The sequence below is a fragment of the Bidens hawaiensis genome, unplaced genomic scaffold (genome assembly GCF_021521415.1).
Source record: "Bidens hawaiensis isolate Kalapana, Puna unplaced genomic scaffold, B.hawaiensis_p1.1 tig00033980_1, whole genome shotgun sequence".
NCBI classification, from domain to species: Eukaryota; Viridiplantae; Streptophyta; class Magnoliopsida; order Asterales; family Asteraceae; genus Bidens; species Bidens hawaiensis.
In genome coordinates, this window is record NW_027495866.1 from 91,605 (window position 1) to 163,693 (window position 72,089).

The window sequence follows — 72,089 nt, forward strand, 5'->3', positions numbered from 1 at the left end:
ACTCCCAGGTAGAACACTTACACTCGCACCATAATCAACTAGCGCCTTGGTGGTCTTGAACTCTCCAATCTGAATAGGAATACGTGGTGCCCCTGTTTCAAATTCTTCAGCTATGCCGTTCACCCTATGATCTTCAATGGTGATTGCACTCACGTGTACCTTTTTACCATTTGATGAACTGCTACTCAGATGGCTCAGATTCTTCACGGTATCACTTGGTAATTTGAATGGATTTTTCTTCAAGGTAGCCATCTCTTCAGCCAATTGACTAATTTGCTTATCTCATGCGGCATTTGCTTTTTCTTGAATCTCCGTTCTTCAGCTCAAGTTGTAACATCTAGGAAAAACCCATATTTATTTTGGACTAAAGTTGTCAACTTTGAAAGTTGAAGGATTAAAATAATCTTAAAATCAAGTAATGGGAAAAATGAGATAAGAAAAAAATTAAGCATCTTATGTTTAAGGAAGTAGAAAAATCCATCCCATATGGAAAGATGGAAGAAAAGGGAAGCATTCCCCATGGGTATAAATAAGAAATGGAATTTTCATTCCACATGGAAACAAACAAAGAAATGGAAGCTCTTTATAAGGAAACAAGTTTTCATAGAAATGTTTTAATATGGCTAACCACCCTTCATAGTCCTAGCGGAGGGTGCGAAGCACCCGACGCGCACGCGCACTGACTCGGACTCGGACACGGACTCGGGCGATGGGTGTAATGTGGCATTTTGATGGTGCACTACGCGATGAGCCCAGGAACAGCATCATCGCGCTACGCGATGCTCTTCCCCATAAATCAGAAAAAAGGGGGCGCCGCGCTGCGCAATGACCAAGGGATAAGGGGCATCGCGCTACGCGATAACCCCATTAAGCAACCGGTGCCACGTGCCAATACGTGGCAGTATCTCAACATTGCGGCGTCGCGCTACGCGATGCCCTAAGCTAAGGGGCCATCGCGCTACGCGATGGTACCCAATTTTGGCTATAAAAGGGGAGGCTCACGGCATTCTCAAACCACACCACCAACACACATTTTCACACACTTTCTCACTAATCCCGGTTTGCGTGCCGGTCTCGTAAAATGTGCCAAGCTCCGAAGCTCTGACGGTTTAAGCAGTAGTACGCGATATAAAGTAGAAGTGCTGCTCGATCAGTCATAGGCAATAAACTCCAAATACCCGTGCGAGGTTCGGGATAACAATCAATCAATTAGAAAGCTGAAAACAGAAACAGGAATCAGTAACAGAAATTGATTTAAAGACAGGGGTCAGTAGTAGAAACTGATCAATATACAGAAATCAGTGTTAGAAACTGATTACACTCATAAAAGGTGAATATGCCCTAAACCTTTACAACTATTTTAGAGTCTGAACTATTTACATAGGATTTACGAATCCTTAAAACTTTTTGTTACAATAATAAGAAACGGGCATACTCAGATTAAGAGTATACATGCGTCTGGATCCATACATACATGGTGACTCGGAATTTCCTCGAGGCCATGCATATCATCAAACACGCCTCCGGTAGTCCGCGGGACTGATCAGAGAAATGATATTGTGTATATGATCAATTGTACATGTACTTAGGGTAATTTTAACCCAATTGAGTTGGGTGCCTAATGAGTATTGTCACAAAGGTATTGTTATTTTTTACACACTGGTATTATTGAGTCAGCGTCATTCACCGGCTGTGTGCTGACGTATTTTTCCCCACATTTCAGGGAACTTTAAAGAATAGAACTGACAGGCAGGAGTGATAGAAGATTGGAGACATAGTCATTAGAGATGATCTGATGGCTCAGATATTTTATTTAGAATATTATTAATAAATTATATTTTCAAAAGACAGTGAATTGAAATATCGAACGGGTATTCTGACCCAACATTTTATAAATGAATATTATATTTAAAAAGACTTCCGCTAATAACCCGCACTCTGATATATTTTCAAAAACCGAATACCAACCCAGGACGTCGCACCCAGGCCCTGAGTCGGGGTGTGACACAAGTCTTTTAGTAGTGTTAGGATTTCCGAATCTTGCGAAGAACTTTGACCTTGAGTAGCCCCTTGAGGTTCGGGATAACAATCAATTAATCAATCAGAAAGCCGAAAACAGAAACAGGAATTAGTAACAGAAACTGATTTATAGATAGGGGTCAGTAGCAGAAACTGATCAATATACAGGAATCAGTGTCAGAAACTGATTACAATCATAAAAGGTGAATACGCCCTAAACTTTTACAACTCTTTAGAGTCTGAACTGTTTACATAGGATTTACGAATCCTTAAAACTTTGTGTTACAATAATAAGAAACGGGCATACTCAGATTAAGAGTATACATGTGCCTGGATCCATACATACATGGTGACTCGGAATTTCCTCGAGGCCATGCATATCATCAAACACGCCTCTGGTAGTCTGCGGGACTGATCAGATAAATGATATTGTGTATATGATTAATTGTACATGTACTTAGGATAATTTTAACCCAATTGAGTTGGGTGCCTAATGAGTATTGTCACAAAGGTATTGTTATTGTTTACACACTGGTATTATTGAGTCAGCATCATTCACCGGATGTGTGCTGACGTATTTTTCCCCACATTTCAGGGAACTGTATAAGAATAGAACTGACAGGCAGGACTGATAGAAGATTGGAGACATAGTCATTAGAGGTGATTTGATGGCTGAGATATTTTATTTAGAATATTATTAATAAATTATATTTTCAAAAGACAGTGAATTGAAATATCAAACGGGTATTCTGACCCGACATTTTATAAATGAATATTATATTTTAAAAGAATTCCGCTAATAACCCACAACTCTGATATATTTTCAAAAACCGGATACCAACCCGAGACGTCGCCCAGGGCCTGAGTCGGGGTGTGACAGGTTGGTATCAGAGCCATCGGTTTTAGCGAATTAGGTATACTTATTACCTAGGCTTTGACTACAAATAAGGATATGTTGAAAACATTAGTATTCAATACTAACTGATATAATCACTGAATGATTAAATATGATACGGATAGGATTTAATCCAACACGAGTACTTATTCAAACAAAATAGGTACTTAACTGAAAGTATCTAAAATACAGTCATTGAATAACAAAACTGCTACGGATAAGATAGGAACGTGATCCTTTTTCTCATCTAACATCGTACAGATGTTTGATCGTCAATCTAGCCAAGGATTATATCAACCTCGGTCAGGTAAAGGAAAAGGGCCTATAGGGACAGCTTTACTTCCGATCCCTATATCTAGTAGTGAAGACTCACATCAGACCTCAATGGATGAAAACTCACATTCTTTCGATTCCAACATCCCACTAGCCCATATCATGCGAAGACAAGATGTACAGGGAGCAAGATCAAGTGGATCAAGTGGGTCCCAAAGATCAATAAAGTCAAAGGGAAAAGGGATAATGACTGATCAGAAAGAAAATCCTCAGGGGCAGGAATACTTCAATTATCCGATGTACCAAGATCCTTACTTTGCTCATCCTCAAAATGAACGCCGGGGCACAGATTATGAAGGAATGTACATAATAGATGATCCAACATGTTATGAAGTTGATGTTACAAAAATAGCCGAATCAATGCTGAACGATATTGATATGGAAGAAGAGAAGGAGAAGGAAAAGAAAAGGAAACAACTAAGAATACCAAAAAGGACAGCAAAATCAAGAAATTGATTGTCCGTTGGAAGAAATAAATAATAAGAACTGTAGTAGTTGTAACAAGTGTAACTAATGATAATGTTGTACACTTCTGTAAACTACAATAAATAAAGGATATGTTTTAAATTCCTCGAATGTTGAACTTATCTTTAAATTTTATTGTAGTATGTCAAAAGAAGAAAATGCACACTCGCAGAACAATCCTTCCAATAAAGTTGGAAGCAGAGAGAATATTAACAATGAAAACAAAAAACTTCCCACCCAGTATAAAGATGAAATCCAGAAAATGATACAAGAAGCTATCAAGGACAATTCAATCAATCAAAGTCAACCACAAACTGATAAGAAAAGCCAAAGTAAATTTGTTCTTTCAAGAAAGGAAGAAGTTTGTGATAGCTCTGCGTCTAACAATAACTCAAGGGACAAACCCCGAAAGAAGTTGAAGCATCAAACAGGACGCAACTTTAAGAATTTCCAAGCTTATAAACCTAAGGAATTTTATGGAGACAAGGATGCTATAGTTGCTTTAAGATGGTTAGAAGAACAAGAAGCAATCATTTACATTAGTAAGTGTATAAGTGAAGAAGCTATCCAATATTCTTCTCAAATGTTCAAGAGAGAAGCTCTTAAATGGTGGAATACCCTAATCTGGAATAAGGGACGAGAAATAATGTACAATCTAAGTTGGGAAGAATTCAAAGATCTCGTTATAAAGAAACACTGTCCACTTCACGAAATGGATCGGATTCAAACTCAGATATGGAATCACAAAGTTGTTGATACAAATCTCAGGGAATATAATACTAAGTTCCTTGAATATTGCAGACTAGTTCCACATCTAATTACTCCGGAATATAATAAGATAACACGTTATATATATGGGTTACTAAGAGAAATAAGAGACTTGGTAAGAGCTAATATGCCGCAAACAATTGAGTCAGCCATGTAAGTAGCCGGATACTTAATAAATGGTATGATAAGAAACCAAGAGAAAGAAAAGAAAGAAGAAAAAGAAACCAAGAAACCGACAGATTTCAAGAAGATAGAGAAAGAAGGAAATATTTCAAAATCCACTTGTAAAACTTGTGCAAGAAAACATTCTGGAAGATGTCGACGAGAAGGCACAGATAAGTGTGCATATTGCAATAGAGAAGGACACACAATGTAAGAATGCAGGAAGAAACAAGGAGTATGTTTCATATGTGGAGAGACGGGCCACTTTAAACCAAATTGCCCGAAAAGAAAAGCTAAACAAGACTGACACTAATGTCAAAAGAAACCGGAAATATCTGACAAAGCAATCAAGTCAAAGATCAAACATATGGAATGTCAGATGGATTAGTTAACTTCTATAACTCGTTCTGAAACGGGAAATTTTGTAAACCGAGAAAGGATATTTAATTCCCTCTGTTCTAAATAAGATATTAGCATACAAATCTTGTCAATACATAAGGATACTCATATTCAGTATCTCTAAAGGAAAAGACAATCAAGTGACTGAAATCAAGGATGACATTCAAAACTGATTTATGTTTGAATTATCATCTGACATATTCATCCAGTTGGAGGAATTATCTATTAGGCCAAGACATGCCATATCAAACATCATATGTAAATATAAAGTGACTATAAAACTCTATTAAGGTTAGTTCAAACCTAAGAGTCTGCTGAACTGAAATAGACTAATAGTCTGCTGATCAGACTAAGAGTCTGCTGAACTAAAACAAACTTAAAAGTTTGCTGATCAGATCAGGAGTCTGCTGACACGAATCTGCTGAACCGAAACAGACTTAAAGTCTGCTGATAAATCAAACAAATACTATTTAGATACATATGCAAGACTATTATAAATATAGGACAATAGCGTACTAAGGGAAAGGATTTTGAATATCACTGATGTCACGAGATATCAAAATATGTAAAGATAGCATATCATTGAAAAGAAATCTCTGGGAAATACTGTTAAAGGAATGATCAATAAAGATTAATCAAAAAGTCAAAGGAACTCGAGAATGTTTAAAGAGACATGATTGTATAGCACGTCAGATATGATTGCTCAAAAGTACAAAGGTACTATTATGACGTAAGGAAAACAAATGATAAGAATCAAGAGATGGAATTGATTTGACAGATTGAATCCAAGAAGCAATAAAGCTAACATTGGTAGATGTTTAGAATACAAAAGGTAAGGTAAATAATTAAGCACAACTGGTCACTATGTTTAGCAATTACAATTACTTATGATATTCTGAACTATTGACTGATTACTTCGCTTGAGAGGTAAAGTTAGCAACAGGTCTAACAATTTTATCATCTTACAATGGTAGTTAAACTCAAGAATCAGATTAGATAGAATCTAATCTTGAATTAACGAAGTAAGAACATCCAAACCTAAGACAAGTGAATCTCGAGGACGAGATTCATTCCAAGGTGGGGAGGATGTAACATCTAGGAAAAACCCATCTTTATTTTGGACTAAAGTTGTCAACTTTGAAAGTTGAAGGATTAAAATAATCTCAAAATCAAGTAATGGGCAAAATGAGATAAGAAAAAAATTAAGCATCTTATGTTTAAGGAAGTAGGAAAATCCCTCCCACGTGGAAAGATAGAAGAAAAGGGAAGCATTCCCCATGGGTACAAATAAGGAATGGAATTTTCATCCCACATGGAAACAAACAAAGAAATGGAAGCTCTTTATAAGGAAGCAAGTTTCCATAGAAATGTTTTAATGTGGCTAACCACTCTTTATAGTCCTAGCGGAGGGTGCGAAGCACTTCGCACGCGCACGGACTCGGACTCGGACACGGACTCAGGTGATGGGCGTAATGTGGCATTTTGATGGCGCACTTTGCACTTCGCACGCTCGCATCGCCGCGAGCCGCATAAGGGCCGCTTTAGTATTTTTGGAAAATGGAAGTATGACCAAGAAATGACAAGTTATCAAAAACGAAGGACCAAAAGTGAAAAATCTGATTCTATGGGCCATCGCGCTACGCGATGGTACCCAATTTTGGCTATAAAAGGGGAGGCTCACGGCATTCTCAAACCACGCCACCAACACACATTTTCACACACTTTATCACTAATCTCGGTTTGTGTGCCGGTCTGGTGAAACGTGCCAAGCTCCGAAGCTCTGACGGTTTAAGCAGTAGTACGCGATATAAAGTAGAAGTGTTGCTCGATCAGTCATAGGCAATTAACTCTAAATACCCGTTGCGAGGTTCGGGATAACAATCAATTAATCAATCAGAAAGCTGAAAATAGAAACAGGAATCAGTAACAGAAACTGATTTATAGATAGGGGTCAGTAGCATAAACTGATCAATATACAGGAATCAGTGTCAGAAACTGATTACAATCATAAAAGGTGAATACGCCCTAAACTTTTACAACTTTTTTAGAGTCTGAACTGTTTACATATGATTTACGAATCCTTAAAACTTTGTGTTACAGTAATAAGAAACGGGCATACTTAGATTAAGAGTATACATGTGCCTGGATCCATACATACATGGTGACTCGGAATTTCCTTGAGGCCATGCATATCATCAAACACACCTCTGGTAGTCTGCGGGACTGATAAGAGAAATGATATTGTGTATACGATTAATTGTACATGTACTTAGGGTAATTTTAACCCAATTGAGTTGGATGCCTAATGAGTATTGTCACAAAGGTATTGTTATTGTTTACACACTGGTATTATTGAGTCAGCGTCATTCACCGGCTGTGTGCTGACGTATTTTTCCCCACATTTCAGGGAACTTTAAAGAATAGAACTGACAGGCAGGAGTGATAGAAGATTGGAGACATAGTCATTAGAGGTGATCTGATGGCTCAGATATTTTATTTAGAATATTATTAATAAATTATATTTTCAAAAGACAGTGAATTGAAATATCGAACGGGTATTCTGACCCAACATTTTATAAATGAATATTATATTTTAAAAGACTTCCGCTAATAACCCGCAACTCTGATATATTTTCAAAAACCGAATACCAACCCAGGACGTCGCACCTAGGCCTTGAGTCGGGGTGTGACACAAGTCTTTTAGTTGTGTTAGGATTTCTGAATCTTTTGAAGAACTTTGACCTTGAGCCGCCCCTTGACTTTGCTGACCCTGCTGATAACTCTTCTGATAACCCCCTGCCTCCTTTTGATTGTACCCGCTTTGATCGTTACCCCTCTCATTCCCATACTGCCTCTGATTTGACTGATAGCCTGCTTTTTGGGAATTACCTTGAAGATTCGGGTTTTGTTGTGTGTTCGGGTTTCCATAACTGAAGTTGGGGTGGTTCGAAGGCTCGGGTGATAGGTGTTTGAATTTATATTCCCATTATTATATCGCTTCTCACCTTGAACAAAATTCACCTCCTCTTGTCCTCTTCTTCGTCTTCCATCACAACTCCACAAGTTGCCACTACATGGCCTATTCCGCCACAACCCTCACAAACTGGATACGCCTTTCCCGACTTGCCTTTCTCCTTCGTACCCACACCCATCAACTGATCCAATTTTCTTTTCAACCTAGACATACGATCATCCGACTCACCACTATCCACGGCTTTCACAACCGCTCTTTTAACCATGCGGTTCGACTGAGCTTGTCTTTTTGAATTCATTGCATGCTGCTCTAACTGTTGCCAATCTCCATTCTCATCATTTGTCAAAAAAAACCAGTTTGTGGTCGACTGAAGATCACGCACATCATCGCTCGATAACCCGTCATGAAAAGCTTTAATCAACTCCCACAACGTTATCCTATGATGAAGACAAGTTCTCAGCAACCTCTTGAATCTTGTAAACGCCTCATGAAAAGTCTCACCCGACCCTTGCTGAAAATTCCTGATGGAGGTTCGGGCCTCAGACGTTCTTTGCGGTGTGTAATACTCGTCCAAAAACTGCTGAGCCAGATCTTGCCACATATAAATGCTTGCTGACGGTAACGATAAAAACCACTGCTTCGCTAGATCTTTAAGACTGAACTGAAACACTACTAGCTTGACCTCAACGGCAGTGATCCCTTGGCTTGAGATGGTGGCACAAATCGCATTAAACTCGCTCAAGTGCAAGTACGGCTCTTCAGATGCTTTACCATGAAAAGTAGGCATCCCGGTCAGGTTACTCTCTCTTACCAAGAATGTTCTTCTTTCTCTAACAGGGATCACAATGGGAAGCGGGTTCGTGGCCACTTGTGGAATGAAGTGGCTTTGAACTCCCCAAATAGGCGGTGGAACGAATGCCCTCGGGATGCCATCGTCAAACTCGTACTCGGGATATTGTGGCTCAGGAATCTCTTGACTTCTTCGGTCTCGATGGTTTCTTGGTTGTTGGACGGGCTCGGGTGTTCGGTTGCGGGGGGGGGGGGGGGGGGTTGTTGTTGTCTTCTATGATACCGACCCCATCACGCATCTTCCATCACCTCCTCATCCTCAAAATCCTCAAAATCGTCAAATACCCTTCGCCGATTATATTCGAAAACAACCCTGTTAAGTGGTGGTTCGGACCTCATGGAACGATCATCTTTCATTTGATTCTGTCTTTGAGCTCTAGGGTTTTGGTTTTGGTGAATGTGTTGGTGGAGTGGTGGGTTTTGTGGAATATGTTGCGGACTGTTTTGTGGAATGGGTTGTTCTTGGTGCGGTGGTGGGTTAAGATCGTCGGGTTGAAACACAGGTAGAACCAGGTAGAGGTTATTTTCTTGATGATTCATGTCTTCTTCTTTCAGTCTTGACGATTCACCTCTTCTTTGATTTGCTCGGTTTCTTCTCACGGTTTTCTTAATCTCTGGATCAAACCGCAACACCCCTTATCTCGGGAAAATCTCGTATGCATCAACATGAATGATTAACTGCACACAACAAACAAACACACCCCGCGTAAAATCAACGAAGAAAAGAAATAAACTAAATATTAAACTAAATTACGCTAATTTAAACTATACTATCACTAAGCACGTTGAGTCCCCGACAACGGCGCCATTTTGACGTAGGCTGTCGCGGGCTACTCAAAAACAATTATTTAAAGACTTAAATACCTATAATAAGTACGGGTAAGTAAGGTCGTCTCCACGGGAACTCAAGGAAAGTGCTAATTTAATATTACTAAATTAATTATTAAACTAAGGCGGACAGACGATGTTAAGCAAATTTGAGAAAAAGATTTAATTAAAACTAAATGATTACATAAAAAGGTTTATAAATAATATTAATAAAAAGCATTCATTCTAGGTTCGGGTAATGTGACATTCAACTTAATTCCAGATTTTCTTGTCTCGATTGCGCAGTAATTACTAGACCTATTAGTTTGATTGTGATGACAAACGATACCCTAACCGAATTGTTGACACAATTGAACTCGATCTACACAATTACCAATTTGTGTTTTATGATAACTAATTAAGTAACATTGACCGATGATTATTAGTCCAATGACACAAGAACCTAACCCTAAGTGTTGATCAACAAAACCAAACAAGTGATGTATTAATCAATAATAAAAAACATGAATTGTTTAAACAAACAAGCAATAATTGAACAAGATAAAAAGCAATAAACTCAATCAAGTTCTTATCATGACGCATAATAAATCTGGGCTTAAAGAGAATTACACAAAACCTTAACCTAGAACGAACACGGGATTTTAGCCAAACATAATCATGATGTCAAAACACTTATCTTTGATGAACATGCAAACCCGAGATGAGCCAGAAGCCTTGGAATGGTAGAAAATCGCCCTAAGCAGCCTCTTTTGCCTCTGAAAGTCGTGATATGCCGAATATGGTCAAAAAATTGTTTATATAGTCCAAACCCTAATTTTAGCCGACTTTAAGCATCTTCGCGTATCGCGAAGGTGCAACTAACTTCATATTCAGATTCGTCTCGTCGAGAAACACGAAATTCATATATAATGAGTCCCGTAATTCATTTTCTAGGCCAAGGTATGCCCAATTTACTAAAAGACACTTTCCTAGTAACCCATCTTGTTCAGTTTTCACTTCGGCTTCAAGTTTTCTCATCCAATCCTTTCCCGAATCCTTCTTAACCATCCATATATGTTTCCCCATGCTTCCATATTCTCGAGGTTTGCTTAATATTCATCTAGATGTCTCTGAATTAGCTCGTTTAAGCTCCTTAACTTCCAATGTCCTGAAAACACATAACAACGCTTGAAGTACCAATGTTCATTCATTTATTTAACTAAAATTAACTAATTAATATATATAATTAACTAACTTTTACCCAACCATCAGGGTTCGACCTGTGAAATAAAACAAGCTAAAAGACATCTGTTAATATTCATCTAGATGTCTCTGAATTAGCTCGTTTAAGCTCCTTAACTTCCAATGTCCTGAAAACACATAACAACGCTTGAAGTACCAATGTTCATTCATTTATTTAACTAAAATTAACTAATTAATATATATAATTAACTAACTTTTACCCAACCATCAGGGTTCGACCTGTGAAATAAAACAAGCTAAAAGACATCTGTTAATGTTACCAGACGTACTTCGTGTTTGAATGCCAGTAGATGGATCTCCAATGATATTCTCAGTCGGATGTCGCCGGTGGATCGGTAACTGAGGAATTTGCCCGACATGCTCGACTAGTGTTGCTTCAAGCTTGATGGATAAGCTCTCTATGGGATAAAAAACAGTTGACAGGAGCATTTGGTTGAGGATCACTGGCATCTTCTTGTTGATCAACCAAATGTTCTTGAGCAATGGGACCCTCCTACAGGTTCTCATAAAATGGCACAACAATGGCTGGAACTGAAGTTGAGTCGGTGTTGCCAGAAGCTTCATTCACAGCTTGTTCAACCTGAGCAACCTCTGTGTTAGTTTCCTCAGCTGCACCTTGATTTTCTTCTTCATAGGGAGGTGTAGGAATAGACTCAACTACACTTGGTTCTTCTGGAGGATTCTCGGCATGATCAGTCTGGTCGTTTTCCACATTGTCAGCCGATACATACGAATCGATATCTGAATCGAAGGCGTCTTCGACAGTGGGCATCTCAGTATTATCTGCAGAAGGCTGCACTTCATTAAACGCGGCTTGTTGATTAACCACGGCAGGTGCATTTAGAATAGGTGCAAGTGCAGCTACTTGAACGTCTTCCAGACCTCTCAATACGGCACGCATCAGTATTGACTGATCATCTTCAGATTGAGCTTGTGCAGTCACAATAGTGGGAACAGGAGAAACAGCCGGTGCTGTATACATTCCTCGAAATTGCTTGAACAGTCCTTCATAGTCAAACATCCAATTCGAACCGGTGTGTGCATCAGTAGGATTCAATTCTTGCCAATCAATGTTGAACGATTCTAAGATTACTCTGGTTTTCTTATTGTAGACCTGATAAGCACTTTTTTCAGCAGCATAGCCCACAAAATAGCACTCGTCCGCCTTTTCTGCGAACTTGGAAGTTGTAGGAGCACGGTGCAAGAACATCCAAACGTTCTGAAGAAATTGACCCTTGGCTTTGTCCCATAGAAGACTTCATAAGGAGTCTTGTTCACTCTCTTATTCAACAACACACGGTTCTGGGTAAAGCACGCAGCATTGATGGCTTCACCCCAGAAAAATAATGGAAGTTTTGAATATGATAGCATTGTTCTTGCGGCTTCAATTAATGCACGGTTCCGCCTTTCAGCCACCCTATTTTGTTCAGGAGTGTAAGGGGCACTGAATTGACGAAGGATCCCCTTGTTGTGACAAAACGCATTGACCACCTTGTTGCAGAATTTTGTTCCATTATCACTTCTGATACACTTGACTCTTTTATCGGTTTGATTCTCCACCAAGATGATGAACCTGAGTAGAAACTGAGCTGTCTCATCCTTGTGCCCTAGCAGAAAAGTCCAACTGAAACGCAAAAAATCATCAGTAATAACCAGACAATAGGCTTTTCAACCTATTGCCAAAGGTTGAATTGGACCAAAAAGATCCATATGTAACAGTTGGAGAGTGGAGTTTATGGAATTGACATTCTTGGGTCTGTGAGGAAGTTTGTGCTGTTTTCATTTAGAGCAAGGCAAACATTTATTAACAGAATGAAAGGATTTTACAGGCAAACCCTTAACATGGTCACCTTTAACTAACTTATTCAAGTTCTTAAAGTTGACATGACCTAATCGTCGATGCCATAAAGATGAGTCGTTCTCCGAGGCCTTGGACAACAAACAAGAAGCAGTGCGCATTGAATAATTGCTTCTCATGTCCAGAATATAAGCATCATTGTGCCTCGGAGTACGCATCAAAACCCACTCTTCTGCGACTTTAAAACCACGCTTGAGAATTAGACACTTATTTTCTGTAAAGAGAATTGAGAAATGTTTATCACAGATTTGGGACACACTGAGCAGATTGTGGTTGAGTTTTTCCACAAGATTGATTTCATCAAAGGTCAGGGTATCGTTTGAGACCTTTCCTTGTTTCGTTATTTCTCCTCCTACGTCACCAGCAAAGGAGACATGTCCGTCATCGAATGGTTTCACATCAAACAGCATGGCTCATCTCCTGTCATATGTCAGGTGTAGCCACTGTCCATGTACCAAATACTATTGACAGGCCTTCCAGGATGACCCTACACACATGAACAGCTAGTTAGTAGAGGGGTCCCGAGACCTAGTTGTCTCAGGAAGATTAAACAGAAAATCACCAAGTTTAATTTTATGATTCTTGAAAATATAATCTTTTGGTGAATCAGAATCTGAAGAGCAGTCCCTTGAGGAACATGAATTATGATTTCCTCGGTTTTGAAAAGGTTTTCTGGATTGCCTTCGTTTTGGTTTGGACTTAACAACAAAGTCCTCAGTGTGTTTCTTGTTGAAAACATTTGAAGGGCCCTTTGGCTTTCCAGCTTCCGAACCCTTTGCTAACCTTTTTCTTTCTCTTTGGGTTAGCCAAAATGGTTTCTTTGGCAGAGGAGTGAGTTTGGTGAGTCATTTTCTTAGGTTTGGGATCAACCTTAGGAAATGCTTGACCAAACGCACTGTTTAAATATTTTTGTTGCTTGTGCCAGTTCTTGCAATGTCTTGCAAGATGAGAAGGATTTCCACATACAAAGCAACACTTTCTTTGGTTGCATTTATAGACTTCTTTCTCACTGAAATATGTGTTATAAGGTGATGTAGTTGGGTTAGCATGTCTGTAATCTCTATCTGTCTAATAATTATGATCATTTGAACGTTGAGTAGCAAAATAATTTGAATGGCTAGGTTTCTGTTGAGAGTAATAATAGGCACTATCAAACTGATCATAATGTTGAGAACTGTTGTTGTAATTTGTATTTTGAGAAAGTGAAGTTTTCTTAGGTGGCACGTATTTACAAGATGTGCTTGGTTTTTCATTTTCAAAATTAGATTTCTGTTTTCTCAAATTCTCAATATGATGATCAGTCAATGAGCAACTAGGACTATTTTGTTCATCAACCTTGTCTTCGATTGTTTCATCGTAAACTGTTTCACACTCTGAATCAGATGAATGAACATTCATTTTCATTACAAATCATTTTTACAACTTTCATCACTTGAACTTTCACAAAATACAATATTTGATCAAGAATTTAGACTTCCTAACATCGATTCACACACTTTATTACAAACTGGATTGTTAATTGATTTAGTTAGATCCACACAAGATTCAAAACGTGGTTCTAACTCTCCCTTTTGCTTAAAACCCAAGTTAACCATCCCACAATCACCATTGTTTACATCACCTGCTTCACAAGATACATTGATGTTAGATTTATCGGATGGTAAGACTGGAGCTGGAGTTTGTGAGACAGGAGGAACAAATTTCACAGGTTTTGGTATTCTACCAACCCCATATGACATTTCTTCCTCAGGAGAGGTATTATAGCTAAAGTGGGGCAAACTGGTATAATTGTCATTCAAAGGTGGAGGTACAGCAGTATAGTCGTACCCCAGCCCCGCTTATAGCTTAGTACTTCTCTGGGCTTCAATAAGGTCATCCAACTTCTCGGATGATGTTTCAAATCTTTTGACTATCTTTTCTTGTTTCCTTTTATTAGAAGCATCAAGTTTCAAACTTTCAATTTCATCTTTTAATTCAGAAACTATGTTTTTATAGTATATTACTTCTTGTTCTTTTTGAAAAATTTTAAGTCTAAGATTTGCAACATCATCACGATGAGTTTCAATCTTTTCAACATAAATCTTGTCGGCTTTTACATACTCAGCATTTTACTCTCAAAGTTTTGAATTTTCTTTTAAGACTTCATTTTGATGGTGTCTATAATATGTAACCTTGTTAATACAAGCTTGAGAACATAGATTGTGATTTACCTCATCTACTGGTGATGCATCAGAAACTGTGTTTGAAGATGAAGATGCTTCATTGTTGGAAGTGAAATCCATGCCTGCCATGTTGAGAGGATTATTCAGCTCCTGAAATTGATCATCCCAATCCACAGTTGTTTGGACCTTTGTTTGAGAGACAAGGGCTCTAAAGTTTGAGCTTGAGTTGCCCTTGTGTGGATGACCTCCAATTCTTGGAGCTGAACTGCTTGGCTTATGCACCTCATGCTTCTTTCCAGCTGATTTGCTATTTTCTTCATTAGTCACTTCAGTCACACGAATGTCATTTGCTGGTTTGGGAGGATTGGTGCATTCTCTTGAAAAGTGATCCAACTCACCACAGTTGTAACACCAAAGATTCTCTTTATCAAAACCAATCCTTTTCCTGTCAGAGTCCTTGAAACTATCTTTTCCATACGTCTTCATGGAGTTTGTAGCTCTGTGTACTGCCATGGCCATTTGATACTTGATGTCCATCTTCTTGAGATCTTTATGGTTGATGTCTTTTAGATCTCCTTGTCAAATTGTGGTGGCAACAGATTTCCTTGCATTAACTCTTCATGGCTTGACAGGAATGCATGAACCAGTGATACATTTGAGTCATTCAACATTGGAAGTGCTTCACAGTGGCTGGAACTTTTACTTTGTTGAGTCTTTGAAGAAGAGGAAATCCCATGAGCTTTCAAGGCTTGTTCAACTACACTATCAACTGCCTTTTGAAACAAACTGGAACATATGACACAGACTGATTGCCAGTTAAGATGAATGCTGTCTCCTGTGGAGGCACAACTGAAGAGTACTTTGGAGTGTTCACGAGATACATGTTTTGCTGGGTTTTGCTTATGAAAGCAGTGGGCATAGATGATGCAATACTCATTCCAGCTTGATTTAGAGAACTCATATGGTTGTTCGTCCTCATTTGTTCATCCATCTCAAATGACTTGATAGTGGATATCAAATCAGTATTTGACATTGCATTCAAGTTGGTAGTTCTTTTGATTGTCACAGTATTGGTACTCCAGCTATACGGCAAAGAGTTTATCAACTTGTGGTTGATTTCAGAGTTCATGATGTTGACAGCTCTAATTCTCACTAACAACTTTTCAAATCACTTTATCAAGTCCCCCACACTTTCACCTTGACGGTAGTTAAACATGTTGAATTCTTCTTTCAACAGGGCCTTCTTATTTTCCCTAATCTTAGCATTTCCTTCAACATTTTCAACCAGTGCATCCCACAAACCCTTGGCACTTTTGTGTTCACGTAGAGTCTCAGTAATTTCATTGGAAAGGCAAACAGTTAGAGTATGGTATGCCTTCTTTGTAAGACCCCGAATCCCGAGAATCCAATAGTTGGTAATCATACAAAATACTTAACTCAAAAAAACAGTACATTTCATTAAAATAAACATCTCAGAGTATAATTCAACGGAAAACCATAATTAATAAAACAAGTTCCCGAAACCCGGGAATTATGCCCAAAACCAATTTAAATAAATGTTGAAACGAAAATGTTTATTATTATTGAAACATCCGACTAAGCATACCCTCCACCGTCCAAGTAGCTTCGTGCACGTCCAAGCGGTAATGCATCTATCTCCTAACCTGAAACTCACACTAATATGCACACAAAGTCAGCTTGAGCTGAGTGAGTTCATGTTTTTAATAAATAACATCAATAATAACAATCATAATAGTCATTCCAAAGGTTTTAAACTATAGAAGGGATACATCAGTTAGGCCATCATCTTCACTACATAATCATTCTTATATCTAGATATACACATAAATATATATATATATATATATAAACATCTTTATAAGTGCATCCCTATATATATAAATATATATAAATATATATATAACATCCAAGTAATAACATCAGGGTCGAGCAAACGTACAACCCAAACACGTAACATCTCATCAACGTATGCAAACACAAAGTAGGCATACCTAACATCCGTAGTCGATAACGACTACTAACATTGCCAAATATTGGCCATACAATAATACATACAAACATACTATAACATCCCAAGGCCTACCATATTCAAGCAAGCCTATATAAAATAGGTTAAACGTTTCATCAAGCAATATCGCTTAGGTGTGCATGCTAGTCCAAAACTTATAAATAGTTAAAAAGGGGCATCATGAACTCAGCTGACACGAGACACGGATTCACCACGAGCTAGAGAATCCCTAAGTAATCCCAAGACCCAAACAACTTCAGGTTTACATTCAAGCAATACTAATGACATCAAGATGACTCGTTTATCCTACGAGACGTTTTAACAAGGTTCGGGTCACCTAAAGCCTCGACCTCATCAAACTAAATCACAACAGCCCCCGAGGCCTCAAATTCACCAAAACGGCCTTTAGATACTCCCGGGAATAAAGAATTCCCAAATTACCCCCGGAAGCACTAGGTGATACCAATACGCGTGTTTAAGGGTCGTTTTGGCCATTAACATCCAAATCAGCCACGTGTGGACACAACATGATAAAATCACAGCCAACAAGTCCACACGACGCTACACGAGTCAAATGGGTCGGTAACTCGCAAGTACAACGCACCAACCATTCAATAAACACAATTGCGCGTTGTACCGACCCGTTTGAGTAACCGACAACCAATTCAGCCCCATAACTTATAAAAATAATTTTTCAACAGCCCGTACATCAAACCAAGTGTCCCTGAGCTGAATTGGTTGTTAATCACTTCAACCCTCGCGTTAAACGCGTCAAACTACAATTCTAGTCAACCGAACACAATCTTTCAAACGATAACTAGTTGACCAATCTAACGAACACCAATGAACATGGTTTTTAAGTATGATATACTAGACATACCTAGGAGGATATTTGTGCAAAAACCTCACTCAAAACAGTCCCGAAAATGCTCAATTGGATAGCCACCCGGTAAGCCTACAACACGCAATTTAACGATTAATACGCGTGATATAAGGGTCAATTAAGGTGTAAAAGACTTGGGGAATCGTAGTACTAACCTTTAATTGATGTTTTACGCTCACAACTTGGCTGGAAAATGGAAAATCACAGGGGGGGCCTGTTTGCTACGCCGATCGGACAAGGTGAAAGGGGGGGTTAGGGTTTTTTTTTGGTTTATGTTATAATATAAAAAGTTTCACCCTAGCCCCTCCAATTTGAAGTATTTGGCATTTTAGAAGAAAGGTTAAATGCTTTTACGTACCGGGATGACGAGAAGGCTTCCGAGAAATGTCGGTTAAGTCCCGAGAGATATACATACTTTACAAACTTTAAATCTTTAAACCTAACATTACGGGCGTTACAAGTCCACCCCCCTTACAATGGGATTCGTCCCCGAATCCCGATACGACAGGAACAACTACGGATAGAGTTTCATCATCTCGTCTTCGTACTCCCAAGTAGCCTCGGAACCTCTACGGTGCCTCCACTGCACCTTCACCTACCTAACCACTTTATTCCTCAAACGCCTTTCCTGACGGTCAATTATAGCAACCGATTCTTCGACGTAGTTCAATTTACTATCAAGCTCAATGTTATCAAGGGGCACATGGGCCTCCTCATATGCTAAGCCTTTCCTCAAATGGGACACGTGAAAAGTAGGATGAATCCCCGCGAGCTCCTCGGGCAATTCCAACCTATACGCTACCTCACCAACACGGGACAATATGCGGAACGGACCAATAAACCTCGGACTAAGCTTCCCCTATTACGAAAACGAATAATACCCTTCCAAGGAGAAACTTTTAACATAACCCGATACCCAGCCTCAAACACAATAGGCCTTTGCCTTGTATCCGCATAAGACTTTTGACGATCCTGAGCGGCCTTCATAAAAGCCTTAATCTTATCGAGATTCTCAGTCGTAGCCTCAACCACCTCCAAATTACCCAACTGTTTCTGACCAATGGAACCCCAACAGATCGGAGTCCTACACCTCCTACCATACAACATCTAAAACGGTGGCATCCCAATCGTGGCGTGATAACTGTTATTATAAGAGAACTCGACTAACGGTAAGTGACGATCCCAACTACCACCAAAATCGATAACACAAGCTCGCAACATATCCTCGAGAGTCTGGATGGTCCTCTCGGATTGACCATCCTTCTGTGGGTGATAAACGGTACTGATGAGAAGTTTGGTACCCATCTCCTCATTGAACTTCTTCCAAAACCTGGAGGTAAAACGCGTATCCCTATCCGAAACAATAGACACCGGCACCCCGTGCCTAGAAACCATCTCACGAATAAACACGTCAGCCAACTGCTCGGAATTAAAAGTTTCTCGGATCGGCAAGAAATGAACGCTCTTGGTTAGTCTATCAACGATTACCCAAATGGTGTCATAACTACCCCTAGGAGTACGAGGCAGTTTAGTCACAAAATCCATCATAAGATGCTTCCACTTCCACTCAGGTATTTCCAAGGGCTGAAGTTTCCCGAACGGCTTTTGATGCTCGGCCTTAACTTGCAGACACGTCAAACACTTACTCAAGTACTGAGCCACCTCAAACTTCATCGCAGGCCACCAATAATTCTTTTCAGGTCGTGGTACATCTTGGTCGTGCCCGGGTGAATGGAATAGCGCGACTTGTGTGCCTCATCCAAAATTTTACCTCTGAATCCCCATACCTCGATACCCATAAACGCCCATCCTTATACTTCACCCCATCATCGATGTCTTCCAACAATTTTTCTTAACCCCAAATACGCTCTGACATAATCCATGCCACCTGCAAAGCTTCGTTCTGAACGTTGGCTATCTGTTTCAAAAAAATATCGGGTTTAAGAATAAGCTGATAAGATTTTACACGAATGGGTTTCGGTCTCTCCTTCCGGCTCAACGCGTCGGCTACCACGTTAGCCTTACCGGGATGGTACATAATCTCCAGATCATAATACTTAATCAACTCTAACTATCGACGCTGTCGCATATTCAGTTCCTTTTGTTTGAAGAAATACCTTAAGCTCTTATGATCGGTATAGATAACGCAAGGAACGTCGTACAAATAATGCCTCCACAACTTAAGTGCAAACACAACCGCCGCCAGCTCCAAATCGTGAGTAGGATAATTCGCCTCATGAGGCTTCAACTACCGTGAGGCATAAGCGATGACTCGACCTCGCTGCATCAGAACACACCCATTCCCCTGGTAAGAGGCATCAGAATAAACCACTAAATCATCGGTGCCATCAGGTAAAGCTAGAATCGGGGCATGCATCAACCTGTTCTTCAACTCGAGGAAAGCCTCCTCCTGCTCAGAACCCCAAACAAACTTAACACTCTTCTAGGTCAACCTGGTCAATGACGAAACGATTTTTGAAAAATCGGGAATGAAGCGGCGATAATACCCCGCTAAGCCCAGAAAACTACGAATTTTGGACGGAGTCTTAGGAGATTCCCATTCGTTTACGGCTTCCACCTTTGCAGGGTCAACCAAAATACCACTCGGGTTAATAACATGACCCAAGAACTGAACCTCGCGTAACCAAACGGAACACTTAGAAATTTCGCATACAACTTGTTCTTTCGCAGAGCTTCCAAAACTTCCATGAGATGACCGGCGTGATCGGATTCGCTTTTGGAATACACAAGAATGTCGTCGATGAACACAATAACTGAACGATCGAGCATCGGCCTACACACCCGGTTCATAAGATCCATGAACGCAGCCGATGCGTTGGTCAAACCGAAAGACATCACGAGAAATTCATAATGCTCATAACGAGTGCGGAAGGCAGTCTTAGGAATATCCTCCTCCCGAATTTTCAACTGATGATACCCGGGCCTAAGGTCGATCTTCGATAACCAGCTAGCTCCTTGGAGCTGATCAAATAAGTCGTCGATCCTTGGGAAAGGGTACCGATTCTTAACAGTGAGTTTATTCAATTCACGGTAGTCGATGCACATCCGCATGCTACCGTCCTTCTACTTAACGAACAGGACCGGGGCACCCCAAGGTGAGATGCTTGGTCGAATGAAGCCCTTGTCGAGCAAGTCTTCCAACTGAGCCATAAGTTCTTTCATTTCATTCGGTGCTAGACGGTAAGGGGCTCGAGCAACGGGTTTTGTTCCCGGCACAAGGTCTATCTGGAACTCGACCTCGCGGTCCGGCAACACATCTGATAAATCATCTGGAAATACATCCGGGATCCCGAACAATAGGAACATCACCGACGTTAGCCACCTCGGTTTTCATATTTATAGCATACGCCAGATACGCCCCGCAACCCCGCTGCATCAACCTTCCCGCCTTAAGCATAGATATGAAATGTGGCGTCGCACCATTCCGGTCACCGAAGAACGTAATTTGGATCCCATCCGAGGCCCTCAGACGAACAAGTTTCTGACCATAAATGATCTGAGCATCAACACTCGCGAGCCAATCCATCCCGAGCACCACATCGAAACAACCAAGCAGCATCAAATACAACCGCACCAGAAATCTATACCCAGACAACTCGATGGAACAACCCTGAATAGCCCTAGACACGGAAACGGATTTTCCTACGGCGACCTCAACCTCGAACACATCGACTACGCGCTCTGGTGATTTATTCAACGAGGAACAGAAAGCAGTAGACACAAAACTTCTACTGGCGCCCGAATCAAATAAGACTGACGCCTGTAATTCATCAAGTAAAAAGGTACCTGGGATAATATTATACTACTGCTTAGCTACATGATCATCACATACGATTCCAAAGGAATAAGAAATTATAATGGTGGAATAAAAGCTAAATAAGGAAAAGTACTTGAAACAACATTCGCATCATCCTTCGCCTCCCTCTTGGAGATGTTGAAGGCCCTCGCCCTGGCCTTCGGCTTCTCTTCCATCTTCCCCCTCGAGAAAGTCCCCTGACCGGACCCCCCCCCCCCCCCGCCTTACTGGTAGGACAGTTTGATGCCAAGTGACCGGAACCCTTACAACGGAAACAAGTCAACGTCGGACACTCGAAATAGGGGTGTCCAACCTTATCACAACGAAAGCAGGAGCCAGACCCACTCTTACATTCCCCCTTGTGCGGTTTCCCGCACTTCTTGCAATTACCCAACGCTGCATCCCTTTTAAAATCCGAATTCTCAGTCTTTACCCTCTTCTCAGCTGAATTAAAGTTGTTTCCCCCTAGTCGTTTACCGTACGAATTTGAGTTCCAAGTCTTTCTAGTCTCGGTCAGCGGCGACTTCTCCCTCTGATCATACAATGTACCTGCTAGGGTAACCACCGGGTGAAAAGAGTTCATGTCGGTGGTCACCACACCCCTACGAATATCCACCGAAAGGCCCTTCACATACTTCTTAATCCTCTTTGCCTCAGGAGTAACCAGATCGGGATTGCGAGCCATCTTATTAAACTTTGTGGTATATTCCCAATGCGTCATACTGCCCGCCTCCAAGATCAAGAATTCATGTTCAAATCTTATCCAGTTCATGCGGAGGACAAAACTGATCAAGAACCAACTTCATCAACTTATCCCACGTCATCCTCCTAATCGAACGATCACCCATAGCCTGCGCTAGATTATCCCACCAACACAATGCCTTGGAACGAAATGAGGCAGTAGCATAAGTCACCATGTCCTCCCCCTTGTACTTACTAACTCTCAGAACGGCCTCCATCTCCCTCACCCACTGATGTGCTGCCAACGCATCTTTAGTACCATCGAAAGAAGGAGGATCACATTTCTAAAAGTCACCGTACGAACAACCCCTGGTAGACACACTAATAGTCCGCACATCATCTTCATCCCCACTCGGCACATACACCTCCTCTTCCTTTTCGACCTGCACCTCCTTACTCTTCCTTCCCTTATCCGAACTCTTACCAACCAATGACTCCTCCATGGCCCTAACGGCCTCAGCAACGATCTCGGGAATGGTGCTATGAAGCACCTGGTAAACCTCATTCGCGATTGTCGCCCGCATAGCAGGATCTAAGGCGGGGTTATCCCCCTCCTCATGAATCGGGGGCTTCCTGCTGGGAAGTAGGAATCTCATTCTCGGTTTCGGCACGTGGCTTACGACCACGACCACGTACACTAGGACGGCCTCTCTTAGCTACTCAAGTATTAACCATGACTTATCCCTACAAAGACAAAATTTTAACACGATCAAGTACAAGTGGCATTTAGAACATGTAAGGTAAGGGTAAACTGCTAATGATGTTGATCAAGTGTAATTAGTCATTTACTTTACCCGCCCGTCCTAATCACCCCCTGCCCCTAACCACATTAGCCTTCTATCTAACACTTAAACAGTTAATCACATACTAGAAACTTTTAAATTCAAAGGAATGACTAAATAATTTAAAGTTACCTCTTGGCATGCAGCTACTCGCGGTGAGCATACTAGTCTCTTTTCTTACAGTTCGAGTCCAAGCATTCTGGGATGCTCAGATCCCTCGAACCATGGCTCTGATACCAACTTGTAAGACCCCTAATCCCGGGAATCCTACAGTTGGTAATCATACAAAATACTTAACTCAAGAAAACAGTTCATTTCATTAAAATAAACATCTCAGAGTATAATTCAGCGGAAAACCATAATTAATAAAACAAGTTCCCGAAACCCGGGAATTATGCCCAAAACCAATTTAAACGTATTTAAATAAATGTTGAAACGAAAATGTTTATTATTATTGAAACATCCGACTAAGCATACCCTCCACCGTCCAAGTAGCTTCGTGCACGTCCAAGCGGTAATGCATCTATCTCCTAACCTGAAACTCACACTAATATGCACACAAAGTCAGCTTGAGCTGAGTGAGTTCATGTTTTTAATAAATAACATCAATAATAACAATCATAATAGTCATTCCAAAGGTTTTAAACTATAGAAGGGATACATCAGTTAGGCCATCATCTTCACTACATAATCATTCTTATATCTAGATATACACATAAATATATATATATATAAACATCTTTATAAGTGCATCCCTATATATATAAATATATATATATATGTATATATATATATAACATCCAAGTAATAACATCAGGGTCGAGCAAACGTACAACCCAAACACGTAACATCTCATCAACGTATGCAAACACAAAGTAGGCATACCTAACATCCGTAGTCGATAACGACTACTAACATCGCCAAATATTGGCCATACAATAATACATACAAACATACTATAACATCCCAAGGCCTACCATATACAAGCAAGCCTATATAAAATAGGTTAAACGTTTCATCAAGCAAAATCGCTTAGGTGTGCATGCTAGCCCAAAACTTATAAAGAGTTAAAAAGGGGCATCATGAACTCAGCTGACACGAGACACGGATTCACCACGAGCTAGAGAATCCCTAAGTAATCCCAAGACTCAAACACCTACCGGTTTACATTCAATAAATACTAATGACATCAACATGACTCGTTTATCCTACGAGACGTTCTAACGGGGTTCGAGTCACCTAAAGCCTCGACCTCATCAAACTAAATCACAACAGCCCCCGAGGCCTCACATTCACCAAAACGGCCCTTAGATACTCCCAGGAATAAAGAATTCCCAAATTACCCCCAGAAGCACTAGGTGATACCAATACGCGCGTTTAAGAGTCGTTTAGGCCATTAACATCCAACTCAGCCACGTGTGGACCCAACATGATAAAATCACAGCCAACAAGTCCACACGACGCTACAAGAGTCAAATGGGTCGGTAACTCGCAAGTACAACGCACCAACCATTCAATAAACGCAATTGCGCGTTGTACCGACCCGTTTGAGTAACCGACAACCAATTCAGCCCCATAACTTATAAAAATAATTTTTCAACAGCCCATACATCAAACCAAGTGTCCCCGAGCTGAATTGGTCGTTAATCACTTCAACCCTCGCGTTAAACGCCTCAAACTACAATTCTAGTCAACCGAACACAATCTTTCAAACGATAACTAGTTGACCAATCTAACGAACACCAATGAACATGGTTTTTAAGTATGATATACTAGACATACCTAGGAGGATTTTGGTGTAAAAAGCTCACTCAAAACAGTCCCGGAAATGCTCAATTGGACAGCCACCCGGTAAGCCTACAACACGCAATTTAGCGATTAATACGCGTGATATAAGGGTCAATTAAGGTGTAAAAGACTTGGGGAATCGTAGTACTAACCTTTAATTGATGTTTTACGCTCACGACTTGGCTGGAAAAAGGAAAATCGCAGGGGGGGGGGCTGTTTGCTGCGCCGATCGGACAAGGTGAAAGGGGGGGTTAGGGTTTTTTTTTTGTTTGTGTTATAATATAAAAAGTTTCACCCTAGCCCCTCCAATTTGAACTATTTGGCATTTTGGAAGAAAGGTTAAATGCTTTTACGTACCGGGGTGACGAGAAGGCTTCCGAGAAATGTCGGTTAAGTCCCGAGAGATATACATATTTGCAATGACTATCATGGGAACATAAGGACCTATCTCAAAACATCTCATCAACTCCAGTCAACGAAATAAAGTTCATAAACCTCCACTTAACGTCAGCAAATTTGTCATCTAAGGTCATAAATTTTGGAGGTTTTGTATTGGTTCCCACTTGATTCTCAAGTAACAAGTACCCCTTCAACAACTCAGAATCAGTACTAGCCATGATTACAACAGTTTCAAACACTAAAAGTCCTTAAATAGTTGCAATTTCACAAGACAGAACAACAAATTCGCACAGTATGCGAAGCGAAACAGAAATGCAAAGCGAAACTGATTGGTGCGAAGCGAAACTGTTCCAAGCGAAGCGAAACTGTTCAAAGCGAAGCGAAATGGTTTGATGCGATGCGAAACAGTCTCAAGCGAAGCGAAACTTTTCAAGGCTTGCAGAAACAATCTTTTTCGGGATCTGTTCACCTAACTTGTCAGTTCTTGTCTAGGGTCAGTACAACCTTCACGTACATGCGATGCGAAAACCTTTTAACACTTCATTTTTAACAAATTACAAACCCAAATCTTTTAGATCTAAACTTTTATACTTGTGATTTCTACCAAGAACACTTTCTAAGTCATGTTTATGAACTGGAACTCGATTGTTTTTGTATTTTGTAGTTTTTTCTTTGCAAGAACCTTTCTTTTCTTTTTCTCAAGATCAAAACCCAAGGTTGTGATCCAAAAACCTTAACTAGTGAGCCGAAGCTCTGATATCAATTGTAGGTCCCAAAACGGGTGGATCTAACAACGTGTCTTGGATCAACAAACTCGGTGCTAGCGGAATATCACACCAAGCTACCTTTGGTCTCGGATCTTGAGTGTTTATGTTCGGTTTTAGAGAAGTGAGAGAGAGAACAAGAGGATGTAAAGTTAACAATTTGACAAAAGGCTTCTTACTTCTCATGGAATACTTCCTATAGGAAAGCATGCATGAGAAGTGTTTATATTCACTAATGCCCAATGGGCTTCTTTACAATTGATCAAAGCCCAATAACATACAAAAGACTATGATAAGCCCAAACGTACGTACATACATATATTTCAATACAAAAGACTTAGAAATACAAAACGGGACCTAACACTAAATTCACTCGATAATTCTGTTCCCTTCAAACTGTTTCGTTATGAGAGAGAATCAGTTTTGTATATTCTAAACCTTAACCTCATTTTCCACTTTGTTTGATTCATAAAATTTTCCCCCTATTGTCTTGAACTTCTTATAGTGTCTATATATATATGATATCTCGATCAATAATATTAATTTCTAACAAATGTGACATACACCCAAAACAACGTTCAGCAAGCTTAATTATTTGCATACATTTTATTATAGTTGAACGTGATTAAATGCTTAGTCAACCTAATGGCTCCGCATCTAATGTCAACTTTCTGCCTTTTCTAGTCAGCGGTGGCTAGCCAAAAGTCCATATCATTGGTGTCACTTTGAATTACTTGATTCAAGTCACTCTCATCTATAATTCTCACAGAAAGGAGAGGCTAGTTTTAGCATTAACTTACGCATCAAAAAGGCTGCTGGTTGAACTTCTCATTTGATGTTAACATGATTTATGAGATATCTACTATATATCTAGAAATTCCATATGTGATATGTTGTAAAATAGGCTATGAAATTTTACCAACATTTATTAGCGCATATAACAAAGAAAAACTCACAAGGAAAATAATATAAATAATTTGTTATTGGCAGCAGAATATCGAAAGTAAACTAGGGTTTTGATGTACAATAGATTGAACGACGCATATAATAGATAATGTAAACGAAATTTTATTAAGTGAATGGATCAAAAGATCTTGGTACACCGCATCATTCATCTAACTAATGTATATACGTATTGAAAGGGCTGCTATGGAGCGGTTGGAAAAGCTGTCGTGCCCTTTGACGCCAAAACAGGCTATGGAGCGGTTGGAAAAACTGTCGTGTCCTTTGGCGCCAAAACCATTTTAGACGACCATGTTGCAGCCAAACATAATAATCAGCCCAAGCTTAGTAGTTCTAATAATAATACAAATATTGTCTTAAGTATGATACAATACATAATAATAATAATAATAATAATAATAATAATAATAATAATAATAATAATAATAATAATAATAATTTAGTTAATATCTTCAGCATAATTAGCTCTAGCAAAGATAATGACTAAATACACTTCTCAAAGTAATCACTATCTTCCTCTACATGTAGCAGTATATCCACCACTTGGCTCATTGATGGTCTTGCATCTTTATCTTCCTCTGAACACCGTAATGCCACCTTAATCAGAATTTCCATTTTTCTCGTGTCATACTTTCCGTCAACCGTAACATCTACAACTTCTTTAATCCAATCATCCTTTCCACCGGCTGCTATCATTTTTTCTTTCACCCATCTATCTAGCCGGCCCTTCGACTCCGCACTTTGAACATGCTGGGCTCCTACCTGTTATCATCTCTAACATCACAACCCCATAACTATATACATCAACTTTTGAGGTTATAGGATGATTAACAAACAACCACTCTGGAGCCATGTAACCTCTTGTCCCCCTTGCTCTAGTGAATACCGAATTAAGTGTTACATCTCTGTCCAATAACTTAGACACCCCAAAATCCGCAACCTTTGGGTTCCAATTGCTATCTAGCAATATATTGTGAGGCTTAACATCACGATGCAAAACCCATTCCAAGCATTCTTCATGTAGATAAGCTAGCCCTTTCACAGTACCCAGTGCAATGTCAAACCTCTTATCCCAATCTAGCTTACTAGAATGCAAGTTTTGAGCCAATGAACCGTTTTCCATATGCTCGTAAACCAACAATTTGTGTTTTGTCTCAGCACAATACCCCCACATGTCTATCAAATTCATGTGGTTAAGCCTCCCAAGGGTACTTATCTCAGCTAGAAGTTCAGCTTCACCTTGGTTGTTACCGAATTCCTTAAGAAGTTTGACCGCTCCAACTTGATTGTTTGAAAATTGTCCCTTGTAGACAATTCCACCACCTCCTCTCCCTATCTCTTTGCTGAAGTTATTAGTGGCTTTTTTCAGTTCTGCATAGCTAAATCTCTGAAATCCTGTAGCAGCTTGGAGGTAACCTTGTCTTGTCTTCGATGGACTTCGGATGCGATAGAAGAAGTAAAGAATGCAAATAGTCTCCAGTGCACCAAATACATATGTAAATATCATCAGGAACTTAACTGACTCATTTCTTGGGTTCTTTTCATATGCTCTATCAATTTGAATTGTTGGTGATTTCTGGCTGCATATTAAGCTGTCTCCCTGAACAATGTTTTTGCTCTTGGACAATAGGGAAATACATTTGGGCACCTTTAGATACATGGAACCGTTTGAACTCACGGTTCTAAACCCGTTTATCAATTTAAATTTGACGTAACAAGAGTAATAGCCGTCGGTCTCGAAGTTGTATTGGAACCCTTTGCAGTTGCAGACGCTTAAACACGCTTGCTTACATTCATCTAATGTTGTATTGCGCACAAATTTAGCTTCGTAACCGTAGAAATCATAGTGCGGAAAATGTAGGAAATCATCCTCACCATTTCCACATAATGTTGTATTGAATTCCGGTTTACAACCGTATGACCAATCTGTGCGATTGATCATCTTGTGATTGGGTATGCAGGAACATTTCCTATCCTGATTAGGACCAATAGAACACGTACTATTTTCTCCACATATTCCATGAACTCTACAAGTGTCAGAAATAGCTTGCCAAGTCACTTTCCAAATTCCTTTGCTCTCATCTAGACTATATGCTCTGAAGTTACCATCAACATCTATAGTCAATCTTCTCACTGAATGATTTTCAGAATCTGATGTATTGAAGAACAGACTATCACTTGATACGAAATGACCCGACAAATCCAAGATGGCGGTCCTTCGGCTCGCCCAGGTGCTCCTTCCAGCTACCCATGCTGTTATCTTAGGATCTGGCCAATAAGTGCCTGCTACACTAGGACCATTATAGGCAAGTCTAATGACATTATCACTATCAAAATAGAGCTTGTAGAACCCTGAAGAGTAATTTGTTAAACTTCTTGAAGATACAAGTGGTGTATCTTTTGTGAGCTTTTGAAGGGGAAGAAGGGTGTCGGTTGGGGAGCCGAAGCTTTCCCAAACGGTTTGGTTATCTTGATTTTGAAGATAAAGGTTGCCAGTATTGTTCATAATTAGTTGGGCAGGTTTTGTGGAGTCTATAATATTTGTGGACCATATAGGCAACTGTTGAGCTGCGTCTCTTAAAACCAGATTTCCAGTTTTTAACAAGGAAAGCTTTGATAGCTTTCCGTTAACCGGTACATCTCGGTTAGCCATCCAAATGATGGTGTGACTGTTGTCTGAGAGAGGTTTAGTAAACCATACTGCGAAGCAATATGCATTGTCGCCAACGCTGTAAAACCCGGAGGTGAAAAGGCCATTGGGTGAGATTAATAAGTCATCTTTGTTCTCCACCGAGATAGATGAACCTGGTTTAAGGACTGAGGGTAGTGAAAGAGAAAAAGAAAGCAAAGGTGTTTTAGATAGTAATAATAATAATAATAATAATAATAATAATAATAATAATAATAATAATAATAATAATAATAATAATAATAATAATAATAATAAACCAGCCATTTGGAAAAGAACTAGAGAGAGCATTGAGGTCGAGTATATATGTGATATGCCAAGTCTGGAAGCTATATATAGTCTTCAAGATTTGTAATTACAGCATACATGTAGTATATGGTCCATGGTCAGATCTGAATAATTAAGTGCCATGGATCTTAGGTAGACTTTTTTCAGGGGGGACAAACAACATTTCAATTGGGTACATGACATAATATTGCAATTTTTATATTTTATCAAATATTATATTTATGTCAACAAAGTGGCGGCTTTAAAAAGAACTTATTATTATTCCATTTGACTTTCTAGATAAAGTCTAGCCATCATTTGCATCAATCAACTAGGTTGGGATATATTCAGTAACTGAAAAGGAAATCCTCAAAAAAAGATGGAAAATTTTGGACTACAAAGAGGAGTGTATTACTCCTTAAAAACGATAAGCGAAGTGGGTTACCTACGATAATAATCGGTGTTGTTCGCTCAAAATTTTGGTCGTGGTAATTTAAATAGAACAAGTAATAGTACAATACCAATATGTCATCTGCGGAGGCTGTTTATAATCAGTACCCACATATCCTCTTCGATCAAGACTTTTAATCGCTACGGACATATATAGTCATCCACGATCCTTGGGCAAATTTAGAAGTATGAAGGAATCTTTAAATTGTATTTAACAGATAATTGTAGGGGACCCAAGCATCTATTATCACTAAATTTAAGTCGGTAGTTGACATAATAATGCAAATACTAACCAATATTTTTTTATTGGATCATTATTGACTTATTGAATTATTCCACAATGTGACAATGACAATGTCACAAATTAATAATTTAGTTTACATTTTCAAGAAAAAATAATACAATTTTATATAAAACAATAATTTTAATTATAAAATCTTATGTTAATTTTGTTTTTTAGTTGTAAATTTTAGCTTAAGATACCAGACCAATTGAATTTATTACATAAAATCTATTTAAAGAATATAAATAGATTAAATGGGTCAATCTGCGAACCTGTATGTTTAACCAGAACAACTCCCGTTTAGCTAAACATACTCACTGGTTTAACCTGAAACTAATCAGAACTCGTTCATATCAAACCCAAACCCAATTTCATGTTAGGTTTGCGTTGTGTTGCATGGTTGGGTTGTGTTACAAATTCTGGAACGGAAAGCGGAATTTTGGAGCGGAGTCTTTGGAAGGTTTATGATTTGAAAAGAAATTTTGAGAAAGAGGAATACGAAATAGAATGGAGGGAATTTTTAGAAAATGAGGGAAATTTATGAGTTTTTGGGAATTATTAAATTGAGAGGGAAGCCGATAACCAACAAAATAAATGAAATAAAGGTTAATTTAGTTTTTGATAATTAAAATACGTTATGTATTTAAATTACGAAAGTTAAAACTCACATAAGCCATGATGGTTTATATATGTGTGTTTGTAGGGTGCTTCGTGTCTTAAGAAACATCATCGTTATTCATAGAGCATGGCCGGTCATAATTCGTTGTATCATGTCATCAAAGGTTGTTTACCTAGTTTATTTTACATGTTGGTTGATATCATCTAGAACTCCTAGATAACAATTCTGACACCTTAGACGAATCCCACATCGATAGTGGACATGGGAGATTCTTAGTTAATAAGTATATGTCCCATCTCTTAAATCACTAATGCGTTTTGAGCTTAATACTAATGGACGTGTAGGTCCCGTGGTGGGTGGATCTAACAACGTTCTTGGATCAACCTAACTTAGTGTTAGCGGAAATCACACTAAGCAACCTAAGAGGTCTTGGATCTTGAAATTTTTTTTCGGGTTTTAGAGAGAGAGGAGTATGAGAAGTTAGAGAATTTGGCAAAACATTCTTCTTTCTCATGCCATGCTCCCTATTTATAGAGGAGCATGCATGAGAAAAATGTCATTGTCAATACCCAATAAGCTTATTTACAAGTTTTTTTCTTGAGCCTATACATACAAAACAAGCAACTAAAGCCTAAGAGATACAAAATCAATACAAAAGATTTAACACTAAAAAGGGACCTAACAGGACGAGATATATTACTTATATAATTTTATCACAATTTCTACATAAAAACAGTTATTATAGAAATAGCTAAATATATATTATATAAGAATCTAATAATTAAATCTTCATCACAACTATAGCAACTATAGTTTTTAAGGCAAACGTGCAACAAGCTACGCCGCCACCTCTTTTTGATTCGGGCCCACTCGAGCTTGATATGTGAAGCTTGGGCTTGATCTTGTTTATTAAATGAACATCAATAAAAGCTTGAGCTTGTTTAAGCTAGCTCCGCTCATTTCTAGTTCGTATCGAGTTCCCTAGTAGATCATGAGCAATTTGGATTTGGCTCGTTTACAACTATAATAATTTAAGTTAAACTTATACAAAAATATATAAAATATTTTTTTTATTTTTTGTCATCTCTTTCTTTCCCTCCAAAATAAATAAATTCCCCCATCGACATCCCAAATACCAAAGTACCACTTTTTCCCTCCAAAATAGTTTAGTGAATCCCAGCTATGAATTGAACCTCCATTTCCGTCTCATTCGATGAACCATACCAACATCATACACGGATGCTACGTCTTTGCGTCTAGTCTGTTAATTTTGATTTTGTTTATCTTTCCGGCAACTATAGTCTTCTTTAATTGTGATTTAGCTTATTTGCCCCTTCATTTCAACTGGATAAGCTTCTTGATTTTAGCTTGCCCCAGCCCTTACAACTTAATATATTAAAACAACCAATTGTAAGATATGATGATTTTGACCTTTAATTAACATTTTCAAATTCTATAAAGACACGGAATTAGGACAGAAAGGAAAAAAGAAAACCAGTTTGCTAAACAATAGTCTTACATAGCTAAGTAAAAACAAAATAACATAACAACGTTGCTAAGAAGATCATTTCGAATAGCCTTCGTTAATTTTGATATAGTTCAAATTGTTTAGGCGAGACCCCAAAGCTTTGTTTAATTTTGGATAAAACACATGAAAAGGATAAGGTTCACGCATCATATGGTTGCCTGAGCATATTTTAAAATAACAAATAGAAACAATTTTTATATTTACCATTGTTAAACATAGAATCATAACTAGCAACTCATGTAAGTTTATACTATTTTTTGTGCCTGTTTCTTTTACTGTAGCCTTATGTTAATAATATAATATCAAATAGTTGCTCTTGTAAAATAAATGATTATTCAGCAATTATGTGACAGGCTGTGAACATGTGGGCAACAAGGGACTTCTCAGGTGATTAAAAGTGCATTTATGTGAATTCACTTGTGAATATGTTCTCAAATTATAAACAATAATTTGCATCTTAGCTTCTATACAAAAATAAAGAACAACAACAATTTGTTGATGGTCATTTTACGTTCTATATTGTTTGTATGTTATATTTTGATGGTATATGTTTACACAAATGCATGCATATCTGATTTTAAAGTCTATTTAATTTTTTTTTTCAAGTTAATAAAAACTTGAATACGAGTATTTATGTATGCTGTCCTGCCTCTTCACAACTTGATTTCTTACAAACTTTCTGTCATTTTTTTTCTATGAAAAATTACATTATTTATAGACAACTTCTATTTGTTTTCATAATCAGATTTGATTACAATACTACAAAGGACAGATTTGTGGCCACTAGATCTGGAACTTCAAGTACATATTTTAGAAGTCATCTACCCTGCATTATGTGAACCAAGCATTGTTGTAAAACTCCCTAGTAGGCGGCCGAGTACTCCCCGATTACTCCCCGCCTAGATCGAGTACTCCCCGCCTCGGCCGAGTACTCCGTAGGTATTTTCCGAGTAATCCCCGACTACTCCCGAGTACTCGCAACTCCCCAGTCGACCGTCTAGGACCGCCTAACGACTTTTACAAACTTGGAACCAAGTGAGTAGGAAGAATACCAACTCATCTGTTATTGCCAGTTATGAGGTGGAAACTTCAACATATTACTTGACAATAATTAGTCGAACGAATGGGTAAATTCAACGTATGACATTTTATAAATTAAAAAATGTTAGCTATGAAAATAAGTCGAACGAATCAAAGATATCCGAGTAATGAATTTAAATGTTATTTGACAGTAATTAGTTTCTGGTGATCAAATTGAAATCAAATGGATCACCAACAAAAGTATATTTCTTTTGGCATTTGCCACTGTAATGAAATCTCAACTTTTGTTGAAGGGTGCAACATGAGTTGCTGATCTAGTGGGAGAACGAACAGAAAAAGGTTATGAATCATGAGCCTTGTTGACTTGTTAAAGAAACGAGTAAGTACACGCTATTTGAATCAAATAGATTCATTGTGTGCCACTGTGTGTTTATTTTTGACTTTATGCATAATTGTTTACATTTATCCTACCTTAGACTTGAATAAATAAAAATGAAGACTCGTACAATGAATTACATGCTTTAACCCAAATGTTATAATGTATAAGTAAAAGGACACAAGAACATGAATATATGATGACATGGAAGGAAAGTTGTAAGTTTGAATTTTGATGTTACATGTTTCTTTTGTTGACACTACTAGTTTTTATCATGGGTGTTAGGTTATTTTTTCAGGTTTTGGGTTAATTGGCTCTTTTAGAAACATTAATTTCTCCTATTTTTTATCGATTGCAGTGTCATTGCCTCATAGTTTCACGGGATTGCCCCAAATAAGACCATAAACAGATAACATGGGGTTGTATAGTTTCATTTGTTAATGATATTTGACAAATTGAAAAACATAATTTTATAAACTTGAGCAGTATTATTGAGACATAGGTCATGTTGCAATATTCTTTCTCTAAGGTTATTGCTTAGCAGATCCAAACGCTAACTAAAGATCAAGGATTTGACAACAATTTTACAATAATGTCACAGACAAGCATCATGTTTCTCTGTGGGCCTCATGATTTCATCCAATTCAGTGGCTTCATTTGTACGCCGCAGGTCTACACGCTGAAATGTCATACTGTAGGTCAGCACACTGCAGCTTCTTCGTCTGTGGCTGCTTTTATTAACCGATAACACAAAAACAGACCGTGCAATTTTTAACATTCACCCATAGCATGATTTCAGGTATATAAAATTGTTTTGACAATATTTTCTTTGTATTTTTTGGACAATATTTTGCAAAAACAAATGAAGAAATACAAACCTATAAACGTTGGTAGATCTTGTTCTGGTTGTAATGAACAAAGAGAACAAGTATATTGTCTACTTTTTGGTAGAGGCGTTACAAATACAAAGGTTGAGAAAAAGCATTGCCAATGCGTAAAGACTAAAGAGATTGAAGAGGAGCATGAAAAAATAAAGTCAGTATTTGAAAAGACACTGACTGTCAGTGACTAAACTTGAAAGCTATGATGTGGAAGGTTATGAGTTGATTTTTTTATTTTTTTTTTGGTTATTGTAATTGACACTATGTTGACAATATTGTTATTTGAGTTTGGACAAATATGCTGAAGTACGCCATTTGACTATTAATGATATTTCTTTTATTATTGTTTTGGGGAAATTCAGAGTGAATGCATATTAATTAACATCAATTGAGTTTATATTAGTTTCATTTGGGTGTAAAAAAGATTGCATTTGTTGCAACTGAAATTCGTAAAAAGGTTGCATTTTTCTAATTAAAATGATGACAAAGGTTGCATTGAGTCAAGAAAAAGGTTGCATTTTTGTAACTAAAATATGATAAAAGTTGCAATTGAGTATTGAAAAAGTTGCATTTCAAGGTAACAAAAGTTGCATTAGAATGTAAAAAGGTTGCATTTAAAAAGGTTGCACTTGGATGGTAAAGGCAACACATTCAAAAAATGTTGCGTTAGGCCTAGAAAAGCTTACATTATGTCTAATGCAACTTCTTCTAATGCAACCTTGCATTAGGCCTAAAGCAACCCTTTTAAGACATAATGCAACATTTTACTTAGGTTGCATTAGCTTAATTTTCTTGTAGTATTTCCATATTCTTTAGTTTCATTAGCAACCAAATTATCAAACTTCTTCAAAGTAATCCAATATTTATCCAATGCGGCATTTGCAGTATTTGAATGTTCACCAATTTTGCCAATCAAGCTCTTGAAATCTTCCTTATGCTTTCCTTTAATTGACAGTATTCCCAATTTAGCCTTACATGTTTCATGGCATATTCAAGGTATTTAATTGTAATATTCAAACTCTACAGAATTTCTTAGATGAATAATATCAATGTAAACAAGTGATCCTTACAGGTGACATGAGATAGACTTACAGCCAATTCATCGGTCGTCGAAGCTACTTGTCTAACCACTTTTACACCATTGTTCTTCGTTGGATCTTCTGTTTCGAGGGTACCATATACTTGCTTTGTAGAATTACATTTCTATAGTCAGAATAGCATTAAAGTATAGTGGTTTGGTTACATTGGCAACTAGTAGTTCTACCACATTAGCATTTAATGCAAATCCACTTGAACTTACAATCTTCTTCACCCCATTATTACTCATCATTTTCTTGTTAATCCAAACTCATTCCAGTAGCCCATAAAAGAACTTTAATTTGCAAATAAAAAAAAGTTTTCATTGTTATGTGGCTCCAATTTTAAAAGCATATTAAGAGCTACACTGCATGTAACTTGGTTTTCACAACTATTAGTACTATTCAAATATGCGCTATTTTTTTAGAATTTGATATTGAACCCCAGTTCTTATCATTACAAACAACCTGAGTAGGGTTTGAATGACATGATTTCAGAACTTCGAACCTTCTTCATTTGGACTTCCATTTATGCCAACTAAACACTTCACCCCTTCCTATTGCATTTAATTCAAATTCTTCCACAACACCTAAACCCTTAAATTTCTCATCCTTAGTTGTTTCTTCATTTGTTTTATTGTTCTGTGAATCTTCAACCATTATCACTTTTTTCTCATTCATTTTGATTCCATTCCTTGATTCTATATTATCAAAATCCTTTTTCTTCTTTCAAAACACCATCTGTTGCATTTAATTTTTCTTTTGACACTTCACCAATTATTTTTACTTTATTTCCATTTTCTCTTTATCTGCATCTTTCACTGCAATTAGAAGCACAAGAACTGATTTACTGTTACTTATATCCTCATAAACCCCTTCCATTTTAACACTCATATCTTGACTCAAAGTGTCATCTTCATGTGTATGATACGTATATCTTGATTCAAAGTGTCATCTTCATGTGTATGATACGTGTGTTGAACAGAGAAAGAAAATAACTTAATTAAACAATAAATTAATAATTCAAACTTAAGGGAGCAACAAATAATTTAGTAGTGCCTTTAAATTACAATAGTTAGCTTATATCAAATACTAAATCAATGAAAGAATGCGTTTGCTCTTGCTCTTCCATATAAGTATAAACGACCAATTGTTGGTCAGTTAATCAACATCCCTTTCCTCCAGGACTTGGACATGTGTCCTTTATATTCCAAAGGATTTTAACATCACTAGGAAACTCATGTCCAATTTTCCATGCACTTGGACCTAAGGGCTTAATGTTCCCAAAAGATTTCGTTCCTGGAAATCCATGTCCTTTGGTATCTGGACTCGGATCGGAGTTCTTAATATCACCAAGATAATTATTATTGGTCCAACCATCTCCTTTCCTTCAGGACTTGGACCATAGTTCTTAATATCCCTAAGGACGTAATCATTGGTCCAATAATGTCCCTTTCCTCCAGGACTTAGACCACAGTCTTAATATCACCAAGGACTTTATCAATGGTGCAGTCGTGTTCCTTTCCCCCCAAGACTTGGACCGGAGTTCTTAATATCACCAAGAACATTTTTGTTGGTCCAGTCGTGTCCCTTTCCTCTAGGACTTGAACCGGAGTTCTTAATATCACCAAAAACATTTTCGTTGGTCCAGTCGTGTCCCTTTCCTCTAGGACTTGGACAGGAGTTCTTAATATCACCACGAATATTTTCGTTGGTCCAGTCATGTCCCTTTCCTTCGAGACTTGGACCGAGTTCTTAATATCACCAAGAATATTATCATTTGTGGAATCATGTCTGTTTCCTTCGAGACTTGGACCAGAGTTCTTAATATCACCAAGAATATTATCATTCTTAATATCACCAAGGACATTATCATTGGCCGAGTCATGTCCCTTTCCTCCGGGACTTGGACCCTAGTTCTTAATAACACCAAGAATATTATCATTGGTCCAGTCGTGTCCCTTTCCTCTAGGACTAGGACCCGAGTTCTTGATATTCGCAAAAGAATCAGCAACGAAAAACTCGTGTCCCCTTCCTCCCGCCCTTGAAACTCTGCCACTTTTAATAGCTGCAATAGTAACATCCATTGCATCTTTTGTATGACCATCAGCATAGCTAATAGGCGTGGTGATATAACTGATCCGTCGAGCCAACATGTTTAAGCTTAATAAGGTGAGAAGAAAAACATTGGTGATAAAGTAGTATCTTCTGGCGATTACTAAATTTAGAAATATAATCAAGGTGAAACGGACAATTGTTCGTTAAAGAATTTTGTTCGAAGAATGAAATTCATAACAAAACTTAAAAGAAGAACAAATATGTGTAGTAAGAATTAGCAAGAATGTGAAGGTATATATACTACTTAATAATGCATGCATGCAAGAATGTGGGAGATCAGGTCCAAAAGCGACGCTCTCGCAAAGAACACGTGCGTGAATAGAGATTTGAATAAGTGATGGTGTGACTCCTAGTCCCCTACATACGATTCTAGTAGGTTAATCCTTGGTTAATTATATCTTCTTCTGAAGTTCAAAACTCTTGTTCGCCTCTGTATGATAAAGATAAAGAACATATATAGAATAAAATAAATGTGTACAACATTTTGAGAATGGAATGCAGGTCAGAGCTTCCATAAAGTAGTTGGAAAATTACAAGAGAGTTGCAAACTTGATTTAAAATTGCTAATGAAAAAGTCCAATTTAAGTTGATAAATACATGTTATTTCATAATGTGCTCATTATTTACATGTATATAGAAAAGTTGAATGGTCGAATTATTAAATCGTCGAACTAATAGTGCTCATTATGGGATTTTTGTAATTGAGTAATGTTTGGTTATTATTTAATAACCAAGTTTTATGATTTGATGGTAGTCATATATTTATAAGCTTAAGTAAAAGGTATAATCGAGTCCTAATTATAAAAACTAGCATTTGTAATTTTTCTATAAGTATTATATTACGTATTAGAAAAAAAATTGTTATAAACTATTTTTAATAATATGTTACTTTTTCTCTGTCATTTTATTTATAAGGATCATGATTCATGAAAGATTTTGGAAGGTCGTATACATGGTTGCCTAAATTATTTTTTGGGTTAGAAATTAAACAAAAACCTCATGGTATACTTTTTTTACAAGAAAGGTGTACTGCTAAAATTTTTACTAAATTTTCTACAAAGAAATCCAACCCCAATTACACTCTTAGGTTGGGTGTCCTAAATACTCATATCAACCGTACATGTATTTGTATTTGTATTTGTATTTGTACCTGTACTGATTTAGCCTATTCGGTACATGTATCGGTACTTGTTTTTATTGATTTTCGATACGGGTACGCTAAGCAGTTAATGCGGAAAAATATCGGATATCGGTTAAGGACCGATATCTGAGATATCGGTTATCGTAGTGAGATATCGGTAATTTTAATATCATATAAAATTCATATATATATATTGAAAACTCTATTGAGTTACAAAAACTCTAGAAACCATCTGGTTGTTGAAAAATGGTCACGTTTTTATGCCTCAAGAAACTTCTCATTTATCATGAAGGATATTTAGGTAATTTCTATTTCTTGTGTGTCAAATCTCATGTCACATTCAAACAAATTGTACACTGTCTGTCAGTCTCTCTCTCTCTTTTCAATCTTCAAATATTTGAGGAGCAAGAACCTTTTTTTTTTTTTAATTTCAATTGAAAGAGCATAATTTATTAGATTGGTTAATATTGATAATATTACTTGATTAATAAAAAAAGATTTCCTCATGAATTGAAAGGTGAGTAATCTCCAAAAGTTTCATATCAAATTAATTACTTATTAACTTTAAAACTGTTAAATAATTTTTTAAACAGTAAATACACATGTTAATTGTATATTAAATATGCAAAAATTATATTAGAATTAAAAAAAAACACTAAAACAGTATGTATATTTAAAAATATATTAAATATTTAATCTTAATATGTTATAATTAAAACTTGTTAAATATATTAGTTACATATGTAAATATATGTTTAATATTAAAACTTAGATATGCAAACTTATTTATAGAATTTTTACGTATTTAAAAAAATTATTAAAAATATGTAAACTTAATATGTAATCACTTATTTACCAATTTTTACATATTTAAAAATATGTTAAATATTTAAAATTAATATGTTATAATTAAAACTTGTTAAATATATTTGTTACATATTTAAAAATATGTTACATATTTAAACTTAATATGTAAACTTATTTATCAATTTTTACATATTTAAAAATATGTTACATATTTAAACTTAATATGTAAACTTATATATATATATATATATATATATATATATATATATATATATATAGGGAGAGGATCAACAGAAAATTCACCTTTAGAGAGAAAACTAAAAAAACTCCTAAAAACTTCTAAAGAATTATTTTTAATTAAAAATAAAAAAATTTTTTTAAAATTCTGTTTTAGCCATTATTCTTATATTTTTTTATATTTTACTCGAAATATATAAAAAAATAAAAAAAAATAAAAAAATAACCCGCTGTAATGCACATACGTATTACTGTGCGATACTGTTGTATTACACATGTGTATTACTATGTATTTTTGAGTTTAATAGTGTTTTATTGCATATATTCAATATTTGTGTATTGTATATGTGTAGTAGTGTTTTAGTATATGAAAAAATAATAAAAAAATAAAAGTCTATGTGATGCACATGTGCGTTAATGTTGTATTACACATACGTACTAATTTGTATTCAATTTGTGTATTAGTCTTATATTGCATATATACCATAGTATGTATCAAATATGTGCAATAGTGTTGTATTCTATGCAATACAAACACTTTTGCATATATACAATGCACACTATTACACATGCGCACTATACCGACAAGGTTACCGGCAAGGGTTTTTTTTTTTTGAACCAATAACAACATATAAGAATAATGAAAAAAAAAAGAAACTTCAAAAAAATAAATTTTTTAAAGTTAAAAATAGTTTTTTAAAAGTTTTTAGGAATTTTTAAGTTTTCTCTTTAAGAGGAGTTTTCACTAGAACTCACCCATATATATATATATATATATATATATATATATATATATATATATATATATATATATATATATAGGGGAAGTATAAAATGAAAACCCACTTGAGTTGTGAAAACCCGTGAAAACCTTATGTAAAATCGTTTTTTTTGTTTTTTCTTTGTTACACACGTAATATATGTTGTTACATTTAATAGAAAACATCGAAAAATGAAAAAAAAAATTTCTATTTTTTAACATTTTTTTACTAATTTTTATATATGTTTTCAGGAGAGAGAAAATGTTATATATATGTTTACATTTTTTTTTAACTTTAATTGTGAACTACAAGATTTAAACTTTAATTAAAAACATGTGGTTGAGAATGAGTTTCTAGAGTTTTTACCACTCGCTAATTAAACCGAACTAATGACCTAATAACGTTCGAAACAACTTAGTTAATATATGAATTTTATTAGATATAATATTCATTTATTTAACCATATTTGATATTACTTATCACAATTATTATTATTATTATCATAATTATCAAAATCACCCTAGGTTCTGGGTTACGGCACACAAGCGTAATCACTATGAGTCACATGCGAGGATTTTGATAATTATGCGTGCACTCATAATTATTTAGAACGTCACATGATACACATAGTTCGTCCCGTTGTGTGGGCTCGAAAACAAGGTAAAATAAACTTTTTAAATCAAAATTTATGTGGAATTATTTGATTAAGAGAAATGAAACTAAATAAATACGTGAAATCTGTTGGCCATGAATAACTAGTAAATTAACTTTGAAAAATATAACGAAATTGTCGAAGTTAACCATTGAAAGTAATAATAACAAAACAGAATGAATTAGATGGAGGAAATTTTGAAGTTAGATAAGTAATTACACAATGAAAATCTGTGTTATTTTTAAAATTTAAAAAAAATGGTAATGATAAATGCAAAATGAATGAAGGAAATATATATAAATAGTAATGATAAATGCATAAAAATATTATTAATTTAATTGAAAAGAGATAGAAAATAGTAATTATTAGTGTGATTTTGGATTTTGAGACAAGGGTAATGGATGGGAATGGTCGCAAGCATTCACAATAGGTTCTTTTAATTGTGTGGGTATGTGCTCTAGCTTTTAGAGTGTGGTGGTAAATGGTTGTGGGTGGATGAGAGAAAAAATTTTACTATTGATAAATAAATTTAAATAAAAACTGTTCATACTATATAATTTTTTAATATTTATTGAAAGTGGTTTCGAGTGAATGAGAAAGAAAATGTGATGATAAAATAAAAAAAGTATTATCTATTTGAAAAGAAGAGAGAAAACTTAACGATTTGTAGTGTGATTATTATATAAATGAAACTATAAATGACTTGCCGGGAATGCTCTAAAGGTCTAAGGCTATGCACATGAAAACCTATATATTTGATACAAAACCTATAACTTATTTATAGGTCGAAGAACATAAACATCTACAACGGAAACTATCATTTTATGAAATATGTTCAGCAAAAGAAGGACTAAATCCAAAGTTCATTTACAAGATGAACACGTCTAATCTTTTTATAATAATCTTTTTATAACGTAATACGGTTAAGCTCTTTTTATGCATGAAAATGTCCGTTCACTTTTAAAAGTAATAAATGTCTGTTAAAGGATTTAAAGAATCCTTTTTGTCATTTTGATACATGAGAGAGTGCATACAACACTCAAATCAAGATTACGCATATACTTCGATCCAAATTACTAGTAATCACTTAGTTGTAGACATACGTAAAATCGATTTGTGAGGAGCATGATACACTTAAATGTGTAACAATATAGCGACATAGTATGCCGGTTGGTTAGTTAGTTTTGGCTAAAACCGAATTCCTAACATTGCATAGGTTGCAATATTTGTATTGCACCCGTTCACGCACCATAGACATGGGATCATTGCAAGCATAATTTCTGGTCTGCAAGGTTTATGTAAAACTCTACTTGGATAATATGTTTGTTTGTGTTCTAATTTCTTTAATTATCTCAAATGCTCAAACCAGAAAGGAGATCACATATTTATTACCCATCCAACGAATATAAGGGAACACATACTCGCGTATGTCCACCCATCAATTTTTGCAAATCAAACTTTCAGACCTAAGATTATATTTGCACCAACAAAGAGTTTATATCAGTTAATGGATTCACCCTAGGAAGTAGCGATATATCATGGCCCATATACCAAGTTTTATTTTGATAGTTAGAGTTACTGGCAGGCACATCTTTAGACATTTGAACAAAAAAATAACTTAATTAAACAATAAATCAATAATTCAAACTTGAGAGCACCAAAGAATAATAGTGCCTTTAAATTACAATAGTATGCTTATCTCTAATAACAAATCAAGAAACTAGAATGAGTTTGCTCTTGTCCATCCATATAAGTATAAACAGCCTACTGTTGGTCAGTTACCTAATGTCCCATTCCTTCAGGACTTGGACCTGTGTTCTTGATACTCCAAAGGCTTTTAACACCACTAGGGAACTCATGTCCATTATTCCATGCACTTGGAGCTGAGAGCTTAATGCTCCCAAGAGATTTGGCGTATGGAAATCCGTGACCCTTGCCACCGGGGCTTGGACCGGAGTTCTTAATATCTCCAAGAATGTTATTGTTGGTCAGGTCGTGTCCCTTCCATCCAGGACTAGGACCAGAGTTCTTAATATCCCCAAGGATATTATCGCTGGTGAAGCCATGCCCCTTTCCTCCCGGACTAGGACCCGAGTTCTTAATATCCCCAAGAATATTATCGTTGGTGAAGTCGTGTCCCTTTCCTCCAGGACTAGGACCCGAGTTCTTAATATCCCCAAGAATATTATCGTTGGTGAAACCGTGTCCCTTTCCTCCAGGACTAGGACCCGAGTTCTTAATTTCCCCAAGAATATTATCGTCGGGGAAGTCATGTCCCTTTCCTCTAGGACTAGGACCCGAGTTCTTAATATCCCCAAGAATATTATCGTTTGTGAAGTCGTGTCCCTTTCCTCCAAGACTAGGACCCGAGTTCTTAATATCGCCAAGAATATTATCGTTGGTGAAGTCTTGATCCTTTCCTCCAGGACTAGGACCCGAGTTCTTAATATCCCCAAGAATATTATCGTTGGGGAAGTGGTGCCCCTTTCCTCCAGGACTAGGACCCGAGTTCTTAATATCTCCAAGAATATTATCGTTGGTGAAGCCATGTCCCTTTCCTCCAAGACTAGGACCCGAGTTCTTAATATCTCCAAGAATATTATTGTTGGTGAAGCCATGTCCCTTTCCTCCAGGACTAGGACCTGAGTTCTTGATATTCGCAAAATATTCAGTAGTGGGAAACTCATGTACCTTTCCTCCTGCACTTGGACCTGAGTGCTTAATGTTGCCAAGAGATTCAGCATCAGAAAATCCATGGCCCTTGCCATCTGGACTTGGACCGGAATTTTTTATACTTCCAAACAAGTCAGTAGCTGCAATCGTAAAACCAGCCATTACATCTTTAGTTTCAGCATTGGCATATCTGATGGTTTTGAAGATATTAATCGGGCGAGCCAATGTGTTTAAGCTTAACAAGTTGAGAAGCAGAAAAACATTGATGATAAAGTAGTAACTTCTGGCCATTTCTAAGTTTAGATTGACAATCAAGGTTATATGGAGAATTGTTTGTTAAATAAATTTTGTTTGAAGAATGAATATGATCTGATTGATTAGAAAACTTAACAGAAGAACAGATGTTTATAATTTGACAAGAAGGTGAAGGTATATATACTACTTAATCGTGCATGCATGCAAGTTTGGAAAAAGACATGGTCAAAAAGCTATCCTATAAAACAAGAAGAGAAAATTCATAGTCAATTAGAACACGTGGGTAAATTAAGGTTTCAATAACATTAGGCTTCCAAGTTAAGCTTTGAATTTCAACTCGTGTGTGAACGTATTTTGAGTCATTTGATAAAGTAAAGAGTACATATATGATGTGGCAAATGGTCCTGTTACATAGATTGTGTCATTTGATTTTTTTTTACTTTTATAACTCTGATCTTATAGTAAGAATCGTGGCCATGATCATGATCCTTCCACGAATACTAAGGGAGTCTTTGGAATTTCTTATGAAAACTCCTTATAACTTTTCAATAAGTTAATAAGTTACAAAAGTATAGCTTATTAACTTTTCATTCACACATCAAAATTAGCAATCTCAAACACCTATTTATTTTCAAAAAGTAAACAAGTTGTAAGTTTATAAAAATAAGCAATTCTAAACAAAGTATACTTGGAATAATCGCATTAATAGTTGCATTGACAATTATCTATGAAAATGAAAAAATATTTGATATAGTTAGTCGTCATAATCACATAATGTAGTGAATATGAAAAAGAAATGAAAAATAAAAGGTTATCTTATTCAAAACCCCATTTATATATGTTATGGGCGTGTAAAATAAAAAATACGGTGATGGGGCAAGTCGTACATGGACCAATTAGAATCTGGAAGGGCAGTCAAAAAACACATCAATAACTTTATAAAATAATCAAAATATAATTTTTTTAATAATTTGATTTTTATTTAAATTATAATTTTTATTTTTACTAAAGTGTAGAACAAGTGTTACATTGATCGAAATTAATATTTCGGTTATGATTTTATGTTTCAATTTTATCTAAATAATATGTCGGTTATTTAGATAGAATATAAGTAGTCAAGTATTAACTGTATTATAGCTTATAAATATTGGTTCATATTATAATGTTTAGACAACTTTTGTTGTATGATAAATATTTCACCTATTTAAATTTTCTCTAAACATTTGCTAGAACGTGTCTACCATTTATTTTATCGCACCACATGACCTTCATCACAAGCATACATTTGTAGTATAACTTATACGTACAAAAAGATTTTAACTGTGCTTTCTGTTTTCGCTTCTCTTTTAGAATGGTGGCCGACACATACATGTATCCTAAATTGCTTAGGAAGAATTTTAAATTCTTTAAAAGGTCCACTATATCTCCTTACTTTTTCGGTTTTTCCAACGAAAGTTCTTTTTGTTATGCCAACTTGTAGAGTATTGGACTATTGGAGTATGACACTACATGACATGAGTAAGTTTTAATCTTTTAGTCATATTTTTGTTTTTCTTATTCTTATTTAATTCTTTCTAAAATAAGTGTTTCATGAGAAATTACTAGTTTTTTATTTTTATTTTTCGTTTTCTCTCATTGTTAATTATCGTTAATTTTAATATCATCGTTTTTTCTAAGCATACAACCTTTTCAACTAAATTTTGTTTTTAATAACGGGTATAAAGGACAATTTCATAACTAAAAAGTATATTAGGATGTCAAAGTCCTACATTTTAATTAATATCTCTTCTTCATCTCATGGACGGCCCAAACTCTCTCATTCGCGTCTGTCATAAAGAATAAAGAAGAAAAAGAACAAACAAATTTGTAAAATAGTTATTTTTATGGAATGGAAATGGGGTGCGAGCTTCCATAAAGTGTAGATGGAAAATTACAAGAGTTGCAAATTTTGATTTTAAATTGCTGTTGAAAAGGTCCAATTAAAGTTGCTAAACAATTGACGGTTATTATTAGCTTAAATATATGTAATTTTCGTAACGGGCATTAGGGTCCAAACATGTATAAATGAGTCATATTATATATTTTGAGAATATTGTTGAGCTTTAAAAACTTTAAAAACTTTATTTTTAGTCACACATTTAATTAAATAGGTTAGTGAAGAAACACTAGATCGAACTGGATAGTCCGATCTGGTATTTCTCCAGATGTGAGTGTACTGAAGTGATGAGAACAGATCCAAGCTGATACCTGCAAAATAGAACACCGTTGAGTCTCGTTACGGGAAGGACAGAGTGGGGGGTTTTCCCATAACCACCCTCCGGCGTGAGAATAAGTATCGTACTTTGAACGGAATAAAGTAGGACACAGTATGTAATTGCTTAAGGCTTGAGAGTGTGAATGAATACCTTGAAGAGATGGTCTTTGTATTTATAGCCGAAGGGAGAAGGAGGGTGATTGGTGGAGTTGTCACTATCAAGTTATTCCCTCTCTGCCTGAACGGACATGTGTCGAGCGTTTATTGGATGTGACAGCTTGGACCCGTTTATGGTGTAGCCATTATCTGTGTACGTTGTGGGATGGCCATTACGTGTCCAGATGTCCTCTTTCCATTGGCCGATGTCGCTATCAGGAGGTTTTTAGAGAATCTTCTAGAAGTAGTTTGTTACAACTGCACTTCCATATCATGTGGGGGATCATACGTGTGATGAGTCCCTTGAGTTTGTTTGTGGATTCCTTCCGCGGATGCTCGCGTGACCGTCCGCGGGTTATGATGGAGTTCCACGAAGTGTCTTGGATTGTGGATGGCTTTACCAGTCCACTTATTCCTTGTGCGAATGTCTTTTGGCGATCCGCGGGTTGGTTAATGGATCCGTGGGATGCGGATGTCTTTGACGATCTGCGGGTCGGATAAGATCCGTGGGTAGCTTTGCTACCCTCCCTCTATAGTTAGATTATGTGGTTGGGATTAAATGTAATTAAAAAATTAAACATGAGAGAGAATAAAGATGTACAGTGATTACACTAATTTAACGTCCGTTACACCTATGTAAAAAGTCGATTCAGTGCATAAAAAATGTTGTATTTTTTCTGCGTACATGTAACCTAAATATATTACATATCTGTAAAAAAAAATTCAAAAAAAAGTTTGTTACGTTGAGTTCTTTCGAGTTCTTAAACTCAAAGTTTTAAAAAGATTTAAACGTTCAAGCCAAATTCTCAACCCTAAAACGTTCAAGGTTAAATCTTAAAACGTTCAGGCTTAAAACCTAAAAAGTTTAGGCAGGGCTGTCCCCGAGAGCTTGATGGTTTTCGTGGGCCTTGCACGAGTTATAAAAATGGGCCCAAAAAATTTAACGTAAATATATATCAAAATAAAGCGATGAGTCATTAAATGTGATAATGATGAATAAAATAACACAATTGTAGAAAAATGATATATTTTAAAAAGTTGATTACACGAATCTTGCGGCTCGCCTAGCGTTTTTGTGAGCAAAGTTCTCGATCAACTTGTTATGATCCATACTCTCTAGTATTTAGTTCTCAATAACTACCAATGCCAATCTATCGAGTCTTTCTTAGGACTTTGTAGATCGTAAGTAGGACTTTAACAACTTCAATTTTGAATAGCATCTTCAACATTAACACCAAAAACATCTTTTCCAGCATTAGCACCAACAACATCTTCTTCAACATTAGATTCATCAACTTTAGAACCTTGAGGTTGTTCTGGTAAATACTTAAATATATCCACGACTTGAGACTTTCTTATGGCTTCATCTATTTTTCCCTTTTTTCGTTTTTGATATCTGGATAAGTGTTTAGGATCATAAGTTCTGAAAAAAATACAAAATTGTTAATATAAAAGCAAGAATTGACATGATAACATCCATTTCTAAATTGTTCCTCCTTAATATACCACTCAATTTGATCCTCCTCAAATATTTTTTTTTCAATTCCCTTATTTATACACACACACATACTAAACAGGGCCAGCCCGTTAATGTAATTAGGTGAAGCTAGGGCTTTAGGCCCATCAATTTTTAGGGCCTCAACTACGAAAAAAAATTTAATATGTTTAATATATATAGAATTTTGTTTGATTCTTGCACCAAACAATGTGCTCTGGCATGTTGGTAAGTTGTTTTTCCTTGACCAAGGATTAATTCCCATACTCGTACTTATTTTTTTCACTTTTAGATCCTTATCAAAATTGCAGCTCAAGTAGATTTTGTTTTTCTCAATGAGTTAAATCAATATTTTTTACTACTTTTAAGTATATTTCATTATTAATTTTAAATAAAGAGTAATCTAACATATGCAATAGTTTTTAATTACGACTAAAACTCATTACTAGTTTAGATGATTAAAAGTAGAAATTATGTTATATATTAGCGTCTAAGGAGAAATGCAACTATTTTGGTTTTAAATTTAACTTATTTATATCATTGAATGTGAAGCAAAACGAATGCATTTTGCTAAGTACGGACCTACTTTTTATTAGAAGGGCCTCAGATTTTTCAATCGCTTTAGGCCACCAAAATGATTGGGCCGCCACTGATACTAAATTACTAATACCTCAATATATTTCTACAATGATTGTTGTTGTCAACCTTTGCTTAATTAGGTGTTGAACATAATTAATGAAATCACAAAGTTGTTTCAATTTCGACAAAGGAAAAAAAACCCTATTTAGAACCAAAACCTACTTTGAAGGCTAAATTAAAAAATTTTATTGGTCAAATAATTAAATGATTAAGACTTGGTTTAATGCACAGTGGTCGTCTTGTTGGTTCGTGAATCGTTGGAATACTCAGAATTCTGATTTCAGAAACCTCTAGATGCTCGCTGCTCCTGTTTGTAAGTCGTAACATAATCCGAAAAGCTACACTGCATATATTATTTGTTTTAACACATTTAGGCCTTTAAGGATTTGGGCTATTGAACTAGTATTGAGTGTGAAAAAAAAAACAATCAGGGCCCCTCTTGGTTTTGGGTTTTGTGCGGCTGCCTAGCCCGCACAAGCCCAAAAGCGGTCTTGTGTTCAGGCTTAAATCCTGATACATTCAAGTTTAAAACTCATCACTCAAAACTCAAAGTTTAATTGATCAATTGCTAAAACAAACCTGTGAAAAACAAGGGGCGCGGCGTTCTACGTTTTTTCGGCGTCTTGCGGAGGCTCGTTGTCGATTCCAGTGATGGGGACGGAGGAGTGTTGATATCGACGACTGTTGGATCGATGGCGGTTGAGGTAGATTGATGGGCAGAAGTGCTGGATCGATGGCGGTTAAGGGAGATTGCTGGGCAGAAGTGCTGGATCGATGGCGGTTAAGGGAGATTGCTGGGCAGAAGTGTTTTTGTAAATTAGGGTTATTGAAAATCAACGATGTAAATACTCGCGTACGTAATGTAGGATAAGGGATTATATATATAGGATTAAGTTCAGGAGAGAAGTGAAATTAGTGCGAGAAATACTTTTAACCAATCATATTTTTCCATTTTTGTTTTTTGTTTTTCTAAATAGAAGGGTTCAATAGTAAAAACATTAAGAATTATTTTTGGCAAGTAACATTAATCGTGGAAAAGTTACAGATTTATATTTCCTTGTTTTTTTTATTTATTTGTTTTTCTAATCATTTTGTATCCAACATTTTTGTTTTAATAACTCTATGAAGAGATTTTATAAGATATAAATATTATTTAAGCTGCATGATCTACTCTTTTTATAATAACTTAGCCACTAGAATAATTCTAATTATATTACACAATCTTAATTTATGTTCAACCACAACATATGACTTGTTATAGTACAGCAACCCATAAATTCATTTTTCTTTACAAGAATACCATGGTGACTACTTTGTATTATTAAAATAAATCCATGACATTAAAACCAAAGGTTTCGACACAACCAAATTTTTAAACTTATCTAAATTTAATAAAAGATAACCAAACACATAACCAGCTACTTTAGCTTAAACAAAACATTAATTACATTTAACAAACAGGTTAAAACCGTCGAACAAATTTGTTATTATTTGAGTACTCCTTGATCAACCAAACATTCACTCCAAACTTAGAACATCTAAAATCTTCAATCTTTTTGTGTTAATGTTCGAAAGCAAAGCAGAATCTTCAATGTAACACCCGGCCTAAGAGGATTGAACGTATGACCCACAGTCGGACCGCTTTTGTTAATTCATCAAAGTTTAATTACACCGTGGAAAAATGTTTGAATAAAATATTGGTATATATAAGTAGGGACCATACACAATAAAAATATCAATATACACCACAAACCAAGTTCCCTCCACAACAAAATCCATACCAAGTACCCCTACACATCGAACCAAATTACCCTGCACAACATACTAACTTCCCTACACCGCTAAAAACTATTGCCTACACCAAATATAATTACCTACATCCCTACACAATAACCACTTTCCCTTCATAGTGGCCTTCAAACCGTACGCAATAAAAAAATACACTACTATGTTTCCTACACGCATCATATACATATCAAAAGTTACACAATTACAGATTATACCATTACAAAAAAAAGTAATAATAAAAAAAAGATACCACTAATGTCATACACAAACCATAAGTTACATTCACATAATAAACAAAATAAGCTAATAATGCATAACAAAATGAAGTCTTGCAAAAAATCTTAACTTTTTATTTTTGACAAATATACTTAACAGACTAGATACTATCTAGTTTATATCCTACATGGTGAATTTTATCTTACATTTTAAATGGACAAGTATCTCATGCAAGTTTCCCTATCACACACATACAAAGTAAATGTTTATGTTTAAAACTGATTGTTATGTTTGTTCCTTTGAAAAAAAAACAAATAATCTAATTCACCCGTCATTACAAGGGATTGTACATCTGTAATCTGGTCAACGTGAAAACTAAGGATTTGGTATTGGGTTCACACTATTTGCCCACAACTCTTAAGAATATGTATATAGAAATATTCTCTTTTAGGTAAACCCTACACAACATACACTTGACATGATATATACTAAAACAACATACACGAAACCCTACATCTCCCTAAGCAAAACTATATACAATGAAGCAATTGCTACTTAAATTTTAGGAATGCACAAGTTGCAGTCTACACATTAAATATAACGTCCTTCACACAATAAACCTCAAATCCAGCAAACACACCATACACCAGTAGCACCACAAACAAGTTTCCTGCACACCATAAATCTGTCACACACTAATCATGCTTAATTCCTTCACAATCATAATCATCATACACAACAAACATGATATGCGACAAATAACACATTATATCCTACGCAACTGAATCTTCTACACAACAAGTATAATATAGACGATATAGCCTCAGATATCTATAATTATCAACTAAATTGTTTCATATTCAATAGCTATATAAGTATACATACTACACAACAAACTTGTTTGTAAGGACAACATTAACAACTCATACACTATTTAATCCTAAAGGAATATTAATAATCCACAAAAATAGTGTAGTAAAATGTAGGAGTATATGAAATCAATAATCTTGCCATTCTATAAAGCCTTACTTTTTCTTAAAATTTATACATTCATGATCAATAATAAGAAAACAATATGAATGTTGGTACGAAAATAATGTCTAATTATATGGGCCTTCAATTTAACAAAAACCTAAAGAAACTAACCTTGATGTCCTTGATCGTATAGCTGTGATGGAAAACCTAGAAAAATCCTCAAATTTTGTTTTAGATGACGACAATAAAGATGAATACTTTCTGAATAACAATTCGTCTATATGAAATAATGTCCTAAAATTTGAAGTTTTGTCAATTGGAGTTCTTTAGCAAGATGATGATGATAGTTGATTGGTAGGGATGGCAAAAAAAAAACCAAACCCGATGGGGAAAACCGAAACCCGCCCCGAACGGGGCGGGTTCGGGGACACTTAATCGGGGACGGGTCCGGGTTCGGGGTTTCCCCGTTTAAGTTAATCGGGTTCGGGGCGGGTATGGTATAGCCTGTACCCGCCCCGTATACCCGCCCCGTATACCCGTTTAAAACCCGTTTAATTAAATATAATTTTTATATTTATATATAATATATTATTTATTATTTATTTTCCCAATAAGGCTGCCTAACCCATTTTCCCGTATACCCGTTTAAAACCAGTTTCCTACTTTCCCATTTGGCCATTTACCCTAACCCTAGAACAACCTCCCGCCCGCACGCCGCCGCGCATCTCTGATCTCACAGCCCGACTCGCCATTCTGCAGTCGCCGTTCCCCATTCTGCAGTCGCCGGACTCGCCATTCGGGTTTTAAACGGTGAACCCGACGGTTAAATGGGGATCCCCACGGGGAATTTAGCCCGTTTAAAAACCATTTATGCTAGACGGGTTCCCCGAATACCCGCGGTTTTCCCCGAATCCCCGATGGGGATTCCCCGTTTAGTCCCCGCGGGTTTTTAGACGGTTTTGGTAATGGGTTTTATAAACCGGGGCGGGTATGGGATTGACATTCCCCGCCCCGAAACCGCCCCGTTGCCATCCCTATTGATTGGGGCATAAAAAAGGGAGCCGGTGTTGATAATTTGCGTTTGATTTAATTGAGGTTACACCAAAAGACTAAAATATCCTTTTTACTTAAAAGGTGTTTTAATATTGTGTTGGAATTACAACTATGCCACTATTATTGTGTACTATTGAATATATGTAATCTATGGTTCAAATTGATTTCTCGCACTAATTACACTTCTCGTCTGAACCATCCCCTATATATATATATATATATAGGGGATGGTTCAGGAGAGAAATCATTTTATTGTGAGAAGTGAATTCTAACCGTTGATTAAAAATGATCTATGGCATACATTGGTTATGGCATTTTTGTAATTAATGGTAACTACTTTTAATGATTTTTAATAAAAAAAAGGATAGTTTTGTAATTTTCTTCTTATGATAAATATAGAAACCCACTTTTTGTCTAAGAGAATTCCTTTGATCATGCTTTCGTCATCTTAGTTGCCAAAAATGCATTTATATAAAATTAGTCTAATATATGAAAGTTGAAAATTTATATTGTTTTGGTTGAACTTGTACACTGCATCACGGGAAAAAAATCCAACATTTTTTTTAAATGTCCTACACTTACATGATAAACCTACACTTGGTTTTTTAGTTGTAGTTTCAATAATTAAAAAACTTTCCAGATTCTCATGTTTATGTTTATCAAACGTGCTAGTGTTTGGAAAAATTATTTAGTGTGTAGCAATGTAGGATATTTATATTTTGTATAGTATGTGTATGTTTGCTTTATAATGTGTATGATTTGTAATGTAGGATGTTAACTCTTATTGTGTGATAGTGTATGGTAGTGTAGAATGTGCATGTAATTTTGTGTATTGTAAATGTAGTGTAGGATGTGTATGTAATTTTGTGTACCGTATCTGTAGTGTAGGATGTGGACTATTATTGTATGGCATATGACAATGAATGATATTGTAGGATGTGTATTTAATTTTGTGTATTGTATCTGTAGTGTAGGATGTGTATGGTAAAAAATGTAGCATGTGTAGTTGAGTGTAGGTAAATGTATTGGTATTGTGATACCAAAAAACTTAAATGTAGTTGAGTGTAGGTAAATGTATTGGTATTGTGAATACTTACCATGTCAATCAGCGCCTAAAAATAGGTTTAGTGAAGACATTCTTTGATGATAAATGGTGGTGAATGAAGATTGAGTTCAATACAATTGATCGGAGAATTTGTACGATTCTTAATGTAGGATAATTGTGTTTCAATTAAAGATTTGATTGTTTTTTATGTGGATAACAATAAGAACTGAGAGATGATTATCTTCAATATGATCTGGTTTTGATTTCTGGATATGGTCGATATTACGTTAATAATTAAATAATTATAGGTCAAATATAATGTTAATATATAAACATGTAAATAATTAAGTAGTTTCTATATATATTACATACGTTCATTTACTATACTGCCCTCATATTTAAATAAAAGAAAATAAAAAAACTAAAAATCTGATTGGCTGAATAGACTTCTCACACTTCTCACAATAATTTAACTTCTCTCCTAAACTTAAACCTAAATATATATATATATATATATATATATATATATATATATATATATTTGGTTGTAACATCATATATGTTAAATAATTTCATGTCTTGGATACATATATCATACTTAAGTGTGAACCATATGCATATATGTTGGATGTAAGAGTAGAGTGAGGTTGAGCAGAAAAAAAAAAGAGGTGAAAGAGAATGTGGCAGTTGCTAATATTGAAGCAAATGAGAAGGCAAATATTCCAAAATATTGATTCACTAATAGAAAAACAGTAGTCCGTCACTAACATTTTCGTCACAAATGCATAGGAAACAACAATTTGCTACCCATTTGCTTTAAAGTAATATTAGAAACTATCTCATAGGTACCACACATCTTCTACGCCATTTTCGATGCAGCTATTGTGTCACAATAATAATATAATAATACCTAACTCGATTAAACAAATCTAGTCTGGTCGAGATGGGTCGTACCGGCCGGTTACTCACGCCCACTTAAACGGTTAAACGGTGAATTAATTTTTGTCAGTTAATTGCTCTTATTGGTTTTTCAATGATGGTTTACCAACAAATCTACCATTGGGTTAGGTATTGCCTTGTTGTAACAGCACAAACGTCACTAATTGTACATCTTTGAATAGTTGGTTTTGTTGCAAGTGGAACCAGTCAAGTTAATTCAGTTCAGTCATTTGCTTTACTTCTGTTTTTGGTCAGGAATGACGAAAAGGTTCAATGCAATGACCGAGTCACCATAAAACTCAAAAACCAATACTTCATTCGCCAAAGAATTATTATAAAACAATTATAGAAACTATGTGCTAACTCCGGATTCAAAAGAAACTGAAATTAAAAACCTCATACCTTTTACCCCTGGATTCAGCTCTCAATGTTTGAATGAAACCCGATTTAAGTTGAATCATTTTTTTTTCCACTTGGCATCTTAGTGACTGTGCATTTGGGCATCGCTGCTGTCTTTCAATATGAAGGAACAAGAATTTTTTGTCAGAGCTCTGAAAGCCTTGTGTACAAACAAAAACTGTTATTTAAGAAAAAATCACCAAAAATTACCCTTCACCAATCTAAAATAACCAAAATAAACAAAACAAAAGGAAACCCCTGGGTAGACGTCTGATGTACGGGAAATGTCTAAGTTCATGCGGAAACGCCTGAGTCATCTAAGCCGATGGAAACGTCTAGAATCTAGAGCTCGGACGTTTTATCTCCTCCTAGACTGCAGCCTAGCCTTTACAGGATAACGGCTAGGGAACAGATGTTTCCCCTATGTTGGTGTCTGTTTAGACTTTCCTCTGAGAATGCCACGTGTCAGCTAATAAATGATTCCTTTGTTGGTGCAACTATATATCAAAGAAAGCCCCTAAAGCTCAGACGTTTCACATCACCGTCTAAAGACCTTATTTTTCGTTGAACCTTATTTGGGTTATTGTGATTGATCAGTTCTTTCCCCCACCCCACACCCATTTTTAAGGAAAGTTCATCTTTAACCCTCAACTTTTAGGCAAAGAACTTTTATCACATTGTTGCAATTTATATATTTCAATAAACTGGTCAACCCATTTAAATTAGAGTTATAAAATTTGAAAATCTATATAACTATAAACTATTATTCCTTTTACAAATTTACAACCCTAAACAAACTTTAATGGAATTTGTAACTCGTAGAGTTAAACTCTTCAATGTATCTTATGAGCTGGAAATATGATGTGTTGTAACTGAAAAAGGATGAAAGGAAAATAGCCATCAACCTTTGGTGGGGTTTGAGCATCGACGAAAACCTACAACCATCATAGATGACTAACGTAAGGGAGGAAGAGACAAGAAATGTGATTTTCCAACAGCATGCGCCAATGACGATTCGAAGAGGAGGGCAACCATACAAGACTGAAAGATATACAGTTAAGGAGAAGATCTAAGAGAGAAAAATAAAAAAATAAAAAGATCAAGATTGTATTTAGGAGAGATTTTCATATCTTATGGTTAATCTAACTTCACTAATAAAAGAAAATAATGAGGATAATGTGGTAATCCCATATTTATTCTTGGTCTAATATATTTTCTCATTCATTCTACCTATCTATGGATTATGGGTAAAACCATTTTATTAAATGGGTTATCATTTCCTTTATGATATTTCATCTCATTCATATCTATTCATAGGTCATAGGTCAAAATAATTTTGGCAAAAGGGTGATAATTATCATTATAATTTTCTAATTCCTCATCTTATTTATCCTGCATATCCATGGGTCATAGGTCAAAACAATTTTGACAAATGGGTTATAATTTCTCTTCTAATTTTTTAATCTCTTATCTCATTCATTATAGTTATCCATAAGTAATGAGTCAAAACAATTTTAACAAATGCTTGTAATTGTTCATCTCATTCTAAATTCTTAATTTGAGATTATAGACTTTTTACTATTTGTAGTATATATTTTATTTTCTTCTTACCTTTAATTTTGTTTATTTCTTTCTAAAAAAAACGCATCTTATTTATTTTTATTATTTAACAAATCTCATGTAATACATAGGTTCAAAAACTAGTAACTTCATAAAATCTTATTAAAGCTCCTGGTGAGGACACCCTAAAATGTTCGCTCGATAATAAAAACACCCGATGACTTTTTTAGGGGGGGTTGAAAGGCCGTAAACTAGACATAAGCAAGGTTTAACATCTGTTACATGAATTGATGAATAAAAAATAGCTGCTTCAAACCGGGCCTACATTAGGCTGAGGGGTGTGGAGCGCTAGGAAGGGCGCAATAGGCCAGACGCTCGCGCCTCGGGGCGCGAGCACCACACCACCGAGGCGCGATAGGGGCGCGAGAGCGGAAAACGAGGCAGGCGCCAGGGTGCTAGCGGCTGAGAATGGCGTGAAATTTTCTTGGAAAGCGTGAATAGAGCCGTTGGGGGGTGTTTTATTAAAAAAAAAACTTTTTTTTTCCTATATATAATAACAAACCCATATCAAACCCATATCAAACCAATATCCAACTCGATTTTGTTTCTCTGTATTAAACATATATCAAACCCAAACCAATATCACATACCAATATCACATACCACACCCAAAACCCGAAATCACCCCATCTTCCAAACCTTTTTTTAAAAACATGGCTGGAAATTGGTACCCAAACCTAGAATCAGATTACAGTTACGACGATTTATGGTCGGCACCGGACCAACCGATGTTTTATTCGGGGTCGCAACAACCATCCGGCTTTCAACCATCCATCGTACAACCGTCTCCTAACTTTGTAGTTCCGGAGACACAAGAACCAGAACCAGAAGGTGAAGCTGCGGGACAAAGAAGACGCGTCCACCGGAAAAAACAAGTTGCAACGGACGGGTCGGGTTCGGCTTCGACCGGAAGGGCGAAACGGAAAATCACTCCGTGGTCATCGGATGAGAAGGAAGCCCTGTGTCGGGCTTGGATAGCCACTTCTGAGGATCGGCGTTGCGGTAATTGTTTTAACGTTTTTAAAAATGATTTTTAATAAAAAAGTTAAATAAAAAAGTTAAATGACATACAAATTTATTATGCATTTTGCAGCGGACTACCAAAAGAGCAAGGTCTTTTGGACAAAGGTTAGGGAGACGTTCTATTCGCTCGTTGGGAGTACAGAGCGGACCGCCGATATGATTTCGGGTCGGTGGACCGAAATCAGAAAATTTGTCGGCTTGTTTACTAATCTGTTCAACAGGAACGCCGGTCGTATGAGACCAAGTGGCAGTGACGATTTGGCGGTCTATAATTTCACTGTCGAAGAGTGGAAGCAGGAGTGCCTGCGGAGATATGGGACGGTGAAGACGTGGGACGGTGTAAAGGTGTGGGAGAGGTTGAGAAGGTGTTCCAAGTGGGTTGAGCTGGTGGCGCCGGACCTTAATGCGGAAGTAGGGCCGAAACGGACTAAAACTAGTTCGTCTGGAGCGTACAGCACTTCCGCCGGGTCGGATTGCCGGGTTGGATTCGACCTAAACGTTGCGGGGGAGGAAACGTCTTCACCGCCGAGGAGGCGGCCATTGGGAAGGGACGCCAGGGGGAAAAAACCGGCTGAGGGGGAAGCCGTAAACATCAACGATCTTGTTGAATCCCTCAATAAATTCAACAAAACCATGGAGGTGGTCTCTATTGACAAAAAGGAAAAAAAAAGAATGAGAGATTTGGACTTCCTTGCAAGAGACTTCAGCCACCTAAATCCGGTCGACCAAATGCTGATGGAAAAACAAAAGGAACGTATCCGGAAGAGGTTGATCGAAGAAGACGAAGCCGAATAATAAGAATAATGTTTTTCTTTAGTACTTTAATTTTTTTTTATATATTAATGTGTTTTTTTAATTAATGTGTGTTTTTTTAAATAATTTCTTGTTTTTTTAATAATACGTTTTTTTAATACATTTATAAAAAAATAAAAAAATAAACCGCTCGCGCCCCCTCTCGCGCCCCTCCACGCCATGGCCCGGGGCGCTATCACCACTACCAACACCCGTCTTATCAAGTTTCTCTCTCTGCCACACGTCACAATATTATTGGCTGGCGCCCCCACTCACGCCCCCTCTCGCGCCCCCCACACCCCTCAGCCTTATGGGAAGTTGGTGTCACATGACACCTTATAAGCATTTTTATTCGAATACAAAATTCAAGTGGCGTCAGTTTTCTATATTGCTCTTTAATTAATTCCATTTAAAATGTAAACTATCTAAATCTAAAAAAAACACTAATTTTGGTCTAGATGTTAATCAATCATTTATACATGCTACTAAGGTTATATGTTCAAATATGCAATCACCATATATTTTTACTAGGATATAGCCCGTGTAATACACGGGTGGTTAAATATACAATAAAAAAGTTCAAATTTAATCATATACGTAATAGCATATCTTATGAATTCATAAAATATAAATATGATGAATAAAATTTTCAATTAATAAATATCTAAAAAACCTTATTAAATACAACTTTAAAGTTACATTTATAACTTTGTTAGTAAATATATATATGGTAATAGTATTAGTTGGCATCCTAGTTGGCTACTATAGTTGAATGTCATATGAAAGAATGTTTTTGTTTTAATAGTATAGGTAGATGTCTACATATGTAGTTTATATGTACAATTTTTATAAATATATATATTTTTGCTTAATGATATTTTCGTAAATAATATATAAAATTATAATCTACGTATTCTAATAAAAATAAAATAATCTTTCTAACTAATGAATTCCCACTCATTCTATCACTCGGATCTTTTGTGACCCATAACTATTTGATTAACACCTTCATTTTATGTGAAACCCTAATCACCAAAGTTTTACCCATCTCTCGGCTTTTTCTATTGGACGCTCATCAATCATCTATCGATTGCTCATCAAGAGGGCAAAATGTAGCAAGAACGCATGGTGGTTGTTCACATGCCATCATCGTCCCTTGATTTACACGTATGCATGCTTTTCTTTTTCATATATTTCCTATCTCTGTTCTTAAATTTTTTTTTTTGATTTTTTATGTCCACTAAAAATCAAAACTTTATTAATTTCTGAAGAAAATAGGGTTTTTTAACAACAAACTTATTGGTAAAGTTACGTGTTTGCTTAATCATGTTGGTGTATTCTTTTTGCTATTGTTTCGAACATCAAATTCATTATGGTTTCTATATTGATTAGTGATTATTTTGTAATAGATGAACATCTTATAGGGATGAGACTAGTGTAATAAGCTCCCAACTGAATAAATCATTATTTTTGTTTCGAAAATAATAATAAATATAAGCTATGGTACTACACTGATCTAAATGGAACTAGGATCCCTTCCTATATCTCCAAATCCAAAATTACAATGAAATTAAATCACTATATTTTATACAAGAACTTTTCAAATATTCAGAAAAATTACTGTATTTTCTCTTTCATCCACTCATAACACCCTAAACCACTCCCTATATTATAAAAAACCTCACTCACAAAATATAATGGATGGATTGTGAATGCTCTTAAACATTAAAAAATGGTTGCAAATTGGTGTCGAAGGGAAAATTGGAATTTGCCCGGTCAATGGTACAGTCACATTGCAAGTATAATTGTTCAAGGAAATAAATTGAAATGCAAGTATAATTGGTGTATGAGATAGGTTGAAAATTTAGTATTTATAACTGTTTTTGTGAATGCTACAGATTGCAGATTTGATTTGCAACTGATTGCTGAATTGTGAATCGATTTTTTTTCAATCAGAAATTAAATGATAACTGTTCATATGTCAAACCGATCACGGTTTAATGCCAAGTTAGTTGGGTCATTTATTATTGTATACATGGACATTTTGGCTAATTCGAATCAGTTTTCGAGCTGCATTTTGTGTGAATTGTGAATAGGATTGTGTGTGAAACAGTTACGGGTCAAGTTTATTGCAGAATTAATTAAAAGAGGCTGTGAAATGAGTTAAAGTGCGGATTTCTGTCGAGGACTATGATGGTATTTTTATATTTGTTCATTAACCGGTTACACTCCAGGTTGTAGTGTAGGTTTGGATTAGTTTCGGAAATCAGATTCGGTCATTTACTAATTATTTGTTTGCAAAACGAGCCAACATTATGATTTTGGTTTTAATTAATGTTAAAGATACATATTATGAGCATTGTTCATCATTTAAATTTGTTAAAAATTTAATTTGGTTAGGTATTTTTGTTGAATCAATTTCAATATATGATATCGATTATACAAGTCCCAAATTAATCTATCACAAGTTGTAAAACTTACTTGATAGAGAAGATTCATTCTTTTGAGTGTTTGATGACGATGATGCCATGATGGTGATCTTGATTAAGAGTCTAATTGCCCTTTAGTTAAGATGGATTGAATTATGGTGTTAGAGAATTTTGTCAGAGTGATCGCATGAATGAATGATCGTTGTATCCGACACTTAATTAGGGCAACGACTCAACAATCCTTTTAACCACCATATTTACATATTAACCCCTTAAAGTATTAACTCCCATAAAATTAGATACCTTTATTATGGGGCTACACACATTTAGTCCATATAAATGTTAAATGGTCAAAACCTACATAAATATTTCTAACATTCTCCACTTGGCTGCTGGACCATTTTTACTAAACATTTATATATGTGTGTACTATATATACATGTAAAATAATACTAATTGTCCAAGTAATAAAATTAGGTAATTTCGTTAAACCTTCTTATGATAACATCAAAACAAACTGATACAGTCAGTTGCATTATTATTAATGCAAAGACCCCTATCAATTATGATAATGATATCATCTTCAAATTTATAGGTTAGGTGGTAAAGAATATGTTTGTCTAAAATAAACATTATAGTGCACATATATTTATAATATAGACAGACTTTACATTTGAGTGAAGTAAGAAGATAGTATCCTACACGTGTTTACATTGTTTGCATACATTCATAAAAGGTCTCGCCTAAAGCCCATATTAAGTACATGATCATTGAATATTTTGGGCGGTAGACCTTTAGTAAGTGGATTCGCTAACATGTCATGTGTGCTAATATATTCAACAATAACACTTTGGTCTTCCACTCGCTCTCGCACAAACAAGTACTTTGTGTCGAGATATAGTCCAACACCACTTGAGCTATTACTGTTTGAAAAACTCACAGCTGCACTATTATCACAATACATTCTTATAGGACTCTGTATGGAAGTAACAATTTTGAGTCCCTTAATAAGATTCCTTAGAAACATCGCTTGGCACGTGGCATTATAACACGCAACATATTCTGCCATCAGTGTCGATATAGTGGTCAACTGTTGTTGACTCTTCCATGAAATGGGCCCACTTGATAGCATAAAAATGTATCCTAAAGTAAAATTTTGGTCATCCTTACACTTCGCAAAATCAGAATCGGTATAGCCTATGAGTTCAAGATCATCTGGCCTTCTATAAGTTAACTTATACTCTTTTGTTCCTTGTAAATATCGCAATACCTTTTTAGTAGCTTTCCAGTGATCTAGGCCTGAATTTGTTTGATACCTGCCTAGTATGCCAGTTATGTATGCGATATCGGGACGAGTACATACTTGAGCATACATTAAGCTTCCTACAACAGAAACATATGGTAGGAATCTCATTTGTTTGAGTTCTGCCTCTGATTTAAGGCACTAATAAGACCCAAACCTATCACCCTTAACTACAGGCACTACAGTGGGAGTGCAATATTCCATATTAAATCTTTTAAGTATTCGCTCAATATACACCTTTTGAGAAAGTCCTGATGTCCCAATGCATCGATTTCGATGGATTTCTATGCCAATCACATAAGAGGCTTCACCGAGATCTTTCATGTCAAAATTAGCAGATAATAATCTTTTGGATTCATGCAACATGTCTAAGTTATTACTTGCTAGTAATATGTCATCAACATACAACACAAGTATGATGAATCTACTCCCACTCATCTTAATATAAATACACTGATCTACTTGGTTTTTAATGAAATGATGTCTTTTCATTACTTCATCAAATTTGATGTTCCATTATCTAGACGCTTGTTTTAACCCATAAATTGACTTATTTAATTTGCATACCAAGTGTTCTTTGCCTTTAGGCTCAAAACCTTCATATTGTTTCATAAACACATCTTCATGCAAATCTCCGTTTAAGAATGCAGTTTTAACATCCATTTGATGTAATTCTAAGTCAAAATGTTTTACCAAGGCCATAATTATTCTTAGAGAGTCCTTTCTTGACACGGGGGGAAAAAGTCTCCTGATAGTCAATTCCCTCTCTTTGGGTATATCCCTTTGCAACCAAACGTGCTTCATAACGTTCAATGTTTCCATTAGGGTCTAATTTAGTTTTATAGACCCACTTACAACCTACAGGCTTAGCACCTTTTAGTAATTCAGTAAGTGCCCAAACATTTTTATTTTCATTGAGTTCAACTCATCTTCCATGGCACTTAACCATTTAGATGATTGGTCGCAATTAATGGCTTCTTTGAAAGTAGTTGGATCATTTCTTTTACCCAACTTAAAGTCAGTCTCATGAAGGTAAGTCACAAAGTCATCATAAACTATGGGTCGCCTAGGCCGAGAAGACCTTCATAATGGCGGTTCTTGAGTCTCTTGTTCATTTACCTCTTAACATGTTAATGGATTTGATGTAGATGGATCCTCGGTGTTTGTAACATTATTATTATTATGAGGAACCGACGAATCATTAAGTGGTTCAAGTGGCTGACTAATGGGCATCGGTATGTCAATGGATGGTGCCTCTTCAGTTTCTACTTGAAGATTTATCTGCCTACCACCGTCACTCCCACTCAACTTTGTAAACTCAAGGAATTCAGCCTATCTAGTCTCAACAATTCTGGTAGAATGAAAAGGACAATAACATCGGTATCCTTTCGAACATTCGGGATATCCAATAAAAAAGCAGCTAGAGGTGTACAAAAAAACCGGTTTCACCCAAACTGGTTCCCAAACCGACCCAAACCGCCAGTTTCAGGACCGGTTCCCCTTAAGATCTACCAAACCGGTTTTAAAACCGAACCGGTTTGAGAAAAACCAGCTAAAACCGGTTTAAAACCGGTTATAAACCGAACCGAACCGACGTGACAAGGTCGGCCTATCTTGTGTCTAAACCGGTTTATAAACCGAACCGGTTTGAGTTAAACCGGTTTTGACCAGCCGTTGACTAAACTGGTTCGATTTATAAAACCGTTCGGTTTGCGTTTAAAACCGGCTTTGTACACCTCTAAAAGCAGCTAACAGTTTTCATATCTAACTTATTGGAATGTGGATTATACAGCTTAGCTTCAGCCGGACATCCCCACACCTTAAAATAATTTAAATTAGGTTTCCTTCCCGCCCATAGTTCAAATGGAGTCTTGGGAACAGACTTAGAAGGAACCCGATTAAGTATGTGGACGGTTGTTTTTAATGCTTTGGTCCAAAGAAATAAAGGGAGATTACAATTAGCCAACATGCTGCGTACCATATCCATAAGAGTACCATTACGCCTTTCAGCTACACCATTTTGTTGAGCAGTCCCTGGCATGGTATAGTGATTTATTATACCATGATTCTTACAAAATTCAAGAAAAGGCCCCGTGCTTTGTCCAACGTCGGTGTGTCGGCCGTAGTATTCCCCGCCCATATCTGATCTTACAACCTTTATTTTCTGGTCTAGTTGATTCTCAACTTCAGCCTTAAAGGTTTTAAAAGTTTCTAAGCTTTCATATTTTTCATGGATTAAATATATGTACATATAACGCGAATAGTCATCAATAAAAGTAATAAATGACTTATGGTCTCCAATACCCGTACGAAAAGGACCACATATGTCGGTATGTATATAATCAAGTAATCCTGTGCTTCTAGTGGATTACTTGGTCATTTTTCTTACCTTTCTTATTTTTCTTGGTCATTTTTCCTTTAATACATTTAACGCATTTTTCTTCAAAATTAGAAAAGTCTAGTTTTAGTAGTACTTCAATTTTCACGAGTTGATTCATTCTTTCTCGTGAAATATGCCCTAATCTTTGGTGCCATAACATTTGGAAATGGTAAATGCATTATTAGTTTCAATTCCCTCAATGTTGGTTATGGTCTATTAGAAGATGGTGTCACTATAAATTACGTTTAGATCATAATTTTTCGGAATCCCTATTGTCTTATAATGTAGAAGAAAAATTCGTATTTAAAAAGAGGAAAAGATTCATGAATCATATGATTTAGGGCAATACCTTTTTTCGCTAGCCATTCCATAAACTTTGGACAATCCCTTTGATAATGTCCTTTCTTGTGACAGAAACGACATTTAGGAGTGCCTTTAGCTATGCTAGTACTTGATCCAGGGATAGAGAACCTTTTGGATTTTGACTTATTTCCTATTTCACCCTTGCCTTTGAATGTGCTCCTTTTCTTCTTAGAGTCAAAAGTGGCTAGGTGAGCAACATCATGTTTTTCTAGCTTTAACCGTTCTTTTTCCGGAACGTACATGACAATCAATTCGCTCATCTTCCATTTCTCTTTTTGAGTGTTATAGTTGATCTTAAAAAGATCAAACTGAGAAGGAAGAGATGTCATAATGAAGTGAACTAAGAAACCTTCACTGATTTCCATGTTTAGAGTTTTTAAACGGTTAGCCATGCCATTCATCATCATGATATGCTCATGCACACCACTAGTCCCGTTATACTTGGTAGTTAACATTCTAAGAATTAAGATACCAGCATTAGTTGAGGTACCTTTGAATTGATCCTTAACCAAGTCTAAGTAGGCCTTAGCATTTTCCGATTCAGGGATGGCTCCTTTAATGGTAGGAGAGATTGAATTCTTGATTAACATAAAGACATTCTATTAGAACGCTCCCACCAATCATGAGTTTTCTTTTGTTCTGCCGTCGAATTATTGGCAAGAGGAGGAGGAGCATCATGCCTTAAAGAATAATCAAGGTCCATAAATCACAAGGCCTACTTAACTTGTTCTATCCAAGTACCAAAGTTATCTCCGTTCAAAGGTTCTATTCTGTGCAAATAACCGGAACCTGATCGTAAGGTATATGTTTATGCAAGAAAGAATAAATATTATGCTCAGTTATGACTATACGAAACATAATTAGGATACAAAATAAAACATATCATATATAAAATAATGACCTATTACTAACACCAAATAATAGGAAAAAAATACACATCATGTTCAACTATTAACATCTCGTTGGTTTAGTTAACAATTGAACTTAAAATGTTACATTTAAAATTTCTTAAACGTATGTTTTTCGAAACACCGTTGGGTAAGATGAAACAAATATATTTATTTCAATTATCTGAATTATTAAACCAATTGACGTTGGGTTCATGGAATAACAATTCAGGCAATGCATATTTAGTGGCTTAATATTAATGCTTATATTGACTTAAGCAATCTCCCGTCGGTTTGATTACTCAAATCAATTAAAGTACATGCCATTTTAAATGAAAACAGTATATATGAATAAAATCAATCTTCATGAATCATAGTATAGTATGCATGCAAAGGATTTTGTTTCCATATTCCTTTCATGAATACAGAAAAGAATCACATGAATTATAAATCATCTACTTAATTCATGACAATATTCCATTAATTTGTATTCCAAAAATCATTAAATGATTTTATTATTGGAAACAAAACTGAAGAAACAAAAGATGTGCAAATTTCAAGAAAAAAAATAAAAATCAATTCACTATACATAAACCGATTTTCGTTGAAATTTGCAGCGTCGTTAGTTTCCACAATATATATATCATTAAATACTTATTAATTATTCATGGCTACTAATTAAATAAAAATTTATTCATTAGTAGTTTTAATATCCACTATATAGAGATTAATTCGTGCATGTTCACAAAAAATCATGAATTGTTTTAATATTTTAATTTCAGTTTCTAGAAAGCCATACTCATAATTTAGGAATTAAATCAACTTTTTGAATATCCGTTTCTTGAAACATTAAAGTCCGATTTAAGTATTAAAATATAACATCACACAATCATGAACCAATTTCAATTTTATATTCAATAAACGGATATTACCAAAACGGAATTTGTAACCGATGTCAATTTCAGTCACAGGTTATTAATCGAGTTTGGCTTTAATTGATTGAATTATTTAACCTTGGCTCTGATACCACGTGTTGAATCAATCTCAACATATGATATCGATTATACAAGTCTCAAATTAATCTATCACGGGTTGTAAAACTTACTGGATGGAGAAAATTCATTCCTTTGAGTGTTTGATGAAGATGCTGCCATGATGGTGATCTTGATTAAGAGTATAATTGCCCTTCAATTAAGATGGATTGAATTATGGTGTTAGCGAATTTGTCAGAGTGATTGCATGAATGAATGATCGTTATATCTGACAGTTAATTAGGGCAACGACTCAACAATCCTTTTAACCACCATATTTACCTATTAACCCCTTAAAGTATTAATTCCCATAAAATTAGATGCCTTTATTATAGGGCTACACACATTTAGTCCATATAAATGTTAAATGGTCAAAACCCACATAAATATCTCTAACAATTTTATTATTTTTTTAATAAAAATATAGGTATGCAAATTTTGTCAGCATTTCAACCAAAACAATCAAACTTTGGTCACCGTTTAAAACGTATCAAAATATTGTGACATTAAATTTTTCTTAACTATTGCTATGAATTTAATGACTTATATTGTTATTAAATATAAATTTAACTCAAATTGCATAATAGCATATGATCATACATTTTTTTAAGAAAACAACTATTTAAATGAAAAACATTTGGCATCCCCTAGAAGATAGTAAGGTTAATTTATTCAACAATGTATATTGAAATAAATGTATATTGAAATAAAGTTTGTATGACCGATAAATAATTTTTTTAGTTACAACTAACTTTATAGTTATTTAATACTGATTGCAATTAAATAACCATTGCTTTTAAAATGAAGATACAATTTATAAACTTATTATTAATAAACAATCATAAGACACAACCTAAAATTACTAAAACCATGTGTAGTCATAATGTCATACCTCTAGGCATTTCAACATTTTGAAAAACGGGGTGTAGTCATAACTCTGCACTAATCATTACTCAATCATTTTTTATTTTATTTTTTAATTAAAGCTAAACAAATAATTTCATTAAATAAATAAAAATTATATTAATTCTCACTTCTTGCTAATTACGTCCAAATTGTTAACTCCGTCGGTTTTTTAACGTTACATGAGGGGTATTTTTGTCAATTATTTTTATGTTTTATATGTATAACTTACAACTTTGGGAGACCAATTATAAACAAGTGAAGATAAAGGAGGGTTAAATGTTATAGTTCCCAAACTTAATTAAAAGACCCCATATATGTAAAACTTGGTGCAATACCACCTTGAAGGACCCGAATAGTTAATACGAAAAGTATAAGGGTAGTACGAAAGAACTTAAGGGGCGGTTTGGTGGAGATCAAAAGTTCATGGACCAAGTTGAAATAACTTTGTGTCATAGTTATCTTTTAATTAGTATTAAATAAATTAGAAGTCTAGTATGATTATGTTTCCTAGTTTTAGTAGGATTATAATTGTGGGTGTTATATAAACCCATCAATAGGTTTATTTTTAGTGTGGTAGAAAATATTTTGTTCTTGTTTTCTTATTAATGAAAAAAGTCGCATAAACGTTTTATGCAATATTGTCTTTGTGTTCTTGATTCACTTGTCTAATGTTTAACAAGTGGTATCAGAGCCTAACGATCCAGACTCGTGTTTCCGATCAGCGTTAACATTCCGGTCGAAGGTGTTAAAGTAAGAGAAAGAATTTGGAAGTTTTGAACAAGGTCAGTCCGTCAGGTTGTTTGTTCGAACGAGAGCAGAGGTATTATTGGTGAAAAATATTATCGATAAAGGGTTGGAGCGTTTTCTCTTTGTTGCTCGATTGAAGCAAACTCATAAGGGAAAGTATTTTATTTTTGTGTGGAAAGAATTCGTCACATTCTTTTTGGTTGGGAACTGTGGTCACAAGAAAAGTCAAAACACAAATTATTATATGTTTTGTGGCCACGTGAATTAATATACATCTCCATTCTTTCTTTTAACAAATTCTGGCGCACCCAATTTGAGGAAAGAGATAGACCTTATGATCAAGAAGTTAAATTTTTGACGCAAATTTACTGTGATTTCTTCACAGCCGAAATCCAGGTCACTGGTATTTTGCAACTTCGATCAGAAACAAGAAGTGCTAACCAGTAAAGAAACTGAAACAATGGCAGAACTGCAAGTCGTAGGAGGAATCAAGAAGTTGAACCAAAGCAACTACAAACAATGGTCGACATGTATCAAATCGTATCTTCAAGGTCAAGATCTTTGACAGGTAACGAACGGTACCGAGACGAGACAACCCGCGAACGATATTAACGGCAGTATCAGGAAGTGGTAGGTGAAAGCGGGTCGGGCGATGTTTTTCATCAAGACAACGGTTGATGATGATGTTCTTGATCATATTCAAGAACTCGAATACCCAAAGCAAGCGTGGGATACGCTGGAGACCTTATTTACGAAGAAGAACGATGCTCGATTGCAACTAGTCGAGTGTGAGTTGATGACGGTTTCCCAAGGAGATCTTCCGATCGCACAATATTTTCGCAAAGTTAAGAATTTATGTCGCGAGATTGGAGAACTCGATCCACAGTCTCGGGTTAGCGATGCTCGTATGAAGCGGATACTCATCCACGGCTTAAGGCCGGAGTATCGTAGCTTTGTTACCGCTATTAAAGGGTGGGCGACCCAACCGAGTATAACCGAGTTCGAGAATATTCTTGCTGGTCAAGAAGCCTTAGCAAAACAGTTAGCCGGTGTGTCGGTTAAAAGTGAGAGCGAAGCCTTGTATGTCGGAAGGAAGGAGAAGCATCGATTCAACAAAAATAAGAAACGGTATGGCGAGAAAGGCAAGAGTAAGTATTGTTAGAACGAGAAACGTGAACGATCGAAGAAGATAGAACGGAACAGAAAGAGTCGAGTTCAAAACTCTGAAGAAGATTCATCGGATAAAGAGAACCGAGATAAGGAATCAAGGTACCGACCAAAGCAGTTTCCTTTTAGGTGCCATAACTGTGGACAAAAATGGCACATGGAAATAACTGTCGAGAACCTAAGAAGGAAGGTAATGCAGCTGTCGTTAAAAAAGAAGAACCATGGGATGTGGAGGCTAATATGGCCGAGGTTCCGAAAAATTACGCAGTTGACACCGAATTCAAACCGAACTTGGAAGATGAATGGTTTGAAGTAGGCTCCTGTTAGTGGACAGATCAGGAAGTAATGCCCAAGTCAAATCAGTTGAAGGCAACATTGGAATCATCTGTTATTTTTTTGAATTTAGATGATGAGGAAATTGTGGTTGAAGAAGAAAGAATGGTTGATCAAGACGTAACCGTGATAGTAACCAAACAAGACGAGAAAGAAACCGTGTTGGATGAAGTGCACAAGAAGATAGTTCCGTCTCATGCTACAGGTTGTCATGGTGGAATAGAAAACATTGAAGATCAACAAACCAACAAATTTAATGTTGGAGTTTGCATGAGGTTCATGCATAGTTCGGACGATCCGAAGGAACAATCGAATGAAGGAGTTAATTTCGAGAAGGAGCATGCATCAAGTGAAGATGGAAGAATTGCTTTGAGTACCATGATAGTTGGTCATGAAGTTGAGAATGCAAAAGTTGTTTCCTATCTGAAACCGGGTGATGCAGTTCTAAACAGTGGTAATCTCGAAACTAGCTCGGTTGTCAACAGGAAAAAGAAACCTAATGGTAGAATGAAAAAGTCGAATTCAAGAATCAAGCTCAAAGAGGTGCGAGCGTTACAAGGTGTGAAGGATCTTGAAGGAACAATGGTAGTTGGTATTGAGAGGGAGTGTAAAACTTGGTGCAATACCATCTTGAAGGACCCGAATGGTTAATACGAAGAGTATAAGGGTGGTACGGAAGATCTTGCCTTCTCCACAGGCAATCTTGCCTTCTCCCTCGCAATCTTGCCTTCTCCCTCGCAATCTTGTCCAAAGCTTGTCTACAGAGACATACTCCACAGGCATGCCTACAGCGTGGCTTTGTTCGCCGCTGGCTCGTCCGTGTCTTGCAACCTCATTCGGACGCCCTCCACGCAGGATGTGTGGTAGATGCTCTTAACACTAGCGTTCTCTAGATGTTTGCATAGTTATAATATCCAATAAATTAAGAATCCTAAAAGTCTATGTTTACAAAAATCAATAACCATCAAAATAAATAATGTATCTAACAAGAATTGTATTTTAGGCCTTTAGCATTTTCTGAATCAAGACATTGTTTATGTGATTTGAAATTTTGAATTAACTTATTCGAGACATTGTTTATGTGATTAGTAATTACTATTGTACGTATTAATTTGTTAGTCATAAAGTATATTTACAACTGAAATTTGGGTGTCTCTTATCTGACCAGTAAATTA

The 72,089-nt window shown here is 36.0% G+C and overlaps 1 protein-coding gene and 2 pseudogenes across 1 annotated transcript; all 3 read right to left on the reverse strand.

Moving 5' to 3' along the window:
* Window positions 1–27,603: 27,603 nt before the first annotated feature.
* LOC143585666 (putative receptor protein kinase ZmPK1) lies at window positions 27,604–29,773 on the reverse strand (annotated as a pseudogene).
* An 8,057-nt stretch (window positions 29,774–37,830) lies between these two features.
* LOC143585667 (uncharacterized) lies at window positions 37,831–38,486 on the reverse strand (annotated as a pseudogene).
* Window positions 38,487–43,828: 5,342 nt separating this feature from the next.
* LOC143585668 (uncharacterized) lies at window positions 43,829–45,010 on the reverse strand. The gene has a single exon (XM_077067411.1). The coding sequence runs from the start codon at window positions 45,008–45,010 to the stop codon at window positions 43,829–43,831; it is 1,182 nt and encodes a 393-aa protein (XP_076923526.1).
* Window positions 45,011–72,089: the final 27,079 nt, after the last annotated feature.

Bases quoted from the DNA above. Each gene is read 5' to 3' on its own strand.
- LOC143585668 (XM_077067411.1), bottom strand. From the start codon at position 45,010: ATGGCCAGAAGTTACTACTTTATCATCAATGTTTTTCTGCTTCTCAAC.